Source organism: Durio zibethinus, chromosome 19 (genome assembly GCF_047325235.1).
Source record: "Durio zibethinus cultivar Kanyao isolate XHJ-2024 chromosome 19, ASM4732523v1, whole genome shotgun sequence".
NCBI lineage: Eukaryota > Viridiplantae > Streptophyta > Magnoliopsida > Malvales > Malvaceae > Durio > Durio zibethinus.
In genome coordinates this window covers 18,413,374-18,485,462 of record NC_143180.1, presented here as the reverse complement: position 1 = coordinate 18,485,462, position 72,089 = coordinate 18,413,374, and the positions used below count along the sequence as shown (strand labels likewise).

General features: G+C 30.3%; 2 protein-coding genes and 5 pseudogenes across 2 annotated transcripts; 6 read left to right on the top strand and 1 right to left on the bottom strand.

The window, feature by feature from the left end:
* The first annotated feature begins 14,977 nt into the window (after positions 1–14,977).
* Positions 14,978–18,323, top strand: LOC111309600 (caffeic acid 3-O-methyltransferase-like). Its single transcript, XM_089749021.1, has 4 exons — positions 14,978–15,446; positions 15,824–16,134; positions 17,178–17,242; positions 17,662–18,323. Exons 1-4 carry the CDS (start codon positions 15,022–15,024, stop codon positions 17,956–17,958), a joined length of 1,098 nt encoding a protein of 365 aa, XP_089605147.1. The 5' UTR covers positions 14,978–15,021; the 3' UTR covers positions 17,959–18,323.
* Positions 18,324–26,803: 8,480 nt separating this feature from the next.
* LOC149513484 (UV-B-induced protein At3g17800, chloroplastic pseudogene) lies at positions 26,804–27,289 on the top strand (annotated as a pseudogene).
* A 6-nt stretch (positions 27,290–27,295) lies between these two features.
* LOC149513483 (UV-B-induced protein At3g17800, chloroplastic pseudogene) lies at positions 27,296–27,880 on the top strand (annotated as a pseudogene).
* A 2,055-nt stretch (positions 27,881–29,935) lies between these two features.
* Positions 29,936–31,697, top strand: LOC149513482 (aminoaldehyde dehydrogenase 2, peroxisomal pseudogene; annotated as a pseudogene).
* A 4,643-nt stretch (positions 31,698–36,340) lies between these two features.
* Positions 36,341–36,670, top strand: LOC149513481 (UV-B-induced protein At3g17800, chloroplastic pseudogene; annotated as a pseudogene).
* Positions 36,671–45,913: 9,243 nt separating this feature from the next.
* On the top strand, positions 45,914–56,679 carry LOC149513480 (telomerase reverse transcriptase-like). Its single transcript, XM_089748678.1, has 12 exons — positions 45,914–46,269; positions 46,379–46,456; positions 47,344–47,409; positions 47,515–47,659; positions 49,081–49,400; positions 50,223–50,319; positions 50,538–50,682; positions 51,243–51,381; positions 51,668–52,870; positions 55,149–55,714; positions 55,798–56,070; positions 56,286–56,679. Exons 1-12 carry the CDS (start codon positions 45,964–45,966, stop codon positions 56,557–56,559), a joined length of 3,612 nt encoding a protein of 1,203 aa, XP_089604804.1. The 5' UTR covers positions 45,914–45,963; the 3' UTR covers positions 56,560–56,679.
* Positions 56,680–60,932: 4,253 nt separating this feature from the next.
* Positions 60,933–62,424, bottom strand: LOC149513479 (metacaspase-9-like; annotated as a pseudogene).
* Positions 62,425–72,089: the final 9,665 nt, after the last annotated feature.

Below are 72,089 nucleotides of genomic sequence, written 5' to 3'. Positions count from 1 at the left end.
ACTTTGTCAACTACAGAGGCTGAGTATATTGCATCAACCAAAGCATGTAAAGAAATGCTTTAGATGAAATATTTTTTTCTTGAATTGGGGTTCAATCAGAAAGAGTATGTGATATTTTGTGATAGTCAGAGTGCTTTAGATTTGAGTAAGAATACCATGTACCATGCTAGAACAAAGCACATTGATATTAGATATCATCGGTTACGTTTAGTAATTGAAGAATAGTAGATGCTATTGAAGAAAGTTCACACTGATAAGAATGTAGCAGATATGTTGACTAAGATACTTCATAGGGAAAAGCTTGAGCTTTGTAGTAACTTGGTCGGAATGAGTTCTCTGGCCAAAGTAAGTTCCAAATGAAATTGCTATGGTGATGAATCTCCTCTTAATGGGGCTAGAGGGGGAGATTGTTAGGAAAATGGGGTCCAATCTCATGTAAGTAGTTTTGGACCAAGTAAAGGCCATGGGCCTTGATCTTTCATTTTACACAGAGCCCTAGCTACTTAATAAAAAAGAGGTGGGGTTGTTTTAAGTGTGTGTCGAAAACCAAGTAGAGAAAGAAGAAAAGCCAAAAAAAGTAAAAAAAAAGAAAAGAAGGGAGAGTTGGTTGAACAGAAATCGATCTGTGGTCCAATTGAGTTGGAACCTTGTTAGGAGGTTTATGAGTCAGAGTTCTACATTCTGAACGGTGAAGATCGGGTTTGAAGCTCTCTAGGAACAAATCTATGATGTATTTATTGAGTCATTTATTTGGTGAGATTTCTCCAATTGTTTCTCTAGTTGTTGATTAGCTATAGTTTTAGCTAAAGAAGAACTTTGTATACCTATTATTTGATAGTGAAGATTTTTTCTGGTGGTCCATGATTTTTTCCCTCTACACTAGAGGGTTTTTCATGTAAATCTTGGTGTACTTTATTTTTCCTGCGTTTTTTATTATTGATTGTTGTCTATTGCTTTTGTATTGTTGTAATTATTGCTTCAGGCGCAACATTTAGGTATACTAATCAGAATAGGGTTCGAGAATTTGGTTACCTATAGAGAAGGTTATAGCACACCCACATGCTCATCCGAAGTATGGTACCATTTTATTTTAAATTTATCATAAGATCTCGATTCTAATAGTTTTAAATTTTAATATTGAATATTACAAATAATTCTTAAGATTCTTCCATCAATCTAGTAGATTCTTAAAAATATTTTTTCACCTTAAGAGTATTCAAAAATCTCATTTGTTTTCTTGAAGAGGCTCCATCATTGGAAAATGATTTAATTATTTTTTTATTTTTGGTTTTTATTGAAAAAATATATAATTATTCCACCATTTGGGCCAAATTAGAAATATCCTTTCTTTTGAATTTTTAAATTTTTCACCATTTGAGGCTATTTAAAAATTCTTTTTATTATTTTTTTTGGAAAGAAAAAATATGACAATAATTTTTGTTGAAATTTCATTTAAATTCTTTCACTATTTGGGATGAATTTAAAGAAATTTCTCACCTAGAGATTTCTTAAAAAAATTACCATTTGAAATTTTTAAGAATATCATCATTGGGTAATTGTCAAAATTTTTTTATTTTTTATTTTTTGATTGAAAATAAATATTAATTATAATTATTGAAACTTTCTCTAAATTATTCTACCATTTTGTGGCAAATTTAGAAAAAAAAATTTTCACCTAGGAATTTATAGAAATTTACCATTTGAAATTTTTTAAAATTTTATCATTAAATAATTGGTATTTATTCTCAAAGAATATTTTTTTATTTTTTATTAATTTTTATTTAATCATGTAAAAATACTTAAAAAAAATAAACAAACAAATAAATAAAATACCAAAAATAGAAACAGCTCGACTTGTTGGTTATGACGCGGTTCGACTTCAGATAGGGAAAGCTGCTTGGAGACTCGGCTCGACTGAAGAGTTTGGCTAAGATGCAGGTCAGCAGAGCGGGTTATGCTTAGGCCAGGTTGGCCCGACTGGAAACGCACGGATCTTGGAAGTTGTTTAACCCTCAAAACGATGCCGTTTTGATTGGCTATAAAAGCTAAAATTCATTTTTTTCTCTGATTTCCCTTCCCATCTCTTTTTCTCTTCCTCTCTTTCTAGAAACCCAGAATTTCAGTTGAATGCTTCACCGAAAATAAAAAAAAGTTGCCAAAAACTGAAAAATTCATCGAAAAATACAAGTTTCACTAGAAAATTTCATCGAAATCTAGAAATTTTTTAGAAAAAATCTCCAAAATTTCCTTTTTGATTTTTTTTGCTAATTTTTGCTTTCTACTAGATTTTTTTGATCTCTCTGTTTCTGTGTCTCTGATCTCCATATTCTCTCTCTCTCTCTAATTCCTATGTGCTTTCATTTCTCTGTGATCTGTCTGTGTTCTTTTGAATTTTGATTAGGTCTATGTTTATGAGGAAAATCAAAAGAGTTTTTGATTAATCACAACTTATCCTTTTATCAAATTTTTGTATTATCACAAATCTTAATATTTATCTTTTATAGATTGAAACCATGTGTAATTCTATAAACACTAATCTATAGCAGAAACTCATTTTCTTTTTTACCATTATCTTAACACCCAATTTAATAAAAAAAATGACAGACAAACCAAATGAAAAAAAACCAAAAATCAAAGATAAACAAATAAATAAATGAATGAATAATCAACCAAAAAAACCATAATAATAATAATAAATAAATAAATAAACATAAATCCAAAAATGGGTAACATTGTGGACTCTATTGAACCAAACCCAATTGGTTTAGGCTTCAAACCAAATAGGGTGTTTACATGACTTTATATTAGAATTCTCGAGTTGATTTCTCATATGGATAATATGAAAATGTTGGGATGAGAAAACGCTACTCCAATAAATGTATTTTGAAAAAAAATATTTATGCATTACTGCAAATAATTGTATTACAAAACATATTTATCATTATTTTTATGAACATTTTTATTGTAAAAAATAGTATGCAACACTTATTTTAACATAAAACTAGATTTGTTTAAGGGTGGAACACTTGCAGTCCGCCTAAAATATTAAAATATTATTAAAAATTATTTTTTATTTTAAAAAATATTAAAATATTATTTTTTAATGTTTAATATTTATTAAAAAAATTTGGGCATTTAAGCCAAAAAGGTTAGGTTGGACCGAATCTTGATAAAAAATTTTTAATGTCAATCAAACCTAACTTGACCAACTTGAACATGGATAGGTCTACATAAGATTTTTATATTAAAAATAATGTTTTACAATTGTTGCATTGAGATTCGAATGGTAATAATATAAAAAACATTTTTGTATACATAAATGCCAATTCTAACATAACACAATCTATGTTTGAAAAAAATATATATTTTGTGACATTTATATAAATTATATTAATAGTGTTCCTCATATATAACCTGAAATATATATATATATATATGAGAAGAACCTAACTTACTCAAAAAAGTTTTATATATATATTTTTTAATAAAATAAGATTTTTTTTATACTAAAAATGATGTTTTGAGTAGCAAATTTAACATGAATGTAACTTTGTTAGGGTTATTTGATTATGACTTTATACATCCAATTTAATAAAAAAAATAAAAGTTTAATTTAATTAGTTGTGTTTGATATGAATGATTAAAAATTATTTTTAAAAAATAAGAACACAAAAAAATTCTATAATTACGTAATCAAAGGTAATATTATGTAATATTCTATAATTACATAATCAAATGTAATATTAAAGATTATAATTTTGTAATTAAAATAATATTTACGGTTATGATATGATTATCATATCGTACGAGATTTTTTCTTCTGTTACAAAGAGTCATTTGTATATAAATAGGACATGTCTGTATAGTATTTTTCAAGCTAATGAATTCAGAATTATTTCTTTTCTAACAATTATTAAAGCCCAAGTTTTATTCTATTGTTCGCCCGTTATTCTTACCCTCTCAAGTTTGTCAAGTTATAAGTTTTTGTATCCGTCTACAGGTGATTGGACTTGTAAAGGACTTGTAAAGGACTTGTAAAGTGTTGTTATCACACATTCATTAAATATTGGGTTCTTGTGGTTTTATATTAAAATTGGATCTTTTCATTTATTGCCAATTAGATCTTTCCACCTAAATAAATAAATGTGAAACCAAAACTCATGACTCTAACTAACTTAATGCCTTATTGCCATCTATCATAAATACAGAAGGAGATATATCCTTGATGGAAGATAATCAAAATATTAATCATCAAGTCTAGTTGTACCCGCTTTTAGTTAGGATTTTATATTAGAGTTGTCTGAGTCGAATTCTCATATGGATAATATGAAAATTTTGGGATGAGAAAAAGCTACTTCAATGAATGTATTTCAACATAAAAATATTTATGCATTGCTGCAAATAATTGTATTACAAAACATATTTGCTATTATTTTTATGTACACTTTTATTGTAAAAGGTAATATGCAACAATTATTTTAACATAAAACTAGATTTGTTGAAGGGTAGATCATTTGTGGTCTGCCCAAAATATAAAAATATCATTAAAACTTATTTTTTATTGTAAACTATATTAAAAAATATTAAAATATTATATTTTAATATTTAATATTTATTAAAAAATTTTGAGCATTTAAGCCAGAAAGATTAGGTTGGATCAAATCTTGGTAAAAACTTTTTAATGCCAATCGGACCAAACCTAACCATCTTGAACATGAATAGATCTCCATAAGATTTTTATATTAAGAATAATGTTTTATGATTGCTACACAGAGATTCGAATGGTAATATTGTAAAAAAACATTTACAACATTTTTATATGCATAAATGCCAATTCTAACATAACACAATCTATGTTTGAAAAAAATATATATTTTGTGACATTTATATAAATTATATTAATAGTGTTTCTCATATATAACCTTTAATATATCTATATATATTAATATATATCTATAGATATATACGTATAACATTATATATGGGAAGAATCTAACTGACACAAAAAAGTTTTATATTTTTTTTAATAATTGATTTTAATATTAAAAGGATAACATTAAATTATTTTTTCTCTTTTTTACTTATCTCTATTATTATTTTGATGTATTGAAATCAACATTTAAAAAAATATAAATTTTTTTAATTTTATAGTAATGTAAGTTGATCCTTCGCATATATATATATATATATATATATATATGTTATCAAAAGAATGGATGAAAAGAAAGAAACATTATTTTTTTTTCTTCTACAGCTTTTTCTACCCTTTAACTTTTTTGCTTACTAAGTGTCTTAAAATTGTTTGGAAGTATATATATTAATACTATTGGAACCGAGGATGGACCTTTTCCCTAACAACCTTGGACTTGTCGCTTAGTAGTTGTCATCGTCGTGGCTCTTGATACAAGTTTAATTTATATATATATATTTTAATTTATTAATTTTATATTGATGTAAGTTGATCTTTATATATATATATATATATATATATATTATCAAAAGACTGGATGAAAAGAAAGAAACATTATTTTTTTTTCTTCTACAGCTTTTTCTACCATTTAACTTTTTTGCTTACTAAGTGTCTTAAAATTGTTTGGAAGTATATATATTAATACTATTGGAACCGAGGATAGACCTTTTCCCTAACAACCTTGGACTTGTCGCTTAATAGTTGTCATCGTCGCGGCTCTTGATACAATTTTAATTTATATATATATATATATATATATTAATTTTATATTGATGTAAATTGATCTTTATGTTTGTATGTATATATATATATATATATATATATATATCTATATTATATGTTATCAAAAAATGGATGAAAAGAAAGAAACATTATTTTTTTTTCTTCTACAGCTTTTTCTACCCTTTAACTTTTTTGCTTACTAAGCGTCTTAAAATTGTTTGTAAGTATATATATTAATACTATGGGAACAAGGTTAGGCCTTTTCCCTAACAACCCTGGGCTTTTCACTTAGTAGCTGTCATCGCCACGGCTTTTGATATAATTTTAATTTATATATATATATATATATATTTTTTTAAAGGGTAAATTACATCCACAATCTTTAAAATTTGAAATAAGTATCGTTTCGGTCTCTAAATTTTAAAAAATGACATACTAATTCTTATACTTTGATGATCGTAGTGAAATGATATTTCTATAAACAAAATCATTAGTTGAACTGTTAAATTCTGAAATTACAAAAAAAGATGATAATAAAATTTTTTTTACTTAATATTAGTAATTTTGATAATTGTATAAAAAATAAAATTAATTTTTTATCCTTATTTTTTTTAGTAAATATTTGTTAGGATTCAGTTTTAGGATAGAAAAAAAATTAATATCTTGAAAATAAAAATTATTTATTTTTCTTCAAATTTACCAATTATTTGTTTAAGTCACACAATTAGATTATAAATTATCATAAAATATTTCACCATGTATTTGTCATTTATTTATAATATATCATCATTATAAAATATTTTTTCAAAAGTCAAGTTTTTTTTAGTTATTAAATATTAGTATACAATTTTCAATGAAAGATTATAAATTCCATACCATTATTTATTAATTGAAAATTATAAATTTAATTATTTGGATTGCAATTAGAGATTTTTATTAAGTGAACCAAATTTGGATGATACTTTCAAAGTTTCGTTCAAAGTCAAGTTTGGCTCATCTATTAAAAACTAGAATAGGCTCATTTTACTATTAAAAATTAAAATATTATATAATATTTTCTAAAAATATTTTAATATCTTTAAATATATTTTAAAATGATACTTAAATAAAAATATTTTATTAATAAAATAATAATTTGACCGATTCAAGCTTAGGCTTTAAAAATCTTGTTCAAAATTTAGCAATTTAATTGCAACTTAGCAAATTTTTAAAAAAAAATAAAAAATATTAATTAATTTAAAAATGGCAGTACAAAAAAAATAATAAAAATACATAAGAATTAATGTCCAACAAAATAAATTTTATCAAACTTTTTTTCATTATAATTATTTTATCTCTTAATCTTAAACTTATAATATTATCAATCTATTATCCTATTTTGTAAGTTTTCTTTATCTTTTCTTTTACTGATTCAATTAATGGTTTGACTGACAGAAAGACTATTTCATTATAACCATTAATATATAGAGATTAATACATTACTTTTTAAAATTTAGGAATCAAAATGATACTCACCTTAAACTTTAAGGGACCGTGGAAATTATTTATCTTTTTTTAAAAATTGGAACATAATGGGAAGAAGAAAAAAAGTCAATACTTAATTTAGAATTTAACTTTTATTTTATTTTAAATTAATGACTTAAACATTTTGAAATTTGCTCATACAAATATTTTTCTTATACAATTGAGAGAGAAAAATACACGAGCCATTAACTCTTTAATTTTGACATTGAGCAAAAAAAACCTTGTTTGCCGAATCATAAAAGAAAAAATAACTAATTATAAATACTTTATTTTCTTCTCCTTATACTTTTTCTGTTGGGGGAGCTTCTAAACATACTCTCTTTTGGCTCTTCAAACCTTTTTTTTTTTCAAATTTTTTTGTAAGTGAATTTATTTAATTACACTTCTCACAAGTTTTTGAATATCCATATTCAATAGGTTATATAATTTATCGAATATTCATTTTTAGAAAGTTATATAATTTTTCATATTCATTTCCATATATATAAGTTATATAAATTTATATAAATTTATATTCATTTCCATATATAATTCACGTAGAAACAAATTACAAATAGTTCTAGTCACAAAAGAAACCATATTTATTGACACTTACTTGAAAAATGCCTTTGAGAAAGAGAAGAACCTTTCTTTGGGCTTCCACCCGCCTTTCCACCACATTGAAATACTACCAAACAAGCTCATAATGAAGCATGGACAAAAATGATAATGATTGTTACACTTTTCCATCCTAAACATCCATGCATTCTCATTCATTTAAAATTCTACCAAACAATCTAATTAATAACAATAATAACAACACCAACAAGGAAACATTCTTTTAAGCAGTTTAAGAAAAAAAGTCTCATCCACATTCCCGTGGCATTCCTAACAACCTCTCAAGATTAGACAAAACTTATTTTACGGTAAATTTAATTCACTTAATGGAATAGCAATTCTATCTGCATAGAATAGAGAGAATAATTGTGTTAATAGTTTGATACATTAGATGGAAGAAAAATATTATTAAATTGTTCGGTTTGTTAAAAAATATATAAGGAATTTAATTTAATATAATTGAAAATATGATGAATCTAATGCAATTTGTTATTATAAAATTTCATATGAACTCGAACCGTCCAGTTTGAAAATTTTGAATATTCTACTTCAAAGATAGAATTATTAAAATTATCCAAATCTAATATATATAAATAAATGTGAATTCAAAATGCATGACTCTAACTAACCCAACTTGAAATTGAATTCCATCAATCATTCTTGAAGGAAGGTAATCCACAAATTAATCATCAAGTCTAGCTACAACAGCTTTTAATTAGGACTCTATCTTGTGACTCTTGAGTCCAATTCTCGTACAGATAAGATGGAATTTTTTTGCTATTCCTCTATTACAAGAAATGTGATTTATAGCAACAAAGTTTTTATAATTTGTTTTAAAGTATTACAAACAATTATGTTACAACACTATTTACAATAACTTTTATGCAAACATTTGTTGTAAAAGTAGTGTGCAACACCTATTATAAAATAAGATTTTTTTTTAATACTAAAAATGGTGTTTTGAGTAGTAAATTTAACATAAATGTAACTTTGTTAAGGTTATTTGATTATAACTTTATACATTCAATTTAATTAAAAAATAAAATTTTAATTTAATTAGTTGTGCTTGATATGAATGATTAAAAATTATTTTTTAAAAAATAAGAATACGAAAAAGTTCTATAATTACATAATCAAAGGTAATATTATGTAATATTCTATAATTACGTAATCAAATGTAATATTAGATATTATAATTTTGTAATTAAAATAATATGTACGGTTATGATATCATAATGAGATTTTTTCCTCTGTTACAAAGAGTTATTTGTATATAAATAGAACATGTCTATATAGTATTTTTCAAGCTAATGAATTCAGAATTACTTCTTGTCTAACAATTATTAGAGCCCGAGTTTTATTCTATTGTTCGCCTGTTATTCTCACCAAATGCCCCTTCCAAGTTTGTCAGGTTATAAGTTTTTGTATCTGTCTACAAGTGATCGAACTTGCAAAGTGTTGTTATCACACATTCACTAAATATTGGGTTCTTGTGATTTTATATTAAAATTGGATCTTTCCACCTATTACCAATTGGGGTATTTCCACCTAAATAAATAAATGTGAAACCAAAACTCATGTCTCTAACTAACTTAATGCCTTATTGCCATCCATCATAAATATAGATGGAGATATATCCTTGATCAAAGATAATCAAAATATTAATCATCAAGTCCAGTTGTACCCGCTTTTAATTAGGATTATATATTAGAATTTTCGAGTTGAATTCTCGTATGGATAATATGAAAATTTTAGGATGAGAAAGCTACTCCAATGAATAAAAATATTTATGCATTGCTACAAATAATTGTATTACAAAACATATTTGCCATTATTTTTATGTATACTTTTATTGTAAAAAGTAATATGCAACAATTATTTTAGCATAAAACTGGATTTGTTTAAGGGTGGATCACTTGTGGTTCGGCCAAAATATTAAAATATTATTTTTTATTTTTAAATATATTAACAAATTTTAAAATATTATTTTTTAATATTTAATATTTATTAAAAAAATTTGGGTTTTTAAGCCAAGGGTTAGGTTGGGTCGAATCTTCTTTAAAACTTTTTGATATCAATTGGAGCTAACCTAACCAACCTGAACATAGATAGATTTACATAAGATTTTTAAATTGAAAATGATGTTTTACGATTGTTGCATTGAGATTGGAATGGTAATATTGTAAAAAACATTTATATACATAAATGCCAATTCTAACATAACACAATCTATGTTTGAAAAAATATAATTTTTTTAATAGTTATATAAATTATTTTAAAACAATTTTTGTATAGTGTTTCCGTTATATAAACTGAAATATATATATATATATATATAGAGAGAGAGAGAGAGAGAGAGAGAGAGAAGGGGGGAAGAATTCAACTTATACAAAAAAAATTTTATACTTTTTTAATAATTTATTTTAATAAATTCAAGGATAACATTAAAATATTTTTTTTTTTGTCTTTTTCACTTATCACTATCATCTCGTGAATGTATTGAAATCAATGTTTAAAAAATATATATTTTATTAATTTTACAATAATGTATGTTGATTCTCCGTATATAAATAAAAATATATAAATATATATATGCTAGCAAAAGAATGGATGAAAGGAAAGACATATTATTTTTTTTCTTCTACAGCTTTTTCTTCTGTTTAACTGTCTCTCTTACTAAGCGTCTTTAAATTTGTTTGGAAGTATATATATTAATTCCATGGGAATGAAGGTATGTCTTTTCCTTGACAACCTTGGACTCATCGCTTCTCAATTGTTATTGCCATGGTTCTTGATACAATTTTAATTTATATGTTTTTTTATAATTTTTGAAAGGGTAAATTACATTCACAATCTTTAAATTTTGAGATAAGTATCATTTTGGTCTCTATATTTTAAAAAATAACATATTGGTCCTAATACTTTAGTGGTCCTAGTGAAATGACATTTCTGTCAACAAAATTGTTAGTTGAATCATTAAATTCTAAAACTACAAAAAAAGTGATGATGATAACATTTTTTTATTTAATACTAGTAGTTTTGATAATTATATAAAAAATAAAATTAATTTTTTACCTTTTTTTTTTAAGTAAATATTTTTTAGGATTTGAGTAAAAAAAAAAAAGGTCATATCTTGGAAATAAAAATTACTTATTTTTCTTCAAATTTACTAGTTATTTGTTTAAATCACACGATTAGATTATAAATCATCATAAAATATTTCATCATGTATTTATCATTTATTTTATAATATTTGATTATCATAAAATATTTTTTCAAAAATCAAGCTTTTTTGTAGTTATAAAATATTAGTATATGATTTTCAATGAAGTACTATAATTTCATACCATCACTTATTAATCGAAAATCACAAATTTAATTATTTGAGTCACCTTAAAGATTTTTATGAAGTAAACCAAATCTTGATGATACTTTCAAAGTTTCGTTCAAAGCTAAGTTTGACTCATCCATTAAAAACTAGAATAACTCATTTTACTATTAAAAATTAAAATATTAAAAAATATTTTTTATTAATATTTTAATATTTTTAAATATATTTTAAAATAATAATTAAATAAAAATATTTTATTAACAAAATAATAATTTGATTGGTTCAAGCTTACACTTTAAAAATCTTGTTCAAAACTTAGCAAACTTAAATGCAACTTAGCAAATTTTTTCTTGAAAAAATAAAAAATATTTGTAGATCCCTATTTTTGTTTGGGAATTTTTTCGAAATCGAAATAGGCTTTGAACATAAAGTGGGTCCAATTGGGAAGCTTTGGACTCAATAAGATAAAGTCAAAATTTTTAATTGTAATTGTAATTTTAATTTTAATTTAGATTGAGATTTTTTTAATTTAGTTTTGATTTTAATTTTGTTAAAAAAAAGTCAAAGTTAGAAAGTAAAAAAAAAAAAAAACAAAATGAGGGATTTGGGATTCAATTAGGGATTTGATAGTTGGATGAATTTTTTAGGCTTAATTCATGCAATTACAGCAAAATTAATCAAACCAAATCACACCAATTAATTCACAAGAATAAAATCACAAGAAATTCCAAATTATGTGGAATTTTTTCAAAATTAAATAGATTTGATCTCTATAAAACAGACTAACAAAGTACACACAAGGGGGAAACAATAATATAGCATAAGCAATAAGCAAATCACCAATCAATTTAAGCATGAAAAAATTATGGGTATTTTGATTCTGGAATTTTGGAATTTAAAAGGGGGTTTCTAGTTTTGGTTTTTCTGGGTTTTGGATTTTTTATTTTTTTGAGTTTTTTGGTTTTTAGAATCAGGTTGGGGTTTTTGGGATTTACTCCATTTTGAGTTTCTGTTCTATGTGTTTTGGAAATTTTGGGTTTGAATATGAACATTTTGGGTTTTGATTTTCTTTTGGTTCAAATCTTTGGTGTTGGAAAATTAATTTTGATTTTGGAGTTTAGGTGGATTTTCTGTTTGATTGGTAGTTTTACATTTGATTCTGGGGGTTTTAGGTTGATCTTGGTGAATTTTTTTATATTCTAAGTTTAGTTTTTTTTTTTTTTCTAGGTTTTCTTTGGGTTTTACTTGATTTTACTAGTAAGAGTTTGAATTTTTCGGCAAGCTTACAGTGGTCAAATTCTGGAATACATGGTGTTTCTGGGTTAGGTTGAATGTTTCAATGCCTCTTGGAGTTTTCTAGCACCATAATCCGGGTTTCTTAGTTGGTTTCTACATTTGGATGAATTTTTTGGTAAATTTGTAAAGAGAAGGTGGATGAAACTTATTCTAGAAAGAGAAGAGTAAGGGTATTTTGAGGAAAATAAGATTTTTTTTTTTTTTTTGCATTTATACGCAGTCCTATACGGTGTTGTTTTGGGAGCTTTGACCCAAAAGTAGATCTAAAGAGACCAACATATTGACTAACCTAGTGACCCGACCCAAGCGTAGGTTTTCCTTCTTTGTTTTCTTTTTCTTTTCAATTTTTTATATTTAATTTTTTATTTTTGATTTGATTTGATTTGTGTTTTTTTTTTTTTTTTTTGTATACATTTTCTACTTGTTATTTTAATTGAATGATTAAATTAAAGAATCGAAATTTTTGGCAAGATTATTTATAATGTTTTATTTATTTATTTATGCATGATTATTAATTAATTTGCATGATATTTTATCTTGAATGCATGATAGTTTGTATTAATTGCATGATATTATTATTTATATTAATGCATGATATTATTTACATGCAATTTTTTGTCTATTTTGATTGAATTTTTTCTTTAAAATTTAAAAAAATTTGAAAAAAAAAAAGTTTTTCAATTCTATCAAACTATTGGAAGATTTAAATCTTGAATTACATCTTGCCAAACTATTGAAGAATGTTAGCCTTGAATTAATCCTTATTTTGAAATGACAAAATATTAAGATAAACAAGCTTGATTAAGATTTTAAAAAATATTTATTTAGTATATGTTCTTAAGTTTTATTATTTTAGTACTAAATAAATAATATGATTTTCAAAGTTTAAATAAACCTTTCTTTATGTTTTCTTATTTCTCAAATCAAAACTATCTTTAAACATTATTTATTTAAGTTTAAATGAAAGTTCAATTATTTTTTTAAAGTGAACTTATTTATTTTGGACTCAATACAATTTTGATAATATTGGTTTTGAGAAATAAATTAACTTAAGAAAGTTGTTTTACAAGAACAAAATTTTTCAACATTGAACTTGTTTTATTTTTCTATATTAATTCACAAAATTTTAATAGTTAAATTTTATATGGTTGGAAAGCTCTTTGAGTCTACTTTCTAATGGATCAAACAAAATCAAAATCTTAATTTTTTAAGAAAAGATTTTGGATTTTTACTAGACACTTTGCACTTATTTAAAAATTACACAAATAGTAGTATTGAAAATTCACTATACAATGAATTAGATAATGAATTTCATATGGGTAGAAAGCCCTTTAAGTCTAGTTTCTAAATCTTCAAATGGTTTTTGATTTTGAATTGTATAACTCAAGATATGATAAAATTAGTGAGTGGAGTGCAAAACAAAAGACAATCACCCAACTTAATCGAATCGATCCCTTCCTTGTAGGGATCAATTGGTTAGGGTTTCAAAATCACCCGATCGATCCCCCTACATAGGGGATGGATCAGGTCCCTTACCTGATTGATCGGATTTGCCAAGAGATATGTATAATGGCTAGTTTTTTAAGCTTTCAACAGGCATTTCTTCTTCAAAACCATCCTCAACAACTAGTTGTTCAATTTCTCTATATATAGGATACTTCAACACACCAATAAGATTGGTGAATCAAGATAACTAGAACCAACAAGCTATATTTTTATTTTCTAAAAGAATCAAAAGTTGTTAAAGTTTAAAAATTCATATCTTTTGTATTTATTATATCCAAATCATATTTGCTGTTTATTCATCATTTCTTTACACTTAAACTTGGCAAATACTTAGCATTTGAAAGTTGTTTTAAGTTTACATTTCTATTAAATGATTTTGTAATCAATAGGTGATGTATCCTCTTGAATTTGTAAGATTGAAAGGTTGCTACTTAATTAGAAAGTAGAGAGTGTTAGCTTATTATCTAAGCCTTAAGAAAAAGATAGAAATGTAATTTCAATTCAAGAATAGTGGATTGAAGCCTTAGTGTAAACAATCAAAAAGAGATGACGTTGGTGTCTTGTGGAGAAGGACTGAACGTCTATAAATCTTTGTATCTAATTTTTCTATCCCTATCTCTTTATTTTCATTGTTGATTATATATACTTCTAGATATATCAATTGATGTCATTTGCATCATATTTTGATATTGATTTTAATTTTTTATTCAATTATTTTGAAATTATTGTTTGAGAAGAATTTAGAGAGATCAAATTTACTTGCTCTTGAATTACCATCTCACTTAAAAAGCTAATATAAATAAATATCAACCCTTAAAATAGATATATAAAAATTAATATTTTTTTAATAAACTTTCTCATTAATAAAGTGATATCATCTTATTCACTTATATTTAATATTTTGCTATTGATTAAAGTCATTCATAACCTTTTTTTTATTGAAATATCTATCTTCACCATTATAAATGGGAGGCGAGTGGTGAAGAGCTTGCATTATAAAGCAGAAAAACATATCAACTTTATCTTTCAAGGCAAAGTCCCAAAAGAAAAGAAAAAAAAAAAGGAAAAAACAATAATGAGTTCTCAAGTGAATCAGTTGAGTTCCTTCTCCATGTTTGAAGAGGAAGAAGCATGTAGTTATGCTTGGAGTTTACGATCCTCAAGCATATTTTGTTTTGTCCTGGATGCTGCCATCCAGCTCGGTGTCTTCGATATCTTAGCTAAAGCAGGCCCTGATGCTCGTCTTTCTTCCTACGAGATCGCTTCTCGGGTTCAAGCAAAAAATCCCGACGCCCCTTCCCTTCTTGATCGCATGCTCCGACTCCTTGCTTGCTACAATTTAGTTACCTGCATTTCGCGAAACCTTGATGGAGATAGAGATGGTAATTATAAGGTTGGAAGACTCTATGGACTTGCTTTGCCTGGTAAAGCATTTGCTCATGATGAAAATGGAGGATTTTTGGCTGCTTGTACCGTCAATAAGGCCATGATGGAATTATGGTAAGTGCTTGAAACTGACATCAGAACATTATATATTAACTTCTGGTAAGAAGGTCGTATTTTATTTAGACAAAGGGAGGAGCGTGTAAATTAATTCTAAATGATATCATCTTTCACGATTTAATATTTATTATTTAGTATCTTACTTTTGCTTTTGCTAAGCATTTTGTATTATTTATTAATGATAATAGATAAAATAATGACGTAACAGATATTAATCAATAAAAATATATGACGTATTATAATTTTATTCATTGATTTATTGTCCCGTATTATTAATATAGTTGAAGTCCAAAACAAATGACATTATAAAATAATGAAAAGTAATATAATTCAATGTACATATTAACATTTTGCATATATCTATTGTTTAATAGGCTACAACTGAAAGATTTGGTCCTTGAAGGTGGGAACATCTTTGAGAAAGTATACGGGACGCCTGTATACCAGTATATGAGCTTGAATCCAGAAATAGCCAAGAGATTTGACACGGCAATGGCTAATCTTTCCAAGGTAATTGTGAAGAAAGTGCTTGAGAAGTACCAAGGATTCGAAGGGATAACTTCGTTGGTAGACGTTGGCGGAGGATATGGCATTACTCTCAGCATCATCATTTCTAAGTACCCTTCCATTAAGGGCATTAACTATGACATGCCACATGTTATTCAACAAGCACCATCTTATGCCGGTAACAATCATACTTAAAACTCCTTAACTCATATAATATAAACCATTCATCACTCAATTATGATTATATTTTTAAAATGATCATCTAATTATTAAAATTTTTTATTTAATCATTAAAGTTTAAGTAATTTTTTTCATTCAATCGATAATTTTTAAAAGGAATAATGACCTAAATAGCTCTTAAATTATTATATAAATTTTTAATTTGATATCTAAATAAAAAAATTAATCTGATGTCTTATGTTCATTTCCATGTAACACTATACCCCGGTAGAAAAAATTGCTTACATGGCTTTTAGCCGATTAAAATTTAACAAATGTTAAAAAAATTGGCATATTATTTTTTACATGACTTGACATGTCTGCAACATGTATTTTTCTTGTCTAAAAAAACTGCAAATCTTGAAACAACTCAGAGAAGTAGCAAACAAAGTTCAAACCAAAAATTCTCAAAAAATCAAATCCCCACCAAGCTTATGTAGACGCCCATGAAAAGGGAGAGACTTAGCCCAGCTCCAGTGTCAATGTTACCGCCACCACCATTTCATTGTCTTTCTCCTGAATAGAAATCTTTGTCAGGGTCTCTGCCCTCAAAAACATGACCACTAGTTCCATCCCTCCTCCTCACCACAGCTGCCGCCGCCTTTGTCATCACTGGTGTTTGATTAAAATAATGGTTTAATCAAACAAAATTAATATTTAAAAATTTTAATTAGATACAATAAAAAAAATATGTGCTTATTTGAGAAATGTAAAAAAGTATAAGAGATTTTTTAATGATTTAGCTAAAAGGAAAACTAAAACACCAATAGTAACCATAGAAAACAGCAAGCCCTCTTAAACTAAAATGAAGACTTAGGTGTCGTATTTTCAATGTGGTTGGGGCTTTTTTTTTTTTTTTTGTAAACACAATTTTTTGGTTGATATATATACATATAATTTCTCTGGCGAAAAAAAACCAAGCCCTTTATTTTGACAAAACAAAATTAATTATTAGTTATGAATATTTTTCTATTAAGTAAATTAATCTCGGATATCTTGCAGGTATTGAGCATATTGGAGGAGATATGTTCTTAAGTGTTCCTAAAGGAGATGCCATAATGATGAAGGTATATTTCCATGGATAGATTATTCTTGATAGGATAAAGTATATAATTCTCAATTTGACATTCATCGACATCATAGTTATTGGTTCAATATTTAAATGTTTCATATATTTCCTTTTGGGATAGACAAATTACTGCATAAATATATTGAATGACCCCCTCCTTTCGCTGTAGTGAAATCTAGACGATGGTGGTGAGATAGGAGAAGAAAGAAAAAAAGTGGAAGAAAATATAAAAAATATAAAAAATATAAAATAAATCCTCTTATATTAAGAGGGTAATTATTTTTTTTGCAATCCAATCTTTTCATTTAGATGCACACTAAACATAGAATAGAATTATAATCATTTTGTTTTATTCATCATCTTATGCCACCACACATGGCATATATCATGTTCATTTAATTTGTTTATTTTTTGTAGGAAGTGCTTCACAATTGGAATGATGAACATTGCTTAAAACTCCTAAAAAACTGTTATGAAGCATTGCCAAAGAATGGGAAAGTTATTGTAATGAGCTATGTGATGTCCGAGGAACCAGAGTCAAGCAATGCTGCTAAGTTTCTTTCGCAAATGGACTTGATGATGGCTATACGACATGGGGCAAAGCAAAGGACAGAAAACCAATTCAAGGCCATGGCCATGGCTGCTGGATTTCCAAACTCTCAACTTAAGTGTCGTATTTTCGATGTTGTTGGTGTCATTGAATTCTATAAATGAAGTTTGATGATTTTAGGTTTGGCTTGCATTCTATGAGGGACCAATTCAAGGCCATGGCCATGGCTGCTGGATTTCAAACTTTCAACTTATGTGTCGTATTTTCAATGTGGTTGGTGTCAATAAATTCTATAAATGATGTTTTATATCTTTAGGTTTGGCTTGCTTTCCATGAGGAACCAATTCAAGGCCATGGCAATGGCTGCTGGATTTTCAAACTTTCAACTTAGGTGTCGTATTTTCAATGTGGTTGGTGTTAATAAATTCTATAAATGAAGTTTGATATTTTAGGTTTGCTTGCTTTTCATTGAGATGTTGATTTCGATGAAATAAGAATTGATGGTTGTAATAATCTCAACCAAACGATCAGATCATTATCTTTTTAGTCGTTTTGAGTTGTGTTGATTTAAGAAATTGCTTTATTTTATGGCTTTTTTGTAATTTTTTTGGCTCAACCAACATATATATTTTATTGATGATAATAGGTTTCATTACAATATGGACAACCCTGCGAAGTCACCTGGCATCATCAACCAAATCCGCACCATACTATACACAACACCCCAACATCTTACCAATAATCCTTGCAGCTAGGCTTGAAATAGTGATGCCCTTTCCACCCTCATTTTAACCAGAGTATCATAAAGGATTGCCTCCCCGTATAAATGAACAAAGTCTACCATTCCAATGATATCACTGAGTCTATCGATCTCAATAAAATCTTTCATTAGACCCAAGGCCTAGTTTCCTTATGACACAACCACTTGATCGCCACCCTTGAGTTTGACTCAATAATTACCGCCTTTTTTAATCTAGGGGGAGGTGGAAAACTCTAAAATGTTGTCTTTATAGCCAGGATCTCTGCAGTATTCGACTCCTGCTTTCTCAAAAGGCCATAAAATAATCCTTGAGTGTCATCCTTATAATCCCTTGATACCCATTCGCAAACCACTGGCCTAGGCTTTCCTCTTGGATGATCATCCCCGTTGAACTTTAGCATATTATCACTTGGATAGCACCATTGCACCCCAACTCTAAGATTTGGCTTTACTAGCCAAGTTTCCGATCTCTTAGTATTAAACCACCATTGACTTCATTTAGCATAGAATATCTTCCAATTGCCTTCACCCAAAACACAGTGATCTCAATTTCATGACAAAGAAAACGCCTTCACCATCTCATCCAATTCAATTGAAAACCGATTCCTTCCCAGCTAACCAAAACACTCGTAAGGTTGCTTCACACATAAACAACCACCTGTTTATAATAATACCACCCAACAGGACTCCTTCATATTGTTTGATCAGATCTTCAATACTATTGTATTTTTTTTTTCAATTCAAATATAAAAAAGATACTTTATATTTTAATTGCTTATTCAATTTTAAATAGATGCTTATATGATGTGACTTTTATAATATCTATTTTTACATTCTACTTAAATTCTATAAGTGGGTGAGTTCGAACATATTTGATTCAATTTTTTAATGTATAAATTATTTTGAATTTAGATTCAAATTACTTTGAATATGATTTATATCAGTTTTGAATAATATTAGGTTTGAGCTATTACAATTTGATCAAATGATAATTTTATTTATATAAAATTATCATAGTATTTATTTAATTAATTATGATATTTACTTAATTAATTTTGCTTGATTCTTAGCAATTAAATTTAATTTTTCACCTAATTTTGTTTTATTTTTTCATGTGTAGAAAAATTTATCAAAAGGAAAATTTATAAGGAAAGAGACATGTTACGGGCAGCACAAAGGCTGTTTTTGTTTCAATTTGGATGTAAAAAAATGCCACCTAGGATGGCCACACAAGCTTCGAGACAACAAGTCCACATAGGTCAAAAATCCAAGTTGGCATTAGTTGACAATTTGTCTTGTAATACATTCCTTAAGTCTCCTACACTCCACCACATGTCAAATGCCAACTCACTTTCTTCTCATTGGACACCTTGGTCTCCGAAATTCACATAACGAGCACAAGTGGACAACAAAGCCAAAGCCAAAGTGAAAATATCTTCTCCTGCCAACCAATATGAGCTCTTTTTTAATCCATGTTGGCTCATCTAAGCAAAGGGATTGTAGGACCATTAGAAGAATGACTTGAAAACATTTAATTGGAGGATCAATAAAGTTTCGAAGGGATTTATATGACGAAGGCAGCGGCTGGATGAAGGGTAGTAAGGAGTAGGTTTTTTCCTTTTTTTAGGATTGGTAGTTTGGGTGCAACCGCTCCTCTAGGGAGCTACTTCCTTAGGCGATTTTAGCTACTTTTTTCACCATATTCTCCTTTATTTTCTTCCTTGATTTCCTTAGTTTTTCCTTCTTTTATTTTTCTGCTTGTTAGGTTGGTGTTCATACAAATTTTATAGCAAAACACTTTGTTTATGAATTAAAATTTCTGCTTTTTTAATTTCGGTTTCAGATTTTGTTTAGCCATTATTTTCTTCATTTTCCTTGGTTGTTCAGGGTTGTTTGAGCTAGATGAGGATAGTAGATGGCTGCTATTGGGTTAACAAATCACCTAGAGGGCACCATCTTACTTGAATCTATCATTTTCTATATGTTTACATTTATTTTAAAGTTGTGTCATGCTGTCTTTAAATTTCTGTTTTATATTTTGGATCATGCTCATTTTAATTTCATGCTCTTTACTTTCAACGTTATTTAAATTCCTAGCAATTTAATTTCCATCACTTTACTTTTTGGTTTTTTAAATTTATGCAACTTTAATTTTCTTGTTCTTTAATTTTATGCAACTTTAAATTCATGAAATTTACTTTCTTGTTTATTTTTCTAGCACTTTAAATTTTCCTTGCACTTTAATTTTCATAGCTCTTTGATTTCCTTGCATTTTACTTTTTATGCAATTTAGTTTTCCGTACTTTTTACCTTCTCACATGCACTTTGATACTATTTAAAATTTCATATTAAGTTGCCTTTAATTTCAGCATTTTAATTCCAATCTTTTTTAATTTTTGTTAGATTTGGATATGTGTAAAGTATTCGATTTTAGTACTCTGCATTAGGCTACTATTACAACACTTGAGAGATGATATCTTGGGTTATTTAATTTGTATTACGTGTATAATTCATAGAATTGTACTAAAATAATGTAGTGTTTTTATACCTGAATTATGTTCAATTTGTACATCTTGATCTTCATTATTTGTAGATTAAGAAATTGGTTCTAAAAATTCTTGTAGAAGCTCATGCTATGAAGCTTTTGGATTTATAGGCACATATTATTCTTCAGATTGTGTTTGCAATTAAGAGCTAAAGGCATGATTTGCCCTAGTGATATTCAATCATTCACTCTTTGCTATTTCAAGTTTAATAATAAACAAAATATACTACGTATAATATAACAAAGAACTTGATAATGGCAAACCATATAAAGCACAAAGTACAATTTAATATATTACATGATCACACAAATTTAACTAATTCAAGCTAGTAACACAAAAACAAAATATTAGTGAATTATGTCTTACATTGCAAAATCATAACAACAATTTAAACTATTACATAGAATTGTCCTCCCCATTATATTCATCTATGGGATCTTCTTCTACATGCTCATTTTTCATCTCTGGTGTGACCTACATTCCTTCATCATCAACTTCACTTCTAACCTAATTGGAAGTACCATATGTGTCGTTAAATTCAACATAGATTTCTCCATTTTCTTTCTCTTTATATAAAGATGATTCATCACCCATATCAAATATATCTTTAAGTTTTGCATGCTTGACAAAAACTCAATCATTATGTCTTTCATCCTTCACATAAAAAACTTTCTTATCTTGTGAGGCCAAGATAAAAGGATCATGAACCAAATTAGCTCCACTATGAGCTAGATGTGAAAATTTCACAAGAGTGAAACCAAATTTATTCTTCTTACAACATCTATTTATATCAATCCTATCACATTTAAATAACACAACTTTTATTCTACCAATATAATTTAATTGAATGATGTCTTTTAAAATCCGATAATAGTTAACTTCCCTCTCAATAGGTTGTGTATCTTTTATACTTGCATAACTCATCATCTTGGTTATTACAATAACCCCACTGTTTTAAGTTTTCAAGTATCTCTCGTGTGCCTTGGTTAAAATCTAAAATTATTAACGATGTAACTAGTATATTTCCTAACAATATCAGTGGACCATGAGCAAGCCATTTAAGTTGATCTATGATATTTGCATCTCCTTGTTAATCCAAATTGGCAACCTATCCAATTTCATATTTGGTTAAAATAATAATCTAACTATAAAAACTTTAATTATCTATTCCAAACCATGATGTGTGACTTACATGATCATGAAAATAATTATGAAAAGTTTCACTTTGTAACTTTTGTATCTTATATGGCATACCATTGAGATTGATTATGCCTCTTAAGAAATTGCTTATGTTTTCTATATGAAAAAAATTCTTAGAAGACTATACAATATACTACAAAAGAAAATTATCAAGTATAATATGCATGTAGATAAGTGATCTTACTTTATAAAAGGAGCAATTTCAACAAAATTAAATAGCACATATCGATATGCTTAAACCAAAGTTACAGCGTCAAGTATAATTCGTGAGACCTTCTACGCTTGTTAACATTAAAAGCTTTACGTTTTAATGTTCCCAATGGTCTTCTTACAGTAGAAAGAATGGATATTTCTTCCTCTACAAAGGGATTCTTGTCTTCATTTTGGATGGGTTGATTAAAATAGTTTCCATCCTATTAAAGTATCTTGAACAAAAAGTTATGCATTCATTTGCTAAGTACCCTTCTACAATTGAACTTTTAGGACAAGCTCTACTATGCACTTATGATTTAAGAGTAAAAAGAAACCTATATAAATCGAAGTTTAATAAAAAAGATCATTAGCAAACATCCTAGTTGAATTTTAAGTAAAAAAATCTATAACACTTTAAGATATATCTCTCAATAGGATACAGCCACCGATAAATGACTGGACGAGTAATTTTTGCTTTATTTGCCAAATGGATAACTAAATGTACCATTATTGTGAAAAAAGATGAAGAAAAAATCTTCTCCCTTTCACATAAAATTGATGTAGCCCCGAGACTCAAGTAATTCAAGCTTATGTTCTTCAAGAACTTTATAATAAAGTTCGTTAAAAAAGGTACATAAATCAATAAGAACCAAGCATACCTTATTAGGTAAAGACCCTCATATTGCTATAGGAAAGAACTCTTGTATTAAGAGATGACAATCATAACTTTTGAGCCCTATTAGCTTCCGTTGGTTAAGTTTCACACAACGTGAAATATCTAAATAGTGTTCATCTGGAGTTTTCATTTCCTGGATAATCTTTAAAAAAGAATTTTTTTTCAATTAAGCTCATTTGATATGAAGCTTGAGGTAACTATTAGGTGCTAATGCCAAGATAAGTCTTTGGATGAAGAACACTCCTTATACCCATTTTTACGAGGTTAAGTCATGCTTTCTAGTTATCCTTTGACTTTTCTTCTTGCCCAATCAATGTACCAAAAATGTTATCACAAATATTTTTTTTTATATGCATCACATCAAGATTGTGACGTAATAGAAAATGTTCCTAATAAGGTAATGTGAAAAAAATACTTTTCTTCTTCCATGGCCCATCTTCATTACCATTTCATTGTTTCAACTATTTCAACACTTCACTTTTTGATGGTAGTGAAAGAGCATTTCTAAATTCTTGAGTTTCATTAAATGAGTTTTTATCATTTCGCAACCTATGATTAGGTTGCAATGACCTATGATGGCGCATGTAACAATATTTTATACCATGCTATAACTACTTAGATAAAGTATCAAATCCACAGCAAAGACATCCATACTCTCTCCAAGTACTCCACTTAGACAAATTGGCATATGTGAGAAAGTCGTTAATGGTCTAAATTAATGCTGCACGTAGTTGAAAATTTTGACTTTTTGAGGCATCAAAAGTCTGAACACCAACTTCCCAAAGTTCCTACAATTCTTCTACCAAAGGTTGTAGGTATATATTTATCTTGTTTTTAGAACCTTTTGGACTAGAAATAAGTAGGGAAAGAATAAAGTTTGGGTATTTCATGCACATACATAGAGGTAAGTTATAAGGTATCAATATAACAGGCTAAGTGCTATGTGTCACACTCATAATTTTAAAAAGGTTAAAGTCATCAGAAGCCAATCCCAAGTGAATATTATGAGGGTCAAAAGAAAACTTAGGATTATAATCTAATTCTTTCCAAGCTAGAGAATCTGTAGGATATCTTACACGTCTATCCTTAGTATGTTTATATTCATGCCAAGTCATTAAAGGAGCAATTTTGAAGACATGAATAACCTTTGTAGTCTTAGAATTAAAGGAAACTAACGTAAAATCTTAGCAGTTTTTTTCTTTATTTCTGACACTATATCTTCAGGATCACTTTCTACATCATTCAACCTCTATTTTCACCTAAAAATGCTACATTTTGAACATATTTCTTCATTTGCCTTATCCTTCCAAAACAATATGCAATCATTGGGACAAGAATAGATTTTTTCATATCCCAAACTTAAGGTAAAAATTATCTTTTTCAATTCTTGATAAGACCCTGGTAATGTATTACACTTTGGCAGAGCAAGTTTCAAAACCTCTAACAATGTATTGAAAGATTTATTTGTCCAACCATTAAAACACTTAATGTAGAACAAATAGATTACAAAGGAAAACTTTGTGAAGTTTTTGCAATTTAGATATAGTTTCTCCTCTACATCTTTAAGTAAACTATAAAACCTATCACTATCAATTTTATCACCATGGTGTTGCTCTCCACTAGTATCTCTAGCTTTTATGTTACTCACGCCAACATATATATCTCTTTCAGCAATCATATAACGTAATAAATCATGAATGTCAAGACTTTGCACTATTTCTTTGTCATTAGTTGTTTTAGTAGGTAAACATGCATCCAAAACCTCCTCGTGAAATACCCATCGAACATATTCTTTAAGAAAACCATGATATATTATGTGATCAAATGTATCTCTCCTACAAACTCTAAATGTGTTGACACATCTAACTCAAGGACATCAAATTTTTTCATAGAATGTAAGATGATTTGGCCTAATAATAAAATTATATTTAATTTAAAAACTTAAATTAAAATAATAGCATTTCATTTAAGCACAAAATAAAATTTGACTATGTAAGCATAATGTAACATTTTCTTTCAGAATAATATTTTAGATTACCTTTATAATTAAACTTATGTATTTTTTTGGAGAAGAACAACCAAGATTAGTTTCGATTGAATAAGCAAGAGAGAGGCAGAGGATAGTAGGAAAGTAACTCATAATTGCAAAATGACAAAATTTGGGCAGCTTGTAAAAGCTATGTAGAAATGAGGAATTTTTGCAAGGAAAACAAAGTTTTAAAGCTTGAAAATTTAAACAAGAATTTTAGCTACAAAGTTAAAAAGATCAAAGGCAAGGGAAAGTGGGACGAGATAAGCTTCAGGTAAGGTAAGGAAGTTGGGAACAAAATTTTCACTACTTTTATTTTAATAAATTTAGATTTTTTTAAAAGGTTTTCATTCCCAAGACGTGGGAGCATAAGGTAAGGATGGTGGATTATTGAAGGTGTTTTTGGCCAGAAAATGTCTTGAATAATCTCTACTTTTATTTTAATAAATTTAGATTTTTTCAAAAGGTTTTCATTCCTAAGACATGGAAGCATAAGGTAAGGACGGTGGATTATTGAAGGTGTTTTTAGCCAGAAAATGCCTTGAATAATTGTAGACACCCTATTTTGTCCAGGGTCCTTTGTCAATTAAAACAGGTCTAAGTTCGATTGTAATTTTTTTTTATTTCAGATTTTTATTTATCATTTTTTTTTAATTTTTATCTTGTGGTCTACTTATGGTTTATTTTCTTTTTCTATCTTCATTATCTGATTATTTTTTTTAAAAAAAAAAGATTGAGATTAAGTTTGATGATGATCAGAAAAGATAATTAGATGCTAATCTTTAGCATTTGATGACTAAGTGGAATTGAACTGAAACTCTATAAAAAATAGCATGGTTTTATAAATCAGGGGGATTCATAGTTTGGAGGGAAGAAAAAGATAGAAGAAGAATTTGATTAAGAGAGGGAGAGGAATCTGAATAGGAGAAGGAAAAAGAGAGAGAACAAAAAAAAAAAAGAAAGAGTCATAAAAAGACTCTGATATTCACCTATTCCCCTGGACTCTAGCAGCAACTTAACCCAACGTCACCCTTTTCCATCATGGCCATCACTAGCCTTAGTCCCGTGGGATGCCATTGCTAAATTGAAAACCATACTTCATATTACACCGCCATTTCTGCTCAAGCCAAACTCCCACCATTGCTGCCAGAGCCACTATCTCCATTCATAACCATTTCCAGCAGTATCCAAAACTACTTTTCACCTAACCACAATTCCAGATTCGACAATAGAACCCAAGCAGTCAATAGCTAGCACTCGGCAGCGACGTAACGTCCACAATTCTCAGCAGGCCAAGGTCGTATTAGTTACGCAACAAGAAGAAACAAAGAATATAAACAAAGGTAAAATTACCCCCTCCTCACCCGTGGGTCTCATAGTAATAGTTCCCAAGTCTCAAGTCTTCAAAGGTTGAAGATGGAAACACCCACAGGTAGAGCCACTTTGATTGGATCTTCTATGTCCGCGGGCTTCAACCTCTGTTACCAGATCGGCTTTTTGGGCTGCCAATGGCCTTTATTTTCTATGTTTCACTGTCGAACCACACCTCCATTTCCCGATTAAGCGTTATTCTTCAGTCTCTTACTCAAAATCACGGAATAGGAGAATGGCTTTGGGGAGTAGGAAAAGCATAGTTGTTAAGGTATCATCATCACCAGACTCAGCTGAACCCACTGCTCCAGTTACACCGCTTCAGATGAAGTCTTCAATTGGGCAATTTTTGTCTCAAATCTTGATAAGCCATCCATATCTTGTGCCTGCAGCAGTTGAGCAGCAGCTTGAACAGCTTCAAACTGATCACGATGCTGAGCAGAAAAGGGAAGAGCTGTCTATTTCTAGAATGGATTTAGTATTGTGTAAAAGAATTGCTGAGGATCTTTCAGGTCAAGTGGATACGTGGCCAAGCCAAGAAGATGAGCTTGAACAACTTCACTCACCTGAGGCCTATGAAATGATCCAAAACCACTTAGCTCTCATTTTGAGAAATCGAGTGGGTGATTCAACATCTGTAGTACAGATAAGTAAACTCAGGGGTGGGCAAGTCTATGCTGTATCAATGATCTATGGATACTTCTTGGAGCGGGTTGACTAGTGATTTCAGCTTGAGAAGTCCATGAAAATCCTTCCAAATTCTTTAAACGGTGAAGAAAGTAGTATTGAACAAGCTGTGAGGAAGGACATGAGACCTGCTACTATAGGGGACTCTTATCAAGCTGTTTCATCAGACCCTGAAGTCTTATCTTGGTCTGGTGGCATCAATCCTGAAGGTTTTGGTCATGAGATAAACCCCTCTCGGTTACAAACTTATGTTATGTCTTTTAATGGGGAGACATTTCAAAGACATGCTACAATTAGATCAAAAGAAGCTGTTAGCATTATTAAGAAGCACACAGAGGCCCTATTTGGAAGACCTGAGATTGTTATAACTCCACGGGGCGCTGTTGATTCTTCCAAGCATGAGCTTATAAAACATAGCTTTGTTGGTTTGAAGAGACTTGTTTTGGAGGCTGTGACTTTTGGTTCTTTTCTATGGGATGTTGAAAGCTTCGTGGACTCAAGGTACCATTTTGTTATAAATTAGCTATGTTAAATTACATCCCTACCAAAGCAAACTTTGTAGTGGGAACTTAACTGACTAAACTATGGTTTAATTGAGTGTAAATTTGGTGATTGTTACTTAGCAATTGGCATTGGTTATTCTGTATATATTTCAATTTTCCTAAAAAAAATAAATTTTCAAAAAAAAGGTTTTTTTTTAGAAAAAGTTAAAAGTATCAATTTTCCTCGAAACTAAAAATTTTCAAACAAATATTTTTGAGAAAAAATTGAAAGTATCAATTTTTCTTAAAAATAAATTTTTAAAAAAAGGATTTTTGAGGAAAAGTTGAAAGTATCAATTTTCCTCAAATTTAAAAGTTTTCAAAAAATATTTTTGGGCAAAAGTTGAAAGTATCAATTTTCCTTAGAAATAAATTTTTGAGGAAAAGTTGAAAGTATCAATTTTCCTCGAAATCAAAGTTTCAAAAAAATATTTTTAGGGAAAAGTTGAAAGTATCAATTTTTCCTGCACAAGAACAATCATTTTTTTCTTGCTTTTTATTTTTATTTTTTTTCTTTAAATAATCTGACGATGGAGCCTCTGCAAGTGAAACAATAGTTTTTCTTGCATACTCTTGAGGTGAGGGAATTTTCTCAATTTTTTGCTAAAAGTATTAGAGTCAATTGAAAATAAATTCTAATAATTAATTAATTGATAAAATTTTAAGGCTCATTGGATAACACAAATTTAAGCTGGTACCATCTTTTGATGGGCGTTGTGAGGGTGCTATAACCTTCCTCACACGTAACCGAACTCCTGAACCCTATTCTGGTTAGTATACCTGAACATATTCTTTTAAGGACCCTTATATTTAGGTGTTCCCTGAAAGGACAGATTCTTTAGATGGCCAATCACAACTAGATAAAAAAGATTGATGGCGATTCCCTTAAGTCAATGTCTAGCGATAGATCCCCGGATCTAGACGTTATGACAGCTTGGCGACTCCACTGGGGAATTTGAGAGTTAGGCCAACAAATAATCTGTGTTATCCAAAAGCCTAATAAAATTGAACCTTTTTGTATATATGTGTCATTATTCATTCATGTTTATTTACCTTGTTAATTATGTCATTCATATACATGTGCATAACATGAGCTCTACACACGAGCTCTGTCCCTCTAGGAGGGAGTAAAGTACCTATTGCTTTCGTGAGGTCTAATACCTTCGCAGTGGCTAGCGAAATACTCCCACTCAAATTGAACCTTTTTCGCTTGTAGCCTGTAATGGGTGAGGATTAGGGTGCCTTACTAGTCTGTGATGGATAAGGATGTAAGGAGCAATTTAGGAACCTTTAGACTTTGACCTTAAACCACATATAGTGAACCTTAAGAGTGCCTAAACCTAGGATAGAGCCCTTTCTACCCAATGATAGATATACCCTGAAATTAAGACACAAAAAGGGTGTTTATCTAATCATTTTGATTGTCTAACTTTGTACATCATTTTCATTATCATATGTAACATTATGCATCAGCATCACTTTTATTTCATCCATGAAACTAACTATATTATTTATCTGATTGTATGCATCTGCATTACTTTCATGATCATGTTTTAACACAATCATTTGCATCCATTTCATATTAGATTTCATTCAGGAAAATGTACATTTCATTCGTGCATCAAAGCATCATACATAAGCATAGCATAATATTTTTAATCATAATCATGCTGCTAGAGGTTCAAGGATAGCCCCACTAAGCAACTCCACTCACCAATACAACACAAGAGCTCGAGCCAGGCAAATGAAACAAGAAAATTTCAATCATTTCGAGAGATTAGAAAAAGCTCAAGAGAAGTTAGAGAAGAGTTGAATAAGATATTAGAGGCTTTGAACAAGCTAACCAAGGGGAAGGCAATAGAGGAGAATGCTAGCCAATAGGAGGAGGATGACCCATTGTGCCCTTCTGGTTTCGAGCCACATCAAGCCTAATATGTACAAGGTCTACCACCACAACGGTTCACCTATCATGTAGGGTACACATATCCCAGAATGCCATTAGCTTCAAATCAAAGATAATTTTTGTCTGTACTGAAAAGGTAGTAGAACCAATGTCAGTCTCTAATTTGGATGATCTAGAATAAAAGTTGAGGCCTAAGGAAAAGGGGACTTTAGAAGCCTCAAAAGCTGAACAGAAAATGAACATGTTAGAGAAAACGCTGCGAGTAGTGGAAGGAGTTAGTTTTTATAGCTCAGTTGATGCTGCTAGGCCCTGTTTAGTTCCTGATGTGGTTATTCTTCCAAAATTCAAGGTGCTAAAGTTCAAGAAATACGATGGTATAAAGTGTCCAAAAATTCACATTACTATGTATTATCAAAAAATGACTGCCCATGCCAATAATGAAAAGCTCTTGATGCATGCATTCTAAGATAGTCTCACTGGCTCTACTACTAGGTGGTATGTCCAGTTGGACAGGAATCATATTGGTTCTTGGAGTGATATGGCTTATACTTTCATTAGTCGATACCAGCATATAATAGACTTGGCCCTTGATCATCTTTCTTTACAGAATATGAATAAGAAAGTAACTGAATCATTCAAAAAATATGCCCAATGGTGGAGGGATATTACTTCTCAAGTGCAACCTCCTTTGACTGAAAAAGAGACCATCATATTATTTGTCAGTACTTTGAAATCCTTTTATATGAGAGATGATAGGGAATACCATAAAGAATTTTGCTGACATGGTAATCTCAGGCGAAATCATTGAGAATGGCAAGCTGAAAAGAGAAGAAACCAAGAAGACACCCAAGAAAAAAGAGACTAAAGCTCAAGCTGTAGGTTTTGACAGATAATTCAGGGGATATCAACCTTATCTACCCTCAGATTACTCTCCATACTATCCTACTGTGAACAATGCTTCATCTTATCCATACCAACTAGCCCTCACAACCATCTAATTCATCCATATACCAGCCCATTTTTATCCCTCAAGCTCTCATATACAGCCGTAATAGTCAAACTCCTGCAAGACCCTAAATTCAACCTATTAACCTGAAAAGTGGTTCATGAGAGCAATGGACTATTTGAGAAAAACTTGTATTTGATCCAATCCTCATGACTTATATGGAGTTATACTGAGAGCTCTATAATAGCCACCTGATTGCCTTCAAGCCATGTGGACCCACTTAAACTATCTCATCCTAAGTGGTATGATCCTACAACTCATTATGACATCATTATAGAATTGTTGGCCATTGCACTTAAAATTACACTACTCTAAAGCATGAGGTGTAATGGTTAATCAAGGATGGAATGAGCTTCAGCTTCTGGCACTGTTCGTGCCAAGTATTTACGGGCCATCGTTTCTAAGATAACAAAGAGAAAATCTGAATTAGCAAAGCTTGAGCAATTGATTATGGGAAACTACTTGATGAAGCAACTTGGGACATTGATGATGTTATTCGATGTTTTGAGTACTATACGTACCTTGCAAAAGATTTAGATGTAGAGCAAAAGGTTGTTATCTCTCTTCCTATTAGGACATTTAAGAGTTATGTGCTTAAGAAACCACTTGGGGTCGTTAGATTGATTACTCTATGGAATTATCCACTGTTGATGATCGTCTAAAAAGTAGCTCTTGCTTTGGCTGCAGATTATGCTGTAATACTGAAACTTTTTGAGTTGGTATCATCACCTGTTTGAAGCTGGCTGACGTGTGTAGGATGGTTGGTTTTCCTCCAGGTGTCTTGAACATTCTAACTGGATCAGGCTCGAAAGTTATGATTTTTTTGGCATCTCATCTCAATGTTGACAAGATTGCCTTTACCAGAAGCACTACAACAAGAAGCATGATAATGGAAGCAGCCACTCAAATGGTCAAGCTTATATCTTTAGAACTCGGTAGAAAAAGCCCAATCATTTTATTTGAGGATCAAGAACATGAAGAGTCGCAATGAATCAATAGGGCGACATAAAAATCTTTCACCTGATTGCCTAGGGGCATGATTCTAAAGAGGATGTTAAAACTGGTTGAATGCTACTTATCATTCTAAGAGTTCTTTTAAAGTAATGTTAGGATTTCTTTTCTGCAATATGATTTCACTTGTTATCATTTTAATAAGGGCAAGTTAATGTATTTCATTACATTTTCTCTTTCACTCGACCATTATTCCATGCCCTGTTACCTTTCATAACTTTATATTCTCATTTTCAAATTTCAGATGATGAATATTTAGACAATGATAATAATAATTTTAGGATTTAATTTTGAGAACTCATCCATATTAATATGAGGAGATCATTTGAGCAAAAAAATAAGCAGTTACTAGAAGTGAAATAGATATGTCTTGAAGATGTGCGATCTTTTATACAGGTTCATGAGCTTTGTTCGATAGATGATGTTCAAGAAAGGCATTCATAATTGAGATGAAAAATGGTCATCTTTCTTTTACTATTCGAAAAATCATTTATTGTTATCCCTTTGAGCCTATTATGATTTTTTTTTTAAGAACCCTAACCAAGGATCACCCTCTACACTGGGGGGCAATTTTTGAAAAAAATTCACAAAAGGTCTCAAAAATGGAAAAAAAAGAAAAGAAAAAGAAAAAAATAAATGCCACACATGACTTGGGGCAAAGTAATGAGAATCCTTTGTGTGAAGAAAGAAAAAAGTAGTGAAATGATGTAGGGGCAAAATGCCAAGCTGCATCAAATGATCCTTCGGTCTTGAACCTTTTTAATATATGTTTTGAGCCTATTATATCTATTTCTTTTATGATCCCTCACCTTGACCTACATTACAACCTTGAAAAGCTCATTTGGATCAAGTGTGAATGCTTGATTTGAATGATCATATGTTGAGCGAAGGTATGCTCATGATGAAATAATGGAATCATGCTACATTGCTCTAAAGTTGGATGTATGAAAGACATCAACAATGGATGAAAAATGAGCAAAAAGAAAAAAAGATGATGAAAAAAAAAAGAAAAAAAGAAGGAAAAAAATGAAAAAAAGATATTCAAATTGAAAACCTGAAAGGGTGATTTTGGTAGAAAAAAAAAGATCCAGGTCAAATGGCTCACATGAATGGAAGATCAAAGACATCTAAAGATCTCTCAAAGACTGGGGCAAAGTTCACCAAGCTCAAGATGACTTCAACAGTAAATGAAATGAGTTTTTGAAAAAGAATCCTAGATTAATGTTGAGAATTGTTTGAATATTCATCATTTAAACATACCATCCATCCCAATGACATGTATCCAATTTATTTCCTTTCCCATTTACTTTGTACCAAAATAGATCTTCATTGATTATCTTTACCATAATTCACCTTGTGTTCTCTATTGTTTCACCCCTAGAATGAATTGAGAAAATGCTTGATTGCATTGTATTTGTCAAGAATTGAAATGATAATGAATGAATGAATATGTGCTTAAAAGAGTCTTGCATTCATTTGAAAAGAAATCTAAGATGATGGTGGTAACAAAATGAAGAAATGGTAGAAACCTAAAAGAGATTATTTGGAATGATATATGATGTGACCAAATGGAGAATATGATGGGGCAAATATTGAAAAGTGGTATAACCAAGTGATGAGTACAAGAATGAATCGGTCGATATGGCTTGCAAGTTATGATTGAATGATGAGAATAATCAGTGGACAGAGTTTGTTTTGGAATGGTTAATGGTGAGACACCTATGAGTAATGACCCAGTGATGGTGGATGAAACTTGTTTTGAAATTTGTTAGTGCTGAGAAGTTCATTGAATGATGGTCAAGTGATGATCGATTAATGAAGCTTATTCCAAGGTATTGAGAAATTGAACAAGGGAGAATGTGAGATGGTAGGGTCTTAAGGACCATATTCCACAATTATTTAGAATTTTGTTACATAGACATCTGCATTACATGCATCATGGTGGCATTGTCGCTTGAATAGTACATGCACATAATTTGATGAATTAAACGATTAGGACATTGAATTTGGGAAGAGATTTCTTACAGGAAGAATGTGAGTGGAAAAGACAATTGAGAGCTACATTGGTTCGATCTTAGAAGAGCAATGTAATTGAATCTTTGAAGAATCAAAAGGCTTGACGCCCAAAAAAAAAAAAGCTTGAGAAACTTGAGTACCATACATTGAATAGGAATTAATTGGCCAACATTTGTATAGCATGCATTGAAATTCATATGCATTGCATAGCATACATTACTTTCAGGAAAGTATAGTGTATAAATTCAAGAAGCAGGGGTGTTTCAAGAACCCACATAGAGAAGATAGATGTGAAGACATTTTCAAAATTGAGAAAAAAAAAAGCTTGTCAGGTAAGTTCTTAATCCTTGAAATAGGATGTCTTTTGGTATCAGGGTTGATTTATAAGACCTTTGGGCATAATCTCCTGAAATTCCTTCAAATATAACTTTCAACCCCTTTGGACATGATTGTCAAGGAACAATTTACTTTCCAAAAGTCATGGTGCCTCTGTTTAGAGGAGCAATTTACTTTCCAAAGTCATGGTGCCTCTTTTTAGAGGAGCAATTTACTTTTCAAAGTCGTGGTGCCTCTGTTTAGAGGAGCAATTTACTTTCTCAAAGTCGTGGTGCCTCTGTTTAGAGGAGCTTTGAAAAAAAAAAACAAAAAAAACAAAGAAAACAAAAAAAAAATTAAAAAAAGTAAGAAAACAAAAAAATTACCTCTGTTTAAAGGAGCTTTGTTTATGTTTCTCAAAGTCATTGAGCTTTTACTTAGAGAAGCTTTGATCAAGATTTTAAAAAAATGAAAAAATGGGCAAAAAAAAATCCAGTTGAGTCTTGAATGGGTGTCTATGTCCTTGCACAATTTCTGTTTCACAAAAAATGTGCAAAGAGGAGCAGCTGTAGACACCTCATTTTGTTCGGGGTCCTTTGTCAATTAAAACCGATCTAAGTTTGATTGTAATTTTTTTTTATTTCAAATTTTTATTTATCATTTTTTTTAATTTTTATCTTATGGTTTACTTATGGTTTATTTTTTTTGTATCTTCATTATCTGATTATTTGTTTTAAAAAAAGACTGAGATTAAGTTTGATGATGATTAGAAAGGATAATTAGATGCTAATATTTAGCATTTAATGACTAAGTGGAATTGAATTGAAACTCTATAAAAAACAGCATGGCTTTATAAATCAGGGGGATTCACAGTTTGGGGGGGAGAAAAAGATAGAAGAAGAATCTGATTAGGAGAGGGAGAGGAATTCGAATAGGAGAAGGAAAAAGAGAGAGAACAAAAAAAAAAAAAAGAGTCATAAAAAGACTCTGATATTCACCTATTTCCCTGGACTCTAGCAGCAACTTAACCCAACGTCACCTTTCTCCATCATGGCCATCGCTAGCCTTAGTCACGTGGGATGCCATTATTACATTGAAAACCAGACCTCATATTACACCGCCATTTCTGCTCAAGCCAAACTCCCACCATTGCTGCCAGAGCTACTATCTCCATTCATAACCATTTCCAACAGTATCCAAAAGTACTTTTCACCTAACCACAATTCCAGATTCGATAATAGAACCTAAGCAGTCAATAGCTAGCACTCGACAGTGGCGCAACGCCCACAGCTCTCAGCAGGCCAAGGCCGTATCAGTTGCATAACAAGAAGAAATAAAGAATATAAACAAAGGCAAAATTGCCCCTTCCTCGTCCGTGGGTCTCATAGTAATAGTTCTCAAGTCTCAAGTCTTCAAAGGATGAAGATGGAAACACCCATAGGCAGAGCCACTTTGATTGGATCTTCTATGTCTATATATCGGGCTTCAACCTCTGTTACCAGATTGATTTTTTGGGCTACCAATGGCCTTCATTTTCTACATTTCGCTATCGAACCATACCTTCCTTTCCCGATTAAGCGTTATTCTTTAGTCTCTTACTCAAAATCACGGAATAAAAGAATGGCTTTAGGGAGTAGGAGAAGCATAGTTGTTAAGGTATCATCATCACCAGACTCAACTGAACCCACTGCTCTAGTTGCACCACTTCAGATAGAGCCTCCAATTGGGTAGTTTTTATCTCAAATCTTGATAAGCCATCCATATCTTATGCCTGCAGCAACTTGAACAGCTTCAAATTGATCGCGATGCTAAGTAGAAAAGGGAAGAGCTGTTTGTTTCTAGAATGGATTTAGTATTGTATAGGAGAATTACTGAGGATCATTCAGGTCAAGTGGATACGTGGCCAAGCCAAGAAGATAAGCTTGAGTAGCTTCACTCACCTGAGGCCTATAAAATGATCCAAAACCACTTAGCTCTCATTCTGGGAAATCGAGTTCAACATCTATAGTACAGATAAGTAAACTCAGGGGTGGGCAAGTCTATGCTATATCAGTGATGTATGGATACTTCCTAGAGCAGGTTGACTAGTGATTTCAGCTGGAGAAGTCCATGAAAATCCTTCCAAATTCTTTAGATAGTGAAGGAAGTAGTATTGAACAAGCTGTGGGGGAGGACATGAGACCTGCTACTCTAGGGGACTCCTATCAAGCTATTTCATCAGATCCTGAAGTCTCATCTTGGTCTGGTGGCATCAATCTTGAAGGTTTTGGTCATGGGATAAACCCCTCTCGGTTACGAACTTATGTGATGTCTTTTGATGGGAAGACATTTCAGAGACATGCTATAATTAGATCAAAAGAAGCTATTAGCATTATTAAGAAGCACACAGAGGCCCTATTTGGAAGACCTGAGATTGCTATAACTCCACGGGGCGCTGTTGATTCTTTCAAGCATGAGCTTATTAAAATTAGCTTTGTTGGTTTGAAGAGATTTGTTTTGGAGGCTGTGACTTTTGGTTCTTTTCTATGGGATGTTGAAAGCTTCGTGGACTCAAGGTACCGTTTTGTTATAAATTAGCTATGTTAAATTACATCCTTGCTAAAGCAAACTTTGTAGTGGGAACTCAACTGACTAAACTATGGTTTAATTGAGTGTAAATTTGGTGATTGTTACTTAGCAATTGGCATTCGTTATTCTGTATATATTTCAATTTTTCTAAAAAAAATAAATTTTCAAAAAAAGGTTTTTTTTGAGAAAAAATTGAAAGTATCAATTTTCCTTGAAATTCAAAGTTTCCAAAAAATATTTTTGAGGAAAAGTTGAAAGTATCAATTTTCCTCGAAATTAAAGTTTTAAAAAAATAAATTTTTGAGGAAAAGTTGAAAGTATCAATTTTTCCTGCACAAGAACAATCATTCTTTTCTTCCTTTTAATTCTTATTTTTTTATTTTTATTTTTTTTCTTTAAATAATCCGACGATGGAGCCTCTGCAAGTGAAACAGTAGTTTTTCTTGCATACTCTTGAAGTGAGGGAATTTTCTTAATTTTCTGCTAAAAGTATTAGAGTCAATTGAGAATAATTTCCAATAATTAATTAATTTGTAAAATTTTAAGGCTCATTGGATAACACAAATTTAAGCTGGTATTATCTTTTGATGGGCGTTGTGAGGGTGCTATAACTTTCCTCACACGTAACTGAACTCTCAAACCCTGTTCTGGTTAGTAGACCTGAACCTATTCTTTTAAAGACCCTTAAATTTAAGTGTTCTCTGAAAGGATAGATTCTTTAGGTGGCCAATCACACCTAGATAAAAAAGATTGGTGGCGACTCCCTTAAGTCAATGTCTAGCGATAGATCCTCGGATCTAGACGTTATGACAATAATCTCTAGATAGGGGATTATTCCCTTTAATTTTTTATAAGGGATTATTCGAGGTATTTTCTACCAAAAATGCCTTCAATAATTCCCTCCATTTTTTAGGCAAGGATTAATCAAGGTGTTTTAGCTCGAAAAATGCCTTGAATAATCCTTTTATAAAAATTAAATAGGGTTATTGAAGGCATTTTTGTCCAAAAATACCTTGAATAATTCTCTTAGATTTTTTATAAGTAGATTATTAAAGGTATTTTTAGCCAAAAATACCTTTAACAATCCCATCTATTCTTTTAAATGAGATTATTGAAGCTGATTTTAACTAGAATGCCTTGAATAATCCCTTATAAAAAATTGAATGAGATTATTGAAAGTGTTTCTGGCTAAAAATGCCTTGAATAATTTCTTAAGCCAAAAACGCCTTTAATAACCCATGAATTATTCATTCATTGAGGATTATTAAAGGCATTTTCTATCAAAAACACCTTCAATAATCCTAGTATTTTTTTTTTTTGCAAATATTCAAGGCACTTTCTCTGCCTTCAATAATCCCTTTCAATTTTTATGATAGAATTATTGAAGGTGTTTTTAGTTAAAAAAATGCTTTGAATAATCTTTTACAAAATATTGAATAGGGTTATTGAAGGCATTTCTAGCTAAAAATGCATTGAATAAGTCATAGATTATTCAAGGCATTTTTGGGTAAAAATGCCTTTAATAACCCACGAACTATTCATTCATGAAGGTTTTTGAAGGCATTTTTTGTCAAAAGCGCTTTAAATAATCTAAGCATTTTTTTTTATGAATATTGAAGTCATTTTTGCCCAAAAAATACCTTTAATAATCCCTTTCAATTTTTATGATAGGATTATTGAAAGCGTTGTTAGCTAGAAAATACCTTGAATTATCTCTTACAAAATATTAAATGGGGATATTGAAGGTGTTTCTGGCTAAAAATGTCTTGAATAATTCATGGATTATTCAAGGTATTTTTGGCAAAAAATGTTTTATATAACCCACAAATTATTCATTTATTGAGGACTATTGAAGGCATTTTCTGTAAAAAAAAAAAATGCCTAAAAATGCCTTCAATAATTCTAGCATTTTTTTTACGAATATTTACGACATTTTTTCTCAGAAAATGCCTTTAATAATCCCCTTCAATTTTTATGGTGAGATTATTGAAGGCACTTTTAGCTATAAAATACCTTTAATAATCGCTTACAAAACATTGAATCGGATTATTGAAGGTGTTTGTGGCTAAAAATGCTTTAAATAATTTATGGATTATTCAAGGCATTTATCGCCAAAAAAGCCCTAAATAACCCATGAATTATTCATTTAGAGGGGATTATTCAAGGTGTTTATGGCCAAAAAAACTTTGAATAATCTTTTTCAATTTTTATCAGGATATTATTGAATGAATTTTTGCCTAGAATATGCCTTGAATAATCCGTAACAAAATATTGAATGGGGTTATTGAAGGCATTTCTAGTAAAAAATACCTTCAATAATCCTCTCAAATTTTTTAGAAATGATTATTGAAGGTGTTTTCTATCAAAAATGCCTTCAATGATTCACTTTTTTTTTTTTGGATTACTTAAGGCATTTTACCTAGAAAATGCCTTGAATATTACATTAAAACAATTAAAGGCATTTTTTTGGTAAAACACCTTTATTGATCATTTTTTAAATTCATTCCTCTATCTTGAACTTTAGAATCCCAAACTACTATTATAGAGAATGATTAAAAGTTGCATTGTAACCAAACAAAAACCCTTAAACCCATTTAGTTTGCCTTTTGGTTTTTTCATCTCTCTCGTCACTACTGATCTTCATCAACTCAATGCCACGCACCTCTTTTTTTATCGGTAGGTCTTTTTTTTATTTGTTATTTGTATTATTAATAATCTTCGATATTGGTTTTTTTTTACCGTTCCTTACTATATACATATTTATTTTTTTATTCATTCCACCATCACCTTAGTCGTCTAATCATTTTTCATTACGTGTATGGTGTTTCTGTGTAGTTTGGTTTAAATATTTTAGTTTACTAAATGGTATTATGGAAATTATGTGTATTTTTTCCTCATCATTTGTTTTGTATGAAACTCTTATTTAAGGTGAAAATCACAGTATGGCTTGTACTCGTAAAATATCATTGGTTTGAAGATGTTTTATGTATATTGGTGTAGTAACTATAATATGATATTGGTTATATTTTATTACGCATTATGTAAAATTTAGAGAAATAGTTTAGTGTATTTCGTATAATTATGATCAAAATCATAGGTATTATGGAATTCAAAAGACATACTTATCTTGTTATTGAACATGAAGAAGATACACCTATAGTGAAAAAAAAAAAAAAAGCAAGGGGACGAGATAAATAAATTAATGTGACTGACATGAAAATTCATGTTGAATTCAATTAAAGTGGGTAGCCTATGTCTGATGGAGCTACCAAGTTGGCTAGTCATATTGGAACGATCATCCATTGTAGCATTTCTATTACGTACCATAATTGGCGATGAGTTTTTGGTGATCTAAAAAATCATATGTGAGAGTCGATTGTGGTATATTTATTCAATTACTTCATAAAATTTGTTAAGTGATCATTTAATTGAAATTCAATGTGTTCATACTAATTATGTTAAATTTTTTAGGAATGGTTCGACATCCCAATTGAGTGTAAAAAGCTTGTGTTGTAATTAGCTAAAAAAGTATTCAGAGACTTTAAAAGTAGATTGATAACTCAATATATTTTACCATTCACTAATCATGGTGATGTGTTGGTTGTTCCAACTTCATCATATTCAGATGTTATAAGTTATCAAGATTGGATAATTTTTGCTCGAGATAGGCTATCAAAAGATTTTTCAGTATGCATGCCTATTACAAAAAATTGTTCATAAGATTTTACGTAATATATTTGATATATTAATATGTGATTTACATAATTTTTTTCTTTTCTAGAAAATCAAAGAACAACAAAAAAATATTTGGGCCAAACAAGTATATTACTATCGGATATCGAGAAAAGGGTTATGCAAATGTCAAGTATGAGCTTGTAATATTCATACACTTATTTTATACTCATAAATGAATATTTATGAACATTCGTTTAATAGATTCTAATTCTTATATTATCGTAATTTATTAAGAATCAGCTAACTCTGGTACCAAAGTTTTTAGATAGAATATGTGAAACAAGGACATTTATGGAAGTATGGATCATTTGCAGATGAAGCAACTAAAAAAATGATTAAAAAGATTGTATGTATAATTGCTCATTATATCCCGTATGATTGGCTTTGTGCTTGTATGCATGACTCTATACTTATAAAGATTTATTGTTATGACCCATCTTGTTATTATCTTTCAAGATGATTATGTTACTAAATTTAAACCGGGTGAATTGGCAACCTAATATGTGAAGATCCCTTGTCTTTAGCTTTAGGATCGAAAGAAAGACATGGTCGATTTTGTGGGGTTGGTAAATTTATGTTGTCGTTAAAGTTCTTCAGTAATCAACTCAAAACCCTTAAAATGATAAATGCACAATATGAAGCAATCATTGAGTAACGATAGCAAAGACTTGATGACCAAGAGCAATGCCTGAATAAGCAACAGCAACAACTCTCAACTTTGGAAGCGATGTTGGCAACAATACAACCTAGCATGCCTGTAGGCCAATCGAATAACATCTTTCAATTAGGACAAGCTTCTGTTACAATCAGGTAAGAAACCTAACTTCCAGTACCAGCCATAAAGTATAATTTTATTTATTCACTTAATATTTATTTGTTTGTTATATATTTTTATTTGATTTTAATACTTATATTTCATTATATATTGTAGCAAGATGTTAGGACTCAGAGTATGACCTTACTCAGGCTACCATTGATGAGTTATCTAATTATTTACTTGATCATTTATCTGGAAGAAATTGCATTACTATTGAGTCAGATGATGGATTATTTGATCAACCATCAGTTTCTTACATTGGTGGGGATGAGGTTAAAGAATTTTGTAACCTGTATGAAATATCAGCTGCTGATATTATTGCTTATATGATGTTAGCTTATAAATTTAAATATACAAAGTCAGCATGTATTAATCTACATTATGATGTATTACTAACTAGTATTTTTTATTGTTATCATGCAACTTCTTATATAGAGAGATCAATGTGAGACAAATGACCCATAGATTCAGATTCATTGACCTGAATATTATTAGTAAGCAAAATGGCATAGTCATTTTTTATTCTTGTCATATGACTTAATGCATGAACAAATAGGTTGATTATTGTTTGCTCCCGTATAATGTTGCATAAGTTATATTCAAACAAATAATTATTCTAACCTTACCTGAATATAAGATGATGCTTAATTTGAATATATCATTCTTATTATTTTGCAATCATCATTAGTAGCTTATTGTGATTGATACCAATTCTTTTACACCATACTTATTTAATTTCGCTCAACCAACAGTGATGCCTAACTCTGATATTCAAAATTTTATAAAAAGGTATTACATGTTATTATATTATCTTCAATTTCTTCATAGTTACTTTTATTTTTGTATTAAGTAATTTTTTCTTTTTAATTTAGGGTAATGTCTACAGTTGATAAGAAAGCAAAGATAAAATTGGGTGTTATTATTGGTAAATATGAAATTTATTCTTTTATGCTAAGTTTATTTAGATAAATATTTCTTAAACCCATTAAAGTTATTTTTCAGGTACTTTATCAACTATGATATACTAAATGTGAATATTATGTCATTTGTTTTATAAGGGAGATAGTTTTTATGATTTTATAACCACAGCATTCAAGGTTAGTATTAATTTTATATAACCGTTATATCTTTTTAAAAAAAGCTAAATTATGTTATCGTTTATTAATATTTACTTCTGAATTTTTTTAGTGAGAGAGTAAAAGAAGCTTCATGATAGATGAACTTGATAAAGTCTATAAAGAGTGGTGTGAGTATGTATTATCATTTGTTAAACCTTGAGGTTGGAGATTGTTGGTTGAGTGTAAATATATTCATTTCATTTGTTATAATATTTTTAACATGTCATGTGAAATGGATAATTTAAGTTTCTAGATTGGGGTATTGGTCTAATATTATTGGTATATATTTTTTTTATATCAATTGACAGCTTATATGAATGCACATATATTAAGTACGATTATTTGAAAAAAATTATATTTATATGGCAATGTTATTAGTTTTAAATTCGGATTTATGGTCAATTTATTGAAATACAATAATATTTATAATGTAAATTGTAAAATACAATTCGTAATATCACATATATAAACCAAATATTTTATGTGCATAAACTTACAACTGACTTTCATAAACGCCTTCAATAATCACCTTCTATTTTTAAAAAAAATTATTCAAGGTGTTTTTGTTAAAAAAATACATTGATTAATCCCTTAGAAAAAATTAAATATTTATATGGATATTTATATGAATATATTTATATAAACCTAGAAAAATATTTATGTGAATATAAATACTACTATATATGTAGATTATTTATAATTTGACTATTGATCTAAAATGATTTTAAAATTTTATGAAACTATATTAAAATTGAAATATTAATTGAAGGCATTTATGGCAAAAAATACCTTAAATAATCCCCTTCAATTGTTTTGGTGGGATTACTGAAGGTATTTTTAGCCAAAAAATACCTTGAATAATCCATTACAAAATATTAAATAGAGTAATTGAAGACATTTTTGACAAAAATGCTTTGAATAATTTGTGAAATTTTTACGGTAATTTTAGCTAAAAATACCTTTTATAATCCCCTCAATAAAATTTTTTGTACAAATTATTAAATGCGCTTTTGGCTGAACATACCTTCAATAATCCCCTCAATAAATTCTTATGATGGATTATTGAAGGCATTTTTGATCAAAAATGTCTTCAATAAATCCCTTTCATATTTTTTCAAAGGATTGTTGAAAGCGTTTTTGGCCAAAAATGCCTTTAATAATCCCATCAATAAATTTTTATGAGGGATTATTGAAGGTATTTTAAACCAAAAATACCTTAAATAATCATTTCCAATTTTTGTTGAGGGGATTATTGAAGGCATTTTTGGATAAAAATACCTTCAATAATCCCCTAAAAATTTTTTGTATGAATTATTGAAAGAGTTTTTGGCCAAAAATGTTTTCAATAATCTCATTCAATTTTTTGTAAGCCAATAGTTTTTTTTATCATATATTGACGGTTACATTTATAATCATAAATATATAACATATTTATATTGACAGATACTCATATACGATCAAAAAAAGTTTTATTTATACTAATGGTTAAATAAAGTATTGGTATAAGTATGATATATTTTGACGATATTAAAAATTCATCAATGAAAATCTCTTTTACTGATGAAATTTAACCATCAAGAAAGAATCCATACAAAAAATTTTTTGTATGATTTATTAAAGGTGTTTTTAGCCGAAAATGCCTTCAATAATCCATCTTTAAAATTTTTTGAATGGATAATTGAAAGCGTTTTTAACAAAAAAATACCTTCAATAATCCCTTTCAAATTTTTTGTAAGCGAATTTTTTATTTGTTTTGAGTCTATACTAACGGTTACGTTAATAATCGTCAATATGTAACATATTTATACTGACAAATAGTCATATACTATCATAAAAAGTTTATTTTATACTGATGATTAAATAAAATGTTGGAAAATATGGTATATTCTAACGGTATTAAAAATCTATCAGTAAAAGTCTATTTTACTAACAAAATTTAACTATCAGTATAACCAAACGTCAATAAATAGAAAATATTTTGTAGTCTAATGAAAATATATAATTTGTTTTAATTATATTATAATGTATAAATAGATATTAATTTAATATTTTTCAATAATTTTATTAAGTCATTAAGACCTTTTACAAATAAATCATGCTAATTAAGTTATTATTAAAAACATATAGTAATATCTATATATTGAAAAATAATTCTAGTATGATAAAGTTCATAAAATTTTTATTTCATTTCAACCATTCAAACCCCCCACCCCAAAACATACTTTTTTGCCAACCCTCAATTAATGCCCACCAATTTATCGAACCCACTTACTTTCACCCCTCTAAATTTCCTATGTCATATTTTTTTTGAAAAGATTTTATTTTTTTTAAGCTTTCACCCACTCACCTGCCCCACCCTCACCCCCACAAACCCTCCTTCTTCAGCCTTTAATTTAGTGCCTAGTGCCTACACAATTCAACCTCAATTCTTTAAGAGTCTAGCCTTTATGTTTTCTTTTTTAGTTTTCTTGTTCTTATCTTTCTCACAAAGTCCCAAATCCCAAAACTAGAAAGTCGATAAAATCCTCCTTTCTTAACCTTTCCTGATTGAGTTATCTGGTCTTCACCTTTTTTCTCCCCCATCAATTTTGACACCCACACAGCCAATAGCCTCTTAGCCTCTCAATCATAGATCACTTATCGGAGATTTTTTTTCCATCAACAATTTGTAATAAAACCAACAATTTTTCAAAAAGGAAAAAGATAATCTTAACTTATTCTTACTTTCAAATTACTTGTTTTTTAATACTTGATCTTGATTGAGGTTGAATTTGAGTGAATTAAGTTGATTTAATTGATTTTTTTTATTTTATTAATAAAAAATGTGGACAAAAAATGAGGATAATGACAATAACAGACTGTGTATATCAGTATTATTCGTGTATATCAGTGTTATGCATGTATATCAGTGTTATTCATGTATATCAGTATTATTTGTATTTATTGGTAATATGTTTAAAATGATTAATTATATACGTCTTAATCATATCGTGTTGCATGTAACATATATAACAAACATGTCATGTTTGTGCTTAAAATTTAAATACATTTTATAATTTATATTACACTTGTGTTTTAATAATTCGTGTCATTATATATGTCAAATGTGATATAAATACAATACGAAAACATGAATTATCAGATCTATAAACACATTATGACTTTTCTTTTCATATCTCACTTTTTAAAAAATGTTTTAGGTAAAATTATTTAATTATCTTTCTTTTCTTAATTTTAAAGTTTTCAAATATATATTTTCTATAAATTATATAATTTATTAGATATACATTATCGAAAATATATATTCAAAAATCTTTAAAAAGTTACATTTAAATTTTAAAAAAATCAATTGAAAAAAAATATCTTATAAAAAATTTTAAAATTTCGAACATATAAATCCAAAATCTTTCACATATTTAAAGGTAAAACTGAATGTTAAGAAAAAAAATAAATAATTTTATTTAAAAATAATTAAAAAAAAGGTGAAGAGTAAAAATTAAGTGCGAATGGAATTACACACTTCCAAATTGTATTATCTACCCTCAAAGCAGAACGCGGGAAAAATAATCCTCGTATCAAGGGACAACATTAATACGGCTGACACTCTCTTCCCTGTTCTTTACACTCAATTCTCCCTCCCTCCCCCAGCCCCCGCACCCTCAAAAAAAAAAAAAAAAATGGCAAGGAAGAAGAAACGAAGCCGGAAGGTACCGAAGATTTTATGGAAAATCTTCAAAAACAAAGCTCGAAGCTTAGTAACCACCATTACTTGCATAATTCCTCCCCCTCCTCAGCCTTTTCCCATTACTTGCTGCTGCGATGGCCGTTCTTGTATTCAATGCTGTGAAGATCCCATGTCTTTTCTCATTCGACCCGATGATCCTTTGGATTACAAGGACCTTCTTAATGACTGCTTTGTTGTCGTTAACAACAATGCTCCTTTCCTTGAGTTTTATCCTGATCGACGTTGGTCTCAAAAACAGGTATGGTTCTGCTTTAAAAATGTCTTTTATTTTTTTCTTTTAAAATGAAGAACCTTTTTAATGGGTTTTATGGACTACTCATCTGGCTGTTTTTCGTTTTTGGTATCAGATTGTGGGAAGGGTTATTGAGATGATGTCATCTCAAAGACCCAAGTCTTGTAATTTACTTTGCACTGGTTATAACAAGGCAAGTTTTTGTTTTTGTTGTTTTTATTTTGATTCTTTTGTTAAAAGTTGTTTTTTTTTTTTTTTTTTTTTGGTTAGTTGCCTACTTTTCGTGTTGGTGAATTTGCTTTATGTCGTTTGGATGGGAGTTATTTCTTCTCTTGTTTTGGATGGATCGTTAGGAAGAAGGAAGGGGAAAAAGGAGGGAAACCCATTACCTCTTCATTTCCCCCTCCTAGGTCTTCTTTTTTTATTGAGGGAATGGGAGGGAGAGGAGAATCTTTTCGATGATTTATGAGTGTTTTGTCAATCCTACCCATGCTATGTACAGTATAATTTGTCCATGGTAATATTGTAAAACGATGTGATTGATCATTTCCTTCCTTTCCCTTTTTCCTTCCTCTCTGATGCAATAACCAAACAAGGGAACCCTCCCTTTCTCGTATTTAACCTAAACATGTGGTTAAGTGTTAACTTTAATCTTCCCTTGTCAACTGTCATTTCTGTATAGAACATTCTAATTTTGAAGATTAATGACTATATCAACAAAGTAGTTTAAGCCCTTGATTACTTTTATTTTCAATCAAACTACTTTTCCAATGAAGCATTGTAAGCATTAGATAAGTGTTAGTATTCAGAGGGAGGAGACTAGAATAAGTATTTTTGGAAACCATAGAAGCAAATCTGTTTGCCATGAAAGTTGTAATTGCAGTGTTCTTTATCATATATTTATTTGCATTATTGTCTCTCATGAACTTAACTTGTAGCAGTGTTACTAAATCAGTATATAAAATCTTGAATGGAGCATGCTACACTATATGGATTTGGAATATGCTCTTGATATTTTTGTTAAAGGTTTTTCCTTTTTCCTCAATTATTTGTGGCAAACTTTTTTTTTTGACAAAACAGCTTACAAGATCGAGCCTGATTGTAAAGCTTTTGACTTCATCAGCATGGGATATTCTCCTTGAAAGGGTATGCTGAGCCTCAAAGATTGGTTATCTGTCCGACAAGTATGTCAAATAGTTGTGTTCTTGCTATAATAACATTTTTCTTCTTTACAATTACTGAATATGGCAGGTCGGGGATGAGTGTATGGTTTATCTACTACAGCATGCATCAATATTTGTGCCCCTTTCTCAAAAGAAACACCTTCAAGTTGCAGGTTCTCCTGTCAGTAATTTATGCAAAAAGTCATCAATGAATGAAACAAAATCTCAATCAGGTATTCAATAGTTGAACACATTGTGTGTGCTTGTGAATATAGATAGATTTAACATCATGCTTGTATTTACATTTGTTTACAACATTAATCTCTGCATTTTTTCGAATTCCTTTGCAAAATTTAATTAGGTTTCCTTTAATAAAATAAACCTTATGTGAAGTGGTCCTTGCGGCACCTGTCATATGGATCAATTCATTCTCCCAATCAGAAGCACTATGGGAATCAGAAAGACATTAAGATTTCTTGAGGGATGAATAAAAAATTATTCTAATAGATTAAACGTATCAATGTCAACTTCTTAACTGGATAAAAGTTGGCGCTTGATGGATGATTGTTAAAATTTATTAAATACTGATTGTATGCTGTACTTTCAATTAGAACAGCGTTATGAGGTCCAGAAACACACATGCAATGCTAGAAGAATGAACTTCAAGAATATTCCAATATATCAAACAACAATGTGAAGTTGCCTGCTAAACTGGATAAATATTGTTACTTGATGGAAAGATAAAGTAATGTGATAATTTATTAAAACAATTTTATGCTAATGCTACAGTGTGCACTTTGATTTTATTTCTTAACATTTTTTGATTAATTAGGCATGGCAGAATACTCTGAAACTGTTTCATGATGATACTAACAATTTCCTTTGATAATGCACTACTTTCAAATTTTCTTGCTATAAATAAAACGAATTTGTGATGAAAGTTCCTCAGTCATGCAAGGGATTTGGTTAATATGATCAAAGAGGACTAACTTACACATGTTTGCTTATGATGTCCAGTCTGGTGGGAGATGTTTGGCCCTACCAATGTGCATGGGCATTTTAAAGTGAGTTAATTATGGTCGGATGCATTATGTTCCTCATCTTTCAAGTTTCATGCTTGTAGCTCTAAGTCGATTCTATGAGTTGTACCTTTGTCCTGAATAATCCCGGTTAGACATTTTTTATATCCAAAATATGTAGGCTTTGATCAATGGAACATGATATATTAGTCAAGATATTTACTTTAGTAGGGACATCAATGGAACAGTGGGTCATGTCCTGCCTAAAATACTGACTTTAGTAGGGACGTCAATGGAACATGATATATTAGTCAAGAGACATTGATCTTGGTCAGTTGGTTCTGGTAGCTCAATCATTTGATAACCAGTCTTTTTTTATATCAGTATGTGTCAGACTCAATGGAATTTGATCAATCCTTTTTTTTTTTGTCAGTTACTATCTTTAATAGGTTTATGTTTCTCTGTCTCTGCGTGTGTTATTTTTTGCTGCTCCCATTTTTTTAAAATCTTTGCAATTAATCTAAAGGGTCTATATAATGGATTGGTTATTGCCTTGTTGCCTATTGGTGTTGGCTTACTTGCAAAATTTTGATTGAACACGGTGACAATGGTCCTTAAATGAGACAAATTCTCAGGAGCTAGAAAGAAAAGGAAACGAACTGGTAATAGCAATTCAGTGTCAAAGAGGCAGCAATGTGGTTCTCTTTCTAGTTGTAACGATTCTTTAAACTCCATTCATTGTGGTGGTTCTGGAACTGGAGAAGCTGTTGCTAAGTCTGAAGAAGGTTTAAGTAGAGAACTTCAAAGAAGTTCAAGTCAGACTGTAGCAAAGCGTAAAACGTTTTTAAGACCATTTACTTGGAAACGCGACAAGAAGTGCAGACAACTGAATATGCCAAAACACAGTGATGAGAACATCTTCAGAATCATTTGTTCTGATAATAATTGCTTACCTGTGAGTCTCACAAGCCCATCCAACACAAATCAGGTCATTTTCTCCAGTAGTTGCTTGTTCTAATAATTCAATAACTATGTTTTTCTGCTTAATGGTTTGATTAATGCAATTATAGCTGTAAAATCACCCCCATGCTGTGTAGTGTGTACTATGTAAGAGAGATTCATTAATGCTAGTATATTTTATTTAGAAAATGATCTTAATGGTTGGATTGAGCATTGTTTTAGATCCTAACATAATTCATAACAAGTTTTTTTAGAGGAAAATGATGTAGCACCTGTTTTAGATCAAGGATTTCAATGGTTTTGCCTTTTCAACTTTCTTAAAAATGATATCAATGGCCTCCACCATCAAAATCAATGACCCACTTAAACTTGTAAAAAATCACCATGGCATCTATGCTAAAAATAAGTCTGTATTGAGTTTGGTGTCAAATATTAAGCAACACCAACTCTGTTGAAGAAATTACTAAAACATCATATTAAATCATAATAAATATTTAAAATAAAATATATAAATTAAATTTATTCTTCTCACATGCAACTACATAAAATAACCTATATATTTTGTCACATAACTTCTTTCACGTATTTTACCTCTTTGTTTTTTTTCTTTCACCTACATAGATTGTGTGCCAAAATCCAGTTTAATAAAACACCAGAGCAGGTGTAAGCAAAGAAAGGAAGTTTTCTTGTCATTTCTGTTTCATATCTTTTAGTGCTTGGGTTGATCCAAGGGCGTGAGAAGCTTAGAAACAGAAACTGAAAAATTTTATGACCTCTTGTTATTGCCTTGATTGACATTTGTATTTTGCTTTCACAGTTTCTTTTATTTTGTTGTGCAGATGCCAGTGCAGTGTTCTTGTTATTTGATGCTATAAGCTCCCCAAGTACTACTCTGATTCAAATGAGATTAACAGGCAATCTATGTTCTATAATTTGGAATGTTCCTCATCTGTTCTTCCAAAAGAACGTATCCTTTAATAGATTTTGAGAGGTAGTGAATCTGTCTTTTTTTATTTCTTCCCCCTTTCAATTTTCTGTAAGGTAGGCATTGTCATATGTTTTTAAGGTTATTAAGTAATATTTCTCCCTTTTGGCTTTAAGGAATCTATTGTGTCCCCTTAATATTCTAAAGATGTACTAAATTCCTTAGTGCCTAAATTTTCAAGCTCAAAGTATCTCATGGAGAATAACTTTGGTTTGTCTGATGCAAATGTAAGTGGTCAATCAACGCCATGCTCCCACGATAGAGCCTGTTTTCTCATCGGATCTTCTTGCCTGTAAGTTGCATATTACACATTAACCCCTTGCAATGTTCTGTTTATTTTGCGGTATTACTTAGGGAGTGATTTGGAAGAAGTATTGTTTCCTTTTTTTTTTTGGTATTACTAAAGTAGGTTACTTGTTGGCTTTCTAATCTCATCTTATTATTACATGCTATGGAGCATGTATTCACATTGTGCAAATCCTATATGGTAGGCATGTTGGCAACATAATTTATCAACAATGCTAGAAATTGTTCCAATGATATACAAATGGGTCTTTTCACCAGGCATAAGAGCTGCAGTAAGGGCTAAGGTAAATGGAATGCTGTCACAGAAGACAGAGATGTTTGAAATTTTATTTTTTGTTTTTTATTTTTTGCTTTCAAACCAGTTTGGCCCTCATTGATTTGCTCAAAAAAGTTTATGATGATCATTATATATTTGTGCTGTTTAACTTTAAGTTTTAAAATGTTAAACCTATAGGAATATATTAAATTATGTTAAAAATTGTATTTAGACCATAAATCATGCAGTAAAGCTTTTCTATAATGTCTTTTGTATTTTTGGTTCACCAGGTATCACTCATTTCTTAAGTTGCTGAAGATGCTCATACGCAGAAGTAAACGTTGCAAGCATTTAAAATTGTTGGAGAAGTATTGTCCTCTACCGTCTTTGGATCAAAAGGCTATGGGAAATTCAAGCACAATAGTTGAGGTTAGTATTGCTTGTGAAATTCATATAAGGTGTTTGAAGCTGCAAGAGCTATCATCTGAAATGGTTAGTGTATGTTTTGCCGGTATTCGCCCTACCTTTATTGGTGGTTATGTTGGATGATTGTGCAAATTTCTGGATTTGATGGTGGTTGTACTAATTTTAGATGAATTTACAAACATCCAGTGTTGGTAGTAGTACGATAATTTATTTTTCTCTTTTTCTAAATTTAAGTCTAAGAGTGCAAGCAAGATGCTTTTAAAAAGTTGACTGCTAATTTCTATTTCAGAGCAACATGTTGGACAGAAGAGTGTTCAAGCATACTCATAGTGTTGGTGCCAAAGAATACAGCAAAACTCTGGACACTGATAGTAAACAGCTTGAGTCAACCAGGTTTTATTGCTTAAAAAGTCAGGTAGAGGCATTTATATGGTCTGTTTGTAGAAGTATCGTTCCTCCAGATTTGCTAGGAACTCCTTCTAACTGGAGAATGCTAAGAAGCAATATTTTCAAATTTATTCGGTTGAGAAGATTTGAGAAGTTCTCTGTAAAGCAATGCTTGTATCAGTTAAAACCCTCAGATTTCCCCTTTTTATCAAATAACCATAATGGTCAGGTGCCAAAGAATGGCACAGAGCTGAAGAAATTCAGTGAAGCAAGTTGTAGCATACATGATATTAAACATAAACTGTTTGTCAACTGGATTTTCTGGTTCTTTTCATCTCTAGTGGTGCCATTGGTGCAAGCCAACTTCTATGTAACTGAAAGTGAGCATGGGAAACAAGATTTTTTTTATTATCGCAAGCTAGTTTGGGAGAAGTTGACAGACCATGCCATTACTTGCTTGAAAGATCAAAGCTATCTTGAATTGGATGAGGCAGCTGTTAGAGCTATAATAGACAAAAGACCATTTGGTTTCTCAAGGCTGAGGCTTTGTCCAAAACAAAGTGGAGTTAGAATGCTGGCAAATCTTAAAGCATCCTCAAGAATGCTGAACGGATCCTCAAAATATAGATGTTCTTGGATGCTTAAAAATTCAAAAGCACATTCTAGAAAAGTTAAGTCCAAGTGTTTTAAGTCTCTGAACTCTGTACTTCGTGGTGCACATGCAGTCCTAAAAGGTTTGCTGTTGAAAGAACCAGAGAAGCTAGGGTCATCAGTGTTTGATTATAATGATGTCTACAGAAAGTTATGTCCTTTTGTAACCACTCTAAAGCATGCATCGACAACTATGCCTGGTGTATTTGTTGTAGTTGCTTATGTTTCGAAGGCATTTGATTCAATCGATCAGGATAAGCTGCTTAGCATAATGGAGGAAGTCATAGTGAAAGATCAATATAACTTACAGCAGATCCGTCAAGTTGCATGTTCAAACAAATGTTTGTGGGATCATGAGAATCTCATATTGATGGATGAAGGTGTCAACACGGGTTTTTCAAACTTAATGTCTTCTGTCCCTTACCGCTCATTGCCTGGCATTCTTGTTAATCAGGTATCTTTTTTGTGTTGTTCTTTGATAGGAACATTTATATTTTATTGTTGTTGAATCTTTTCCATTTTGTTCTACTGGGTTAGATCTCAGTAAATTGAAAAGAGAAAAGATTCATGCTATCTGCTATCCATTTTTGCTCACTGGTTTCTTGTTTAATCTTTGATTATTACTATCAACTTTTTTTTTTTTTTTAATAATATGTCTGCTTTATTGCACTTTTATTGTTGCTGCGCTCGGCAGTTGCAGATATAGTGCAATATGTTTCATTTTACTAAGCAAATTTTCCTACTGGTGAAGATCAACCTTTATTATTATTTTCTTTTCTGCATGTAGTTGCTGCTTTTGCCGATGCAAAAAGCTTCCTGGTTATCTTTTTCTTATAAATTTATTTCACTCTAAATGCATGTAAAATTCTTTTTCTTTTTTTCTTTTCTTTCCAGTTCATGGTTTTTAGTTTTGCTTATGTCAAAGCTAACTCTGTCTGTGCCACTTTGGCAAGAATAAGAGTAATGCTCGTGCGAATGTATTACTAATTTTAAAAGGGGTATATAACATGGTATCAATTACCAATTTATCATTAGTGGCCTGACAATATATCATGAAATTATATTAACTTGCTTTTGGTACAAAGGGCTTCTAGGTGGAGGTAGAAGCAGTTTTGGAAAGAAATGAGATACTTATGGTTTACTCTCTTTTTTCTTTAAAGAACGAAATGGGAAAAAAGAGATCAATAGATAAATATATGGTTATGAGTCATATGCTGCCAAGCTAGGGCTAAAACCTTGACTAGAACAAGCATGGCTATGCCAGAAGTCTTGCCTGCTATGGCATACAAGCTTTTCCTTGGGGAAAAAGTAGACAACCTTCGTCTTGTCCCTGAATGTAATGTTTTCCTTCATCATTTTTCCATTAATTATGTTTCACATAAAAAAGAATAGTAGTTCAAGCAGCAAGGTATTGAGATAGAATTGGAGGTAGACCTGGGTTTTAAATTGTATGAAATAAGTGAATTACTTTTTTAAAGTACTAAGGACATGAAAATCTGTTGGAAAAGTTAGAACTTGGTATACTATGCAGACCGTATGTAGGGGAAGATTATCTAGGTAGAACAATTGTATGGTTTAGGGACTTATTTTATCAATTTTGTATCTTATGGGCTCAACCACAAATTAATATTAGAAATGGTTAAATGGTGCAATTCTACATTGATTAAGTTTGTGGTTGTGGCTTTATATCTCAGTCTAGCCCTTTCAGCTATTATCCATTGATTTTATGTAATATAATGTGTATGGAGACAAACTTTCTTTGTTGCCTCATTTTCTTTTTTGTTTACATGGTCTGTTTTAATTATTACTCTTGGGCTTACACACCAGGATTCTTAAATGGTGTGATTTCACATCAGTTAAGTTTGGGATACGTTGTGGCCTTATTTTTTAGTTTGGCCTCTCTACTTACTGCCAATTAGTTTGGATAGATGCTTAATGGAGTTATTGATTAGGTCACCTTTCATTAATAGATTTTCATTATTTACCATGTATTCAGGTTTAGAAAGTAGCTCAAATATACCTACCTTAGTTCAGTTTGCAGTAGCTTTTGATGAATAGGGAATGATAAGCTTATCAATGAAACCAAAATAAAAAAAAAAAATAGAAAGAGAGATTTCCTCTCCGTTCAGTGTTAATTCTCCTTGGTTCTGTGATTTTTTGCTATTCTCCCCCTTTACTAATTCTCTGTTTCTCATCTGCTGTCCTCCCTCTCTATGCAGTTAGGTCGTTAAACTCCTTGATACCCAAATGAGCACATTATATCTTTCTTGGCTGATTAGGACATACATTCTTTTTACCTAGAGAAGGCCAAAAAAATGCTGCTTGAAAACAGTCTATTGCCCTTACAACTATGGTTTGCTTGACAGTTATCTATATTATTACTTCTAGAGATCCTAATGAACCTCTTTGAATGATGCTCTACAAGGTGCCTGATAGTTGATGCACCAATGATTATAAGGGTACCTTCCCCTCTCTCCCTCCTTAATTTCATTTATGCCTTGTTTGCTGAACCTTTTTGGCAGTGAAATCTCTCTTATCACTCACCGACATCAATGGGGGAATGTTTTCAATCTTTCTACATAAGGGAATAATCTAGGAGGGTGGCTAAAACTGATCAAGAACATAGAATGCCAACAAATAGTGATTAAATTCTTGCATATATATATTATATTTGAGAAAGCTTAGCCTGACCCCCATTTTGTGCTGGGACTTGTGTTTGAAAAATGTTTCAGGGATGCAGCAGGCATCTTTTGAGGAAAGAGCTGTTTTCTAACCTGTACGAGCTTGTAAAGAGAAATGTGGTTCAATTGGATAAGAAGTTTTACTTGCAGGGGAGGGGGATACCTCAAGGAAGTGTACTATCCACTCTGCTTTGCTCATTGTATTATGGGCATATGGAAAAGCATGTGATCTTTCCATATCTTGAAAAAATTTGTGAATCTGCTGTTGATTTATGCACAAGATGTTTTTTTTCTGATTCCTCAGATGCTCAGAAGTCCAGTGAGGATGCCATTATCTTTCCCCCTACCTATTTGCTTCTAAGGTTTATTGATGATTTTCTTTTCATCTCAACTTCCAAAGAGCAGGCTAGTGGTTTTTTGTCCATTTTGCGTCAAGGATTTCCAGATTACAATTGCTACATGAATGAGGAAAAATTCTGTCTAAATTTTGATATTGAACATCAATCTGGTGTTTTATCAAATACGGTTTATGTGGTTGATGATGGTACCTCATTTCTTCGATGGAGTGGTTTGCTGATAAACTCTAGCTCTTTAGAAATTCAGGGTGATTATACAAGGTTAGTTTCTTTTATGGTTTTCATCATTATTTTATTTTTTTACATTGTATTTTAATTTGCATTTGTAATGTCCTTGTTAACAGGTATTTAGATAACCACTTAAGTTCCACTCTTACAATCCAATGGAAGGGTAGACCGGGTAATTATCTAAAGAGGAAGCTGTGTGACTTTGTGAGACCTAGGTGCCATCCCATATTCTTTGATTTAAACATCAATTCCGCCTCTGTGGTCAGATTGAACATCTATCAAGCTTTTTTGTTGTGTGCAATGAAGTTCCACTGTTATGTCTCTGAATTATCAGATATTTTCCGACCTCTTATAAGATATTGTTTGAAAATCATTGAAAGATCCTTCAGGTATGGATTCACATCTTCGTCACTTGCAATTGTCTGGTGCATTAACAGATGATCCACTTCAACTCAGTTTTATTCCGTTTCTGGATTTTTGCTGCCCTAATTACTACTTGACTTCTCTATAAAAATCTTAAATGTATTTGAATCTCAGTTCCACAACCCTCAGTATCTTCTAACTCTATTTTTCTTTTTTTTGTCAATTATGCTGCCATATTTAGGTACATGTACAGGTTGATAGAGAAAAGAATGAGTTCTATTTGTCCGAGTACCGGCTTGTGTCCCATTCTTAAACTGGTGAAGGAAGAAGTTGTATGGCTTGGATTAAATGCCTACATTGAGGTGTTGAAGAGAAAACAGTCAAGGCATAGAGCATTGCTGTGTATGCTAAGGTCCAAGTATTTTGCTCATAGAATAACAGGGAATGAATCATCTGAGTTAAGATATGCCGTTGAAAGATCACATTCGTCTTCCTTGTGGAAAATAGAGTATTAGATTCATGAGTTTGGAACTGATGGAATGTGATATCAATGCTCCTGCATTTGTTTCTCATATTACCTTGATGTTTTAGTACGACTTTTGAAGGATTGTGTTCAAGTTTGATCATTTATTTGAAGAATAGAATGTCAAGTGTTTTGCAAAATCAGTTGATTCTTAGTTATAATCTTCTGTTATTACAATAGATTTCATGGAATGTTGGTTCTCTTGACTTCATTATTATTGTTGTTACTGCTACTGTCGAATTTAAAGGTCAAATTTTTTATGCTTATTAAAAAGAATAAAGAAATGAAATAAAGGCTAGGGAGATTTTTTTTTTGTGCTAATGTAAATGATTAAGAACTCAATTAAACATTAAGATATATTTTATACATATTAGAAATGAAAAAAATTAGGTGAAGTTGTGATACAACAGGAATAAAAAAAAATCCCATAAAAGTTCAACATCATATTGATAGTGGAATATTTAGTAGGAAGTCAAGAGAGTTATATAACTTTGCACAATCACAAGAATCTTTGAAATGCACTTCATTTTTGTTTTCACCCTTTTTTTTTCAAAAATTTCGTAAGTGAAATTTATGATTTTTTAATAATAATTTTTTATTACACTTATTTACAAATAATTTTAAAATTTATGATTGCTTAATAATAATTTTTATTACACTTATTTAGAAATAATTTTAATAAAATTCTTTTTTTGGTAATTTTTTTATAAAATTTCAAAAATACATTTTCCGAATTTTTAAAAAATAAATTTTCAAAAATTATAAAATTTACAGAAAGAGTATTTTAATAATTTAATTACAAAAATTAAAAAAAAATGTGAAGTACATTAAAAAAAAAATCATAAATGCAGATTTTTTTCAAACATAATCTCTTAAAGAAATGGGTATCTAATTACTTGAATATTGAGTAGAGAGTCAAGAGATTTATAACTTAGAACAAACATAATCTTTTAAAGAAAATGACATCTAATTGATAATATAACGTAACCACCTAAAGAATTTTGAAGTACTAAACATTAGTCATGCTATAAAAAATTAAGTAATGTCAATGCAATCAATAATGTGGAATTAGAAAAGGTTAATATGAGGTAAGAAATTTATATATAATCTGATATGGAGTAATTGTCACCTTTGTAGTTAAGGAGTTTGCAAGAAAAATTATAATGTTTATGCATTATCGATGAGCTTACTTAAAAGAAACATTTTGAGATTGAAATGTAGACACATTTTTAACTGTTGAGTTCCAAACAACTATAATATAATGTTTGTAATTTCTTACAATGGGAGAAGGAACTATCAAACTATCAAAATTATTGAATAAAGCAAAGTAATGAGAAAAGAATGTACATGATAAAATCCTCTACCCAAACATTCCACCGTCGATCTCAGCAGTGCACCAAAAGTGTTACAAACTTGAAACTCTCGTCAAACCCACAACTACACATGTAAATTTATATAAAAACTAAATATATACCAAAAGCAATTCAATAAATCATTGCAATTATGTAACACAACATATCTTAAAAATAAACAATTGAAGATTTGAAAGTTAAAAATTGTAAAGAACGTAAGGAAGAGTGACCTTTCAATACTCTTTAGTTTGTTTCTGCTTCCCAATAATAGCCTGCAGTTTTTTCCAAACAACCACAACATTTTATTTATCAAGTATTTTAATTAACCAAAATCTAAGAAACATACATTATCTATTTAAAAATTAAATAATTTGAAAAAACAAACAAAAAAAATCATGAAACTAAGGTTCATGAAAAAAATGTCATTTTCATTTTCATTTAAAAAGGCATTCCAACATTAAAAAATACTTTCAAGGCATTTTAAAATATTTCAAACAAAAAAAATAATAATAGGGCCAATCCTTCAACGTAAGCAATAACTCTATTTGAAAAGGGTCATGTCTTATGAATCCTTCCATAAACTTATCGTTTAGATACAAATTAAGAAGTTTGTCATCAAATTTGTTTTTTGTTTAAATGTGCTTGGTCACTTAATTGGATTTATTATCTTTAAAAAGTAAAATTTTAAATTTGACTTAGATTTTTTAAAAAAAGAATATGTTTTAATTCATGAAACAAAATTAGATTTGAGAATAGGATTACTTATAGAAAAAGTTATAACATTCATATTATGCCCATTAAAAAGATAGTACTAGCTAGTTATTGTGTTATCCAAAGCCTTAAAACATTTCAAAATAATTTATTTATTGAAAATTATTCTTAAATGACTCTAATATTTTGGTAAAAGTTTAAAGAATATTTTCTCACATAAAAGATATTCAAAAAAATAATTGTTTCTCTTGAAGAAGTTTCGTCGTCGAATTTAAAAATTTTTACAAATTTCAAATTTAATTGTAATCTTTAAATTGGAAAATTTTATTGAATTACTCTAATATTTTGACAAAAATTCAAGAGTATTCTCTCATCTAAAAATTTAAATAGAAATTACTATTATAACTTTTTAGTAATTCTATCATTGAAAAATTCAAAGCAAAATTTTATATTTCACAATTTTAAGAAAAAATTTATATTTCAACTTTTTTTCAAATATTGCAAAAAATAATTTATTTATTGAAAATTATTTTTAGATAACTCCAATATTTTGGTAGAAATTTAAAGAATATTTTCTCAACTTAAAATATTCAAGACAATAATTCTTTCTCTTAAAAAAAACTGTCACCAAGTTTAAAAACTTTTACAAAATTTAAATTTAATTGAAATCTTTATATTAGAAAATTTTCTTAAATTACTCTAATATTTTGACAGAAATTCAAGAATATTTCTGCATCTAAAAATTTACATAGAAGTTATTATTATAACTTTCCAATAATTCCATCATTGAAAGATTCAAAACAAAATTTTATATTTCAAAATTTTAAGAAAAAATTTATATTTCAACCATTTTTCAAATATTGCAAAAATTTTATCTTAAGGAAATTATTTATTGAAAACAATTTATTTATTTATCTTAAGGAAATTTATTTTTGAAAATAAAATATCTCAAAATAATTTATTTATTAAAAATTATTCTTAGATAACTCCAATATTTGGTAAAAATTTAAAGAATATTTTCTCATCACCTAAAAAATATTTAAGAAAATAATTATTTCTCTTGAAGAGACTCTGTCATTAGATTTAAAAATTTATACAAATTTCAAATTTAATTGAAATCTTTATATTGAAAAATTTTCTTGAATTACTCGCAAAAATTCAAAAATATTCCCTCATCTAAAAATTTAGATAGAAATTACTATTATAACTTTCTAGTAATTCCATCATAAAAAAATTTAAAACAAAATTTTATATTTCACAATTTTAAGAAAACATTTATATTTCAACTTTTTTTCAAATATTGCAAAAATTTTATCTTAAGGAAAAATTAATATTTAAACTCTTTCCTTAATTTTTCAAAACAATTTTATTTTTAAAAAATTGATATTTCAAAATTTTTTTATTTTTCAAAATAATTTATTTATTTTTCAAACAAATTTAAAATAGATTTCTAATAAAAAAATAATTGCAAAATATAAATAAAAATTCTAAAAAAATAAAAATTTGTTGCAAAATAACATTGAGACACTCTAATGGCTATCGAATTTATTATGGTAGTATGGTAGTGGTACATAGTGCACCATGGCACCACCACATTATTATTTAGTTTTGACGGCCTCCCGTACGTACGAGTCGCGGCCACAGTTTGATCATCAGCAAGCAGCAAAAGCCGGCTTATGCATGTTGGCGCAGCAGCAAGAAAGCAGCATCAGCATTGGCATCACTGCAATAAAGGCAAGGATGCTGCTCAAATCCCTGTTTCTCCAAAACCTTCCTAGCCATCATCAAAAGCTGTTTATTGCTTAATTCACCCGAGTTCCCACTCAGTGCAATCTGCACTGCATTGCTGAACGCCCCATACGCCTTTCCTCCAGTAAGGTTAAATTTCAACACATAAGGAAATGTTGAAAACTACTAGACATTCATTTGAATAAAATTATTTACATTTTTTCAAGAACTTTTTGGAACAACTAGCTTTACTAAGTTCTTATAAAAATTAATGCATTAAAATCTTATATATATATATGTATATATATATATATATATATATATATATATATAAAAGAAAAGATAATTAAAAACTGGTGAAACTAGGAAACTAAGTTTATGATTAATTTTCTAAAAAAAAATCAATTTTTGGGAAACCATTTCATGCATAAGAAAAGGCTATTTTGCTCGGTGTTAAGTTGGCATGACAATGAATCTAATTAAAATAGCTAAAACGATAAATAGCTAGCTAATACCATTTTTAAAAGAAAAAAAGTAAATTTTTAGCATGCAATTAAACTAATAATAATAATAAAGGCCTTTTTATTTTTCCATATTATAATGAAATATTACAAATAGCCATATACAGACATAGGCAATGTCATATGTTTGAAGGCCCTTCCAATTCAGAAGATACTCTGAATTTTTACATTTACATATATAACAAACACACATTAATTAATTATACATGAAGCATTGAGACACTCTAATGGCTATCAAATCTATTTTAGTAGTATAGTAGTAGTACGTAGTGCACCGTGGCACCACCACATTATTATTTAGTTTTGACAGCCTCACGTACGTACGAGTCTCGACCACAGTTTGATCATCAGCAAGCAGCAAAAGCCCGCTTATGCATGCTGGCGCAGCTGCAAGAAAGCAGCATCAGCATTGGCATCACTGCAATAAAGGCAAGGATGCTGCTCAAATCCCTGCTTCTTCAAAACCTTCCTAGCCCTCATCACAAGCTGTTTATTGCTCAATTCACCCGAGTTCTCACTCAGTACAATCAGCACTACATTGCTGAACGCCCCATACGCCTTTCCTCCGGTACTCGCAGCCAAGTCAGCTGATGTCTCATTAGCTTGGCACCCACTTAACAGAATTCCCTGATCCTCTTCCAGTGACTTCAAATTCAATAAATCCCTATCTTGCCGGGATCGGAATTTGAGACTGACATCCTCCCCGAAGACTCCGGCGAAAAGAGAGCCAATATCATCTGACGCAACTTCGGTTCCGTTTGTTTCCCCGTGGAGGATGGCTATGGCCTCATGTATTTGTTGAAAAGGAATGCTCTTAGCCGCCATGTAGGAAACTGATAGTGCTTCACGACTCTTGACAGTGGAAGGTCCAATTTGTTCTTTCTCTTTGTCAATCAGACCACCACTGTGGCAGGAATCTGAAAGCATTGAGAAGCTCACTCCTTTTGGTAGTTGGTTAACTAAATGCCTCATGTCCACGTCTGCACAACCATGTTACGTACATAAGTGTAATATCGCGCATGCAATAGTGGACTCTACGGATAGGAAATATTGTATACCTTGGTATAGGGGAAAGGGTTTTCATGTATACGCAGTAAAAGATAATGGACTGTACGGATATGATGTAAATAGCAGATTGAGTTGAAAATTTATGTTAAAATATTAAGGTTGAAAAGTTAATGAGGGAAAACGCAATGGGAAAAACCTACCAGTGATGAGATTTAAATCACAAGGCACAATTGCTTCATGCTGGCCAGGTCCCAAAGGTGGTATTAATGTTCCATGCTTACTAAAGTGGAAAAACAGGACATCCCCTGCTGCAGCCTGGTACACCATCTTATTAAGTGCAGCCTTAATGTTTGCACTTGTAGGCATAACCGAGGACCCTGGTGCATCAGTCAGGACCTCAACATGGTTAGGATCAAAGCCAAATCTTTTCATGAGCACGTCTCTCATGGCTACGACTTCATTTATGTATCCACGCAATTTGTTCGGGGTGTTCGGGTAGTTTCAACCGACCTGAACGGCTAATTTCTTCTGGTCCATTAATCGAACGCTGGGATTCTAAGGTTGCAAAATAACTGGGTTATCTTTCTAGTTAAGAGGAAGTATTGCTTGACACCTTTTTCCTGTCCTGAGCTTGGGATTTATAGCAACCGCATTTTAATGGTTAACTTGGAAAAAGATTCAAATTAACAACGTTTTTTGGAGAAAATTGTTGCGCCTGAAGCAATAATCACAACAATACAGAAACAATAGACAACAATCAATAATCAAATACGTAGGAAAAATAAAGCACACCAAGATTTACGTGAAAAATCCTCCAGTGTAGAGGGAAAAAACCACGGGCCACCAGAAAAATCTTCACTATCAAATAATAGTTATACAAAGTTCTTCTCTAGCTAAAACTAGAGCTAATCAACAACTAGAGAAACAATTGGAGAAATCTCACCAAATAAGTGACTTAACAAATACACCCTAGATTTGTTCCTAGAGAGCTTCAAACCCGATCTTCACCATTCAGAATGTAGAACTCTGAATCATAAACCTCCTGACAAGGTTCCAACTCAATCGGACCACGGATCGACTTCCGTTCAACTAACTCTCCCTTCTCTTTTTTCTCTCTCTGCTTTTCCTAGCTTTTCTTCTTTTTCTGCTTGGTTTTCGACACACACCTAAAACAACCCCACCTCTTTTTTATTAAGTAGCTAGGGCTCTGTGTAAAATAAAAGATCAAGGCCCATGGCCTTTACTTGGTCCAAAACCACTTACATGGGACTGGACCCCATTTTCCTAACAATTTTTCCCTCTAGCCCCATTAGGAGGAGATTCATCACCATAGCAGTTTCATTTGGAACTTACCTTGGCCAGGGAACTCATTCCGACCAAGTTACTACAAAGCTCAAGCTTTTCCCTGAGAAGTATCTTAGTCAATATATCTGCTACATTCTTATTAGTATGGACTTTCTTCAATAACATCTGTTGTTCTTCAATCACTGAACGTAACCAATGATATCTAACATCAATGTGCTTTGTTCTAGTATGTTACATGGTATTCTTACTCAAATCTAAAGCACTCTGGCTATCACAAAATATCATATACTTTTTCTGATTCAACCCCAATTTAAGAAGAAAATGTTTCATCCAAAGCATTTCTTTACATGCTTCGGTTGCTGCAATATACTCAGCCTCTGTAGTTGACAAAGCAACACACTTCTGCAACTTAGATTGCTAAGATACAGCTCTTCCTGCAAAAGTGAACAAATACCCTGAAGTAGATTTCCTACCATTAAGATCGCCTGCCATGTCAGCATCAGTAAACCCTTCTTGAACTGGTTGTGAAACTCCATAAGTCAAGCACATTTTTGAGGTACCCCTCAAATATCTAAAAATTCATTTCACTGCTTTTCAGTGAACCTTCCCTGGATTAGAAAGAAATCTGCTCACTACACTAACTGCATGAGCAATGTCAGGCCTTGTACAAACCATAAGATACATTAAAAAACCGACTGCAAAAGAATAAGGAATACTAGACATAGCTAGTTGCTCTTCCTTAGACACTGGACAAGATTTCTTACTTAGATGAAAATGGTTGACAAGTGAACTGCTAACTGATTTAGCATGTTGCATGTTGAATCTACCAAGCACTCGTTCAACATACTTTTTCTGTGACAACCACAGCTTTCCAGCTCTCCTATCTCGGATAATGTCCATACCAAGAATCTGCTTTGCTGGACCTAAATCCTTCATATCAAAGGACTTAGGCAATTGTTCTTTCAACCTGCAAACCATACTAGTATCTTGTCCTGCAATCAACATATCATCAACATATAATAATAGGATAATGAAGTTACCATTAGAAAATTGTTTAACATACACACAAGAATCCGTTGCTGTTCTTTTATTGCTATGACTCACCATAAAAGAATCAAACTTCTTGTACCACTGTCGCGGAGCTTGTTTCAAGCCATACAAGCTTTTCTTCAATTTGCAAACTAAATGCTCTTTTTCTTTTCACTTCAAAACCCTCAGGCTGATTCATATAAATGTTCTCCTGCAAATCACCATGCAAAAATGCAGTTTTAACATCAAGTTGCTCAAGTTCAAGATTCAAACTAGCTGCCAATCCCAGTACCACTCGAATAGAACTTATTTTTATAACTGGAGCAAAAATCTCATCAAAATCGATGCCTGGTTTCTGAGAAAAACCTTTTACTACCAATCGAGCTTTGTACCTCACTAGTTTGTCACCATCTTTTTTCAACTTGAACACCCATATATTCTTTAATGGCCTCTTTCCTATTGAAAGTTTAACAAGATCATAAGTACCATTCTTTCGCAATGACTCCATCTCTTCTTTCATTACTTTTAACTAGTGCTCTCTATTCAAAGTAGCCTGCACATCTTGGAAGCTTTCTGGCTCTCCTTCACTGGTAACTAAAATAAAATCTGAACTTGGATACCTGGTAGATGGTCTGCGTTCTCTAGTAGATCTCCTGAGCTGAGACTCTACATCACTTGATGCCGAAGGTAGCTCCCCTTGCTCAACACTCTTTGATAGAGAGGATTGCTCTCCCTGCTCAAAACTAATAGTATCTGGCTCATCACCAACTGTGGCTGGCTCATTCATATCCTCAAGTTCTGTTTCTTGCTCATTTTCACCATCTGTGGCTCTTTCCTGTGGAATCCCTGTCGGTGTTGAAACATCACATTCAACAGTAACTCATGTAGTCTTCTCATTTTTCTCAAGGTCTGCTATGGTTTCTTTTTCATGAAAGACTACATCTCTGCTTCTGACTGTCTTTCTCTTTACTGGATCCCATACCTTGTAACCAAATTTTTCATCACCATATCCTACAAACACACATTGTGTGGCTTTACTGTCAAGCTTTGATCTTTGTTCTTTCGGCACATGCATGAATGCTTTACACCCAAAAACTTTCAAATGAGAATATGAAGTATCTTTTTCTGTCCACACTCTTTCTGGAATGTCAAAGCCCAAAGGAACTGATGGTGACCTGTTAAGTAAATAACAAGCTGTGTTGACTGCTTCACCCCAGAATGGCTTTGGTAATTTTGCCATCCTCAACATACATCTGACTTTTTTCATAATGGTGCGATTCATTCTTTCAGCTATACCATTATGCTGCGGTGTTCCAAGTTCTGTCCTTTCATGCCTGATCCCATGCTTTGAGCAATACTCTTCAAAGCCTTTAGATGTGTATTCTCCACCATTATCAGTTCGAATACACTTCAAGGGTAACCCTGTCATCCTTTCAACCATGGCATGAAATTTTTGAAAATACTGCAGTACCTGACTTTTGTATTTCAACATATACATCCAAGTTTTACGTGAAGCATCATCAATAAAAGTAACAAAATATCTACTACCACCTAATGACTCAACCTCAATGGGACCACATACGTTAGAATAAATTAATTCCAATCTATTTTTTTTTCTCTGAGAACTTTTACGAAAAGAAACTCTATGATGCTTACCAAACAAATAATAATCACATGAATCGAGAGACATACCTTTGATCAAGGGAATGAGAGACTGCCTTGCCAAAACCTGTAAACCTTTTTCACTCATGTGTGCTAGCCTTCTGTGCCATAAGTTTGCTGAAGCATCATTTTCAACGGTATTTACCTGGTTACCGTTCAATTGCATCCATGTCTTATACATTGTGCAGCATAGTTTTCCCCTTGCAACTATCATAGATCCTTTGAGAAGCTTTCACTGTCTATTCTTTTATCGGCTTTCATATCCCTCCTTATCAAGAACATTAATAGCAAGCAAGTTCATTCTCATATCTGAAATGTGTCTAACATCCCTTAAAGTCAACATGCAGCCTGTACTAGTTTGTATAACAATATCACCAATCCCAACAATCTGTGACACACTCTTGTTTCCCATCTTGGTACAACCAAAGTCTCTTGCTTTGTAAGTTGTAAACAACTCTCTCTTAGGAACACAATGATATGTCACTCCTGTGTCAACTATTCACTCAATGCCGGGATCACTAACATGATTACAATCACCATGTGTATAAATCAAAGTAACTGAATCACTATTTGAATTGACTGCTACAACATTGCCATCATCTGAACTCTTACCTTTCTCATCTTTTTGCTCTTACTTTAAGATTCTACAGTTTCGTTTTATATGACCCGCCTTACCACAATGGAAACACTTCATTTTACCTCTAGACTTGGATTTATGTTTAGACTTACCACGACCTTTTGAGTCCTGACCTCTGTCGATGTTTCTACCCTTGTTTTCTGTAACCAGAGCTTGATTCCCAAGGTCTACATCTTTTCACCTTGCTTTTTCATTAAGCATACTATCTTTTGTCATCTTCAATGTCACCTTATAATCAGGAGCTGAATTAAGAACAGTCACAATTAGAGTATTCCAGCTGTCTGGCAATGAACCCAAAAGAAATAATGCCTTCATTTCATCACCCATTTTAAGCTCCATAGTAGTCATCCGATTAAATATATCTTAAAAATCACTCAAGTGCTCTGTAACAGATCGTTCATCCCTGTACTGTAAAGTTGCAAGCTTTTTAACAAGCATAACTTTATTCATACTTGTTTTTCTCTCATACAATGCTGCCAATTTTTTCCAAACAATGTGAGCATCTGACTCCTGCGTTACATGATGGAACACGCTGATATCAACCCATTTTTTGATTGTAGACAGCATCTTTCTACATAGCTTCTTCCAGCTTTCATCTTTCATATCTGCTGGTTTAGCCGAATTACCCAATACTGGCTCATACAAATCTTTACAGTATAAATGATCCTCCATCATAGGCTTTCAAATTGAATAATTCGATGTTGTCAATTTTATCATGGAACTTGTATCACCCTTCATGATCTCAAACAGAATTTACTTCTATCTTGGGTTGCTTCTGTATCGATGTCTCAAAATAACCCTCGCTCTGATACCACTTGTTACGCTTGAAGCAATAATCACAATAATACAGAAGCAATAGACAACAATCAATAATCAAATACGTAGGAAAAATAAAGCACACCAAGATTTACATGGAAAACCCTTCAATGTAGAGGGAAAAAATCACGGGCCACCAAAAAAATCTTCACTATCAAATAATAGTTATACAAAGTTCTTCTCTAGCTAAAACTAGAGCTAATCAACAACTAGAGAAACAATTGGAGAAATCTCACCAAATAAGTGACTCAACAAATACACCCTGGATTTGTTCCTAGAGAGCTTCAAACCCGATCTTCACCATTCAGAATATAGAACTCTGAATCATAAACCTCCTAACAAGGTTCCAACTCAATCGGACCACAGATTGACTTCCATTCAACCAACTCTCCCTTCTCTTTTTTCTCTCACTGCTTTTCCTAGCTTTTCTTCTTTTTCTGCTTGGTTTTCAAAACACACCTAAAACAACCCTACCTCTTTTTTATTAAGTAGCTAGGGCTCTGTGTAAAATAAAAGATTAAGGCCCATGGCCTTTACTTGGTCCAAAATCACTTACATGGGACTGGATCCCATTTTCCTAACAAAAATTACATGAATACTCATTACATTTTATTTTTTAAAAAAGTTTGGAGTAAGTGGAAAGAAGTGTGATTTGAACCTAAACCTTACAAATAAACTAATCCAATCTTACCAACTCAACCAACTCAAGAACAAAAGATGACAAGAAATTAATCCTCATCAAGTCGTTGCCTGATAGAATCTATGGGGTGACTAAATCCCTTATTGTTGATAAACTTAAGTGATCTACTGGGAAAAAATTAAAGTTTGGTGAGTAAAATGAAAATTTGATAAAAAAATTTAGTAATTGTGTCTTATTAGATGCCTTTCGAGTAAATCACAGTTACTTTTAAATAAAACTAATTAAAATATGATAAAGTATAAATATACCCTCAAATATGAACAAATAATGTACAATTTCAATTCAGAGTATATTTTGATAATTTTATCAAATGAAGCTCACTTTGGGAGCAAAATTTAATCACATGGTTCATTAGTTATTATAAAAAGAAATAAATAAATGATGTCTTTTTTGGAGTTACAATTAACTTAATTAGTTAAGAAGCAAATTTTGAGAAACCCAAATTGGACATAGTATTTATTTATTTTACACAGGAAGCTACAACCTGGAAATAAGAGAAAAGATTAAAAGTGCTAAAGTTGGAGTCTCAAACCTATTGGATGCTCCTCTTAAGTATTATTATATAAATTATCTTATCTAAATAGGAGCATTTCACTTATAATTCTCTTTAATACAATACTATATTTAACTAAGCACAGTTAAGAATTATGTAGAGGTTTACCACTTAAAAATACGAGCTCTATATAATTTTTTATGAACCTTACATAATGCTAAATTATGAGTTATTAATTATACTATAATAATTATTTATTGATATACTCCCCGTCTAAACTTAGGAACTCATAGCATTTACTCGCCTATATTACAGAAAATGATAAACGTAGTGCAATTTATTTTTATAAAATTTGATTTGAAGTTGAACTAACTAATTTGAAAACCTAAATAATCTAACTCAAATGATTTGAACCTAAATAAATAAATGTGAAACCAAAACTCATGACTCTAACTATCTTAATGTCTTATTGCCAATCGTCTTAAATATAAAAGGAGATATATCCTTGATGGAAGATAATCAAAATATTAATCAAATCTAGTTGTACAAGCTTTTAATTAGGACTTGTCTCCGTAAATCTATAGTTAGATTTAATAAAAAGAGTCACCACTAATCTTTTTTAATTAGGTGTGGTTGGCTATCTAATGAATCTACTTTTTTAAGGAGCTACTAAGCTTGACTAAAGGTTCTTAAAAAAAAAGTTTGGGTATACTAACCAGAATAGGGTTCGAGAATTTGGTTACCTATAGAGAAGATTATAGCACACCCACATGCCCATCCAAAGTATAGTATCATTTTTATTTTAAATTTATCCTAAGATCTTGATTATAATGGTTTTAAATTTTAATATTGAATATTGCAAATAATTCTTAAGATTTTTCTATCCATCTAGTAGAATTCTTAAAAATATTTTTTCACCTCAAAAGTATTCAAGAATCTCATTTGTTTTCTTTAAGAGGCTCCATCATCGGAAAAAGATTTAATTATTTTTTTATTTTTGGTTTTTATTGAAAATATATATTCCACCATTTGGGCCAAATTAGAAATATCCTTTGTTTTGAATTTCTAAATTTTTCACCAGTTGGGACTATTTAAAAATTCTTTTTATTTGTTCTTTTTTTTTAAAAAAAAATATGACGATTATTTTTGTTGAAATTTTATTTAAATTCTTTCACCATTTGGGATGAATTTAAAGAAAATTTTCACCTAGAGATTTCTTTAAAAAATTACCATTTGAAATTTTTAAGAATCTCATCATTGGGTAATTGTCAAATTTTTTTATTTTTTATTTTTTCTTTTTTGATCGAAAATAAATATTAATTATAATTATTGAAACTTTCTCTAAATTATTCCATCATTTGTGACAAATTTAGAAAAAAAATTTCTCACCTAGGAATTTATAAAAATTAACCATTTGAAATTTTTAAAAATTTTATCATTAGATAATTAGTATTTATTCTCAAAAAATATATTTTTTTATTTTTTATTAATTTTTATTTAATCATGTAAAAATACTTAAAAAATAAACAAATAAATAAATAAAATACCAAAAACAGAAACAACTTGACTTGGTGTCTACGACGCGGCTCGGTTTCAGACAGGGAAATTTGCTTGGAGACTCGGCTCGACTTGGCTTGGCTGAAGAGTTTGGCTAAGACGTAGGTCAGCAAATTGGATTGTGCTCAGGTCAGGTTGGCCCAACTGGAAATGTACGGATCTTGGAGGTTGTTTAACCCTCAAAACGATGCCGTTTTGATTGGCTATAAAAGCCAAAATTTATTTTTTTTCTTAGATTTCCCTTCCCCTCTCTTTCTCTCTTCTTTCTTTTTCTCTCCCTCTCTCTCTAGAAACCTAGAATTTCAGTTGAATGCTTCACCAAAAATCGAGAAAAGTTGTCAAAAACTGAAAAATTCGTTGAAAAATACAAGTTTCACTAGAAAATTTCATCGAAATCTAGAAATTTTTTATAAATTTTTTAGAAAAAAACTCCAAAATTTCCTTTCTGATTTTTTTTGCTAATCTCTGCTTTCTACTAGATTTTTTTAATCTCTCTGTTTCTGTGTCTTTGATCTCCATAATTTCTCTCTCTCTAATTCCTATGTGCTTTTGTTTTTCTGTGATCTATCTGTGTTCTTTTGAATTTTGATTAGGTCTGTGTTTATAAGAAAAAATAAAAGAGTTTTTGATTAATCACAACTTATCCTTTGATCAAATTTTTGTATTATCATAGATCTTAATATTTATCTTTTATAGACTGAAACCATGTGTAATTCTACAAACACCAATCTACAGCAGAAACTCATTTTCTTTTTTACCATTACCTTAACACCCAATTTAATAAAAAAAATGACAGATAAAACAAATGAAAAAAAACCAAAAATCAAAGATAAACAAATAAATAAATGAATGAATAATCAACAAAAAAAACCATAATAATAATAAATAAATAAATAGATAAATAAATAAACATAAAACCAAAAATGGGAAACATTGTGGACTCTATTGAGCCAGACCCAATTGGTTCAAACTTAAACCAAATAGGGTGTCTACAGGACTTTATATTGGAATTCTCGAGTTGATTTCTCATATGGATAATATGAAAATATTGGGATGAGAAAAAGCTACTCCAATAAATGTATTTTGGAAAAAAATATTTATGCATTGCTGTAAATAATTGTATTACAAAACATATTTATCATTATTTTTATGAACATTTTTATTGTAAAAAATAGTATGCAACACTTATTTTAACATCAAACTAGATTTGTTTAAGGGTGGATCACTTGCAGTCCACCTAAAATATTAAAATATTATTAAAAATTATTTTTTATTTTAAAAAATATTAAAATATTATTTTTTAATGTTTAATATTTATTAAAAAAATTTGGGCGTTTAAGCCAAAAAGGTTAGGTTGGACCGAATCTTGATAAAAATTTTTTAATGTCAATCAAACCTAACTTGACCAACTTGAACATGGATAGGTCTACATAAGATTTTTATATTAAAAATAATGTTTTACAATTGTTGCATTGAGATTCGAATGGTAATAAAATAAAAACATTTTTATATACATAAATGCCAATTCTAACACAATCTATGTTTGAAAAAAATATATATTTTGTGACATTTATATAAATTATATTAATAGTGTTCCTCATATATAACCTGAAATATATATATATATATATGAGAAGAACCTAACTTACTCAAAAAAGTTTTATATATATATTTTTAATAATTGATTGTAATAGATTAAAAGGATAACATTAAATTATTTTTTTCTCTTTTTTACTTATCTCTATTATTACTTAGATGTATTGAAATCAATATTTAAAAAAATATAAAATATTTTAATTTTTTACTTATGTAAGTTGATTCTTTATACATATATACATATGTACATATATATATATATATATGTATGTATAAATATGTTACCAAAACAATGGTTGAAAAGAAAGAAACATTATTTTTTTTCTTCTACAGCTTTTTCTTCCCTTTAACTTTTTCTCTTACTAAGTGTCTTAAAGTTGTTTGGAAGTATATATATTAATACCATG

Coding starts and splice junctions, on each gene's coding strand:
- LOC111309600 (XM_089749021.1), top strand. CDS start 15,022: ATGAGTTCTCAAGTGAATCAGTTGAGTTCCTTCTCCATGTTTGAAGAG. Junction 15,447..15,823: donor AAGGCCATGATGGAATTATG/GTAAGTGCTTGA, acceptor ATTGTTTAATAG/GCTACAACTGAAAGATTTGG. Junction 17,243..17,661: donor GAGATGCCATAATGATGAAG/GTATATTTCCAT, acceptor TATTTTTTGTAG/GAAGTGCTTCACAATTGGAA.
- LOC149513480 (XM_089748678.1), top strand. CDS start 45,964: ATGGCAAGGAAGAAGAAACGAAGCCGGAAGGTACCGAAGATTTTATGG. Junction 46,270..46,378: donor GACGTTGGTCTCAAAAACAG/GTATGGTTCTGC, acceptor TTTTGGTATCAG/ATTGTGGGAAGGGTTATTGA. Junction 46,457..47,343: donor TTTGCACTGGTTATAACAAG/GCAAGTTTTTGT, acceptor TTGACAAAACAG/CTTACAAGATCGAGCCTGAT.